The sequence below is a fragment of the Nicotiana sylvestris genome, chromosome 2 (assembly GCF_000393655.2).
Source record: "Nicotiana sylvestris chromosome 2, ASM39365v2, whole genome shotgun sequence".
NCBI classification, from domain to species: domain Eukaryota; kingdom Viridiplantae; phylum Streptophyta; class Magnoliopsida; order Solanales; family Solanaceae; genus Nicotiana; species Nicotiana sylvestris.
The window spans coordinates 73,471,271-73,543,359 of NC_091058.1; the positions used below are offsets into that span (position 1 = coordinate 73,471,271).

Here is a 72,089-nt window from a genome sequence, read left to right on the forward strand (position 1 = left end):
TCAGAGGTTAGTTACCAAAATGTTTCAGGAATATTTAGGAAAGACAATGGAGGTATATATAGATGATATGCTTGTTACAACTCAGTACTCAAAAAATCACATATCACACTTATCTGACACATTTTCAATTTTGCGCAAATTTAATATGAAGTTAAATCCCGAAAAATGTGCATTTGGCGTTGCATCAGGCAAGTTTTTGGGTTTTCTTGTTTCTAACAGTGGAATTGAAGTAAATCCTGCACAGATTAAAGCCATTAAGGAAATCCCTGACATACTTTCAAACAAGAAAGAAGGTCAAAGATTAACAGGGAGAATTGCGGCCTTGGGAAGATTCATCTCTAAATCATCAGAGAAGTATTTTAAATTCTTCTCAGCTCTTAAGAAGCAGAATCATTTTGAATGGAATGAGGAATGTTAACAAGCACTTAGGAATTTGAAAACGTACTTATCAAATCCACCTTTGTTTGCAAAATCAAAGGCTGGGGAAAAGCTACTCCTATACCTTGCTATTTCGGAGGTGGCGGTAAGTGTTGTTTTGGTCCAAGAAGAGCAAGGTAAACAATCACCTATCTATTACGTAAGTAAATCTTTGTTAGATGCAGGGACGAGGTATACTCAGTTAGAAAAACTTGCACTTGCGTTAATCATTGCATCTAGAAAGTTAAGACCTTACTTTCAGTGTCATCCTATCGTTGTGGTAACTACCTACCCTTTACGTAACATATTACATAAGCATGAGTTATCAGGTAGGTTAGCTAAGTAGGCAATAGAGTTAAGTGAATACGAAATTGCATACCAACCTAGAACTGCTATAAAATCACAAGTATTAGCTGATTTCGTGGTTGATTTTAGTTAGGGAATACAGTTAGAAGAAGAAAAAGAATTACAGGTGTTCAATGGAGCTAACCTAGGAACTTGGACTTTATTCACTGATGGCTCATCTAACGTGAGAGGAGCATGTTTGGGGTTAGTATTGGTACCACATACGGGTGAGACCATTCGGCAAGCTATTAAATGTCATTCCATAACTAACAATGAGGTAGAATATGAGGCTATGATTGTAGGTTTAGAATTGGCACGGGAACTTGGCATAAATCAGATTATAATCAAGAGTGATTCATAACTCGTAGTTAATCAAATGCTGGGGACTTATACAGCCAGAGAAGCAAGGATGCAGCAGTACTTGGAAAAGGTACGAGAATTGATAAAACAATTTCAAGATTGGAAGATTAGACAAATACCCAGGGATGAAAATCTTGAAGCAGACGCCCCAGCAAATATCGCATCTGCGGCCGACGTGGCAAACGATGCAAATGCCTCAGTGATACATTTATTTCATTCAGTTCTTGATCCTGATGCGAATGAGGTAAATTTTAATAACTTAACCTGGGATTAGAGGAACGAAATTGTTGTTTTTTTGCAGTATGGAACCGTCCTTGATGACAAGAAAAAGGCTTATATGCTTCGAAGGCAGGCCGCTCGGTACTGCTTAAGACAAGGCAATCTATATCGTAAAATGTTCGGTGGACCCTTAGCAAGATGCCTTGGACCTTCGCAAACAGAATATGTAATGAGAGAAATACACGAGGGTCATTGCGGGAATCACGCAGGTGGAAGATCACTAGTAAGAACCTTAATTAGGGCAGGTTATTACTGGCCTAAAATGGAAGAGGAGGCAGAAAGTTTCGTGGCCAAATATGATAAATGCCAGAGGTACGGTAACAATATGCATAGACCTGCGGAATTATTACATCCGATCATTGCGCCATGTCCATTTATGAAATGGGGAAGATATCGTAGGTCCATTACCGCAAGCAAAAGGACAGGTAAAATTTTTGCTTATTCTCACTGATTATTTTACTAAATGGGTAGAGGCAGGTGCATTCAAACAGGTGCGAGAAAAGGAAGTCAAAGACTTTATTTGGCCGAATATCATATGTCGATTCGGCGTACCAAATGAGATCATATGTGATAATGGTCCTCAGTTTATTGGAGCTCAGATCATGGAATTTTTTCAAAGCTGGCAAATTAAAAGGATTACGTAAACACCCTATCATCCGATGGGTAATGGACAGGCAAAATCAACGAACAAAGTCATTATCAACAATTTAAAGAAATGACTAGAGGAATCAAAAGGAAACTTGCCTGAAGTGTTACCTGGAGTTTTATGGGCATATCGCACAACTGCAAAAACAAGTACAGGTGAAACACCGTTCTCATTGGTTTATGGAGCAGAGGCTTTAATTCCAGTTGAGATAGGGGAACCAAGTACACGGTTCACACAGGCGACACAAGAATCTAATGACGAGGAGATGCGAGTCAACCTAAATTTACTCGAGCGGCGGAGAGAAGCTGCTTTAATAAGAATGGCAGCACAAAAGCAAGTCATAGAACGATACTACAATAGAAAAGCACGCCTCAGGTTCTTCAAAATTGGGGACTTCGTGCTTAAAAAGGATTTTCTGTCTACAAAGGTAGCTAACACAGGGAAATTAAGTCCAACATGGGAAGGACTCTACATAGTGCGTGATGTTGCAGGAAAAGGAGCATATGAACTGGTGACAATGGATGGCAAGATACTACCTTCGCATTGGAATGCTGTTCATTTAAAGAGATACTATTTCTAAGGAAAATCCACGGTCAGGTATAACCATTTTAGATCTCATTTTTGAATTGTTAAAATTTTACTAACGATTTTAGATGATAGGCAAAATGTTAACCCGTACTAAATGATGAGTCACGACCTGTAAGGCACATGAAGTAACCTAAAATTCCTGGCCTAGGGTTACAATTATTCTGATAGAAATGCAAATGGGTTATGCAGCCTTCATCTATAATCGTCCCTCCGAGCCCCGTATGTTTTTCCTTTTCAGGAAAAGCACCAAATGAGAGAAACTATCAAGTGCTCGAGGCTTCATACTTCAACACTCAAACACTTGTGGGACTACATAATATACACGGACATGTGTATAAATAAGGCAAAGAAGATTAAGGAAAAATCAAGCCTGAAAGAATCAAGTGCAGAGTAAAAGTCATAAACCCACGAGCCAAGGCCAAAGAAAAACCTCACTATAGTTAGGGTAAAGGCTATATACTAAAACGGGTTATAAGGAAAAACCCCGTGTCTAGTATTCTTCTTTTAAATCTGTTACAAGAAAAACAGTTACGAGAAAGTTATAGATGTAATTCAAATACATGTAAAGTTTTATTCGGAAATAGACAAGGTTCAAAAATAAAAACTTGTCAAAGTTATTTCAGAGAAACATGTGTATTCCTATTTCTTTTGTCGTATGATAATACAATTATGAAGTTGAGACGTCTTCTTCATTAAGTATTGGAATATAAAAGGGCCCTCTTTTATAAAACTCATGTTTAAATTAATCATGAGGTTAACAGAAGCATTTTTCGGAAAACAAAAATGCAAATTATTCTATAAGTCCTTAAAAATAAAGGCGAGAATAAAGCACGCACCTTATCAGCAGATATTCTGAGGTCTTCTTGTGCTTGAGTCAAATTTTGCACAAGCTCCCCAGCGTAAACTTCCTTTTGGTTTAAAAGAGCCTTTAATTCTCTGATCTCTTCACTAGTTTTAGATAGCTGCTCTGAGAAGGAGGACTCAAGACGCTCTTTGTCTTTCTCTGCTTGGTGTGAAGAAGCTTTTGTAACTGCCAATTCTGAAGTTAAAGTCCGTACTCGTTGCTCTAAGGTATTCTTGCTCTAAGGTATCCTAACTCGTGGCCTCGTTACCAAGGAACTCTCATTTTCCTCTTCTTTAGAATTTTCCTCTTCAGCAGCCTTCCTTGTCGCAGAAGAGGAACCCAAGACTATTTCCCGGGCTCTCTCTAAAGAGATATGGGTTACCAAAGGAGTACGAGTCCCCGAAGAGACACGAGAGGCTGCAACTGCTTCAGTAGTAACCCCTCGAATAGCAAATCCTGACAAAAAGAAGGATAAAAGTTAAAACAATAAAGGAGAATACAGGCACGAAAAGAACAAAATGTGAACTCTTACCATGAGTCTTTGCCTTCCAACCAAAGCGGTTAGAAAGTGTTTTCCAAGATCTACCGTCCATTGGCGCGATCTTCAGCAATTTATCTACCCAACCACGGAAATTGGGAACATCCCCCACAACTCTCATGTTGCTAAAAAAACAAGGGGGGGGGGATAAAATTAGAAAAGCTGACAAACTTGAAAGAAGAAGGTACGAGAGGGATAAAAGACCTACGTGCAAAATTCCACTTCTCAGGGAAGGGAACATTATCTTCAACCACTAAACCAACAGTGGGAGCAGCAACAAATCGGGCATATCAGCCACGATCCTTGTCATCTTCAGGGCTCACCAAAACCCTCTTACTCCTGGATACTAGTGTAAAAACACCATTACGAAAAAGCTTAGGTGAGTAAAGAAAAATCAAGTGAGGGAAAGTAAAAAGAGCTTCAGCTTTAGTGGCTAAATGCCTTAAACAAGCAACATCCCTCCATATGATTGGGCCAATTTGACCCAAGCAGACATTGAAGAAACGGCAAAATTCAAGAATGACTGGGTCGATTGCTGGTCTAAACCCTAAAGTAAAAGGGTAAGTGTAAACAAAAGAGAACCCAGTTAAATAGGAAGTAATTCTCTGATTCGGATTAGGGATAATAATGGGAAAATCATTACTCCAATGACAGTCCTTACGAACCACAAGAGTCAAAACCTCTGTAATTTGAGTAGGGTAAGCATCGACACGATCTAATGCGGAAACCTGGTTTCTAAGAGATTCCTTGTCATGGTAAAAAGACAATTATGAAGGGATTATCTCATCTACTAAAGGTTCGCGTAAAGGTTCAGAATGATCTTTACTCCTAGAAGAAGATTTGTGCGAAAGGGAACCTCTGGTTCTAGAAGAAGGACCAGAACCAGAAGAAGGCATAGACGAACCACCTCCTCGAGTAGATCTTAAACTACGAAGTCTACCTCCCCTTCTGTGCCTAACAAGGGCATTGGGGAAGGAGTCAGTAATGGAAACTCTCTCAGGGTTAGGGCTTGGAGAAGACATATCGAAGAGGAATGATCTAAGGAAGAAGTCAACAGAGATTTGGAGAAATAAGTGTTCAATAAGTTTTATGTGATAAAAGACAAGGGAAAAAAATTATATTTATACCGATAAGCAACCGCCAAAGGTAAAAGTGCGGAGGTGGAAAGACCGTAATTATGATAACTGGCACTTCGTTAATTGTGGAACATAAAAACCTTGAAAAAGGCTGCAAAAACTGCAGAGCCAATGGAAAATTGATACGTGTACGAAATATTAAATGGAAGTGACAATTGAGGCGTCAATTTTGTCATAGCATTAATGGTGACAAAAATTCTCGTTTTAATGAAATCCACTTCCCAAATATTCAATTGATGAATAAATGAAAACTGGGGGGACTATCTGTATTGGGAAAAATTGCATTTATATACGCACGTGACATGTTGAGACACGTGGACTGGTCAGATAGTCAAAAAAATTATAATTAGTCAAGAGGCACAGGCAGTAGTAGAAACGAGCAAAGGCAAAGGAAGAGGCACAGGAGGAAATTTGAAGGATTCAGCGCCCGTACCTATTTAAATCATTTATCAAAAGGAACGGATCTGACCATAATAAAGAGCGCAAATACGGAATTCGACAGACATTAAATACTGGATACGTTAGAGAATTTGTATTGATTACAATGATTGTATAACGTAGCATTCAGTGTCTTTAATTATTCATAATAGCCTCATTATGATTTGGAGGAAATGCATATCTTCAAGATATCTATAAAAGGGAGGTATCTGGTCACTTGTAAGGACAAGACACAATTGGAATATATTTTGATTCACTTGTTTTTCTCCTGAAATACACTCTGGCTACTCCAAATTACTCTCTTCTACATATTCTTTTGATTATCAATAACCCGCGTTCTTTTAAATTCTAGCTTTGGCTGAAATTCTATTTTTTGGTTAAACATTGTATGCATTCCACTGCCATTATGATAAATTTTTTTGCATATTCAAACTTCATGTACTCATGACCACTGGTTATCTCTATATGTGGATAGATTGATACACTTGCATTATTTAATTAACATGCCTTATGTCTGTATGTCCTAGCAAATGCATTCCAACTTCATGATTCATCAACTGCTTAATCTACTTTAAACATCCATACTTATATGATAATTGTTACTCTATATGTTAGGATAGACATCTACAACGTGTACTGAATAATATAGTGCTAACTTGCATATCATTGCAGACATCTACAACGTGTACTGAGTTACGGGAACACTAATGAGCCCAAAGTTACTCTACTCTTAAAGCTATACAAAAATTGTGCACTTCATGGAGCCACAAGCTAAGATTGAAACATGACTAACTGAGATTTTGTTTTGGCAATAGCTCAGTGCAAGCTATTTGTAGGCCATCATATTAACCGTTTAGTTTGAGGAGTTGAGTTTTCTACCTTTAAATTCACAATGAAATAGCAAAAACTAGAGTTAGGCCTTCTTTTCTGGCTTTGAACTTATGGAGCTTGGAGTTTTGGATGTCCACTACTCTAGAAGAGTTAACTATTTTGAGATATACTGACCAAAATAACCTCATAAAACTGAAAAAATTGTGTAACTGGAACTGGGATAAGTTGCTATGTCGTAATTATAAAGCAAAGATGCCAACTATTTACTACTTGAACAAAATGCTTACGTTTTTTTGTTCTCTGCATTAAATGGTTCCTGATAATTCTTAATTAGAGCATGATTGGCAAATTAAATTAAATTCTTAATAAGTCAAAAAGCTCATGCTATCGAAAGTTTATTAAGCCTTTTCACAGTGGTGGATTTTAACTTCATTGCCTGCCTATCATCCCAAGGAAAAGCAGCATGTTACCATAAATAATTTAACTTCATGCTTGCCTATCATCCCCAAGAAAGAGTAGCCTGTTACCATCTTAGATTCTTCGCTCATGTTGGCAACGCCCTACTAGTATACATAATAAGTAGTTTTTGTCAATATACACAATATAACTTTTTGGTTAAAGGTATTTGACTATCATCCTTGGTCCTAAGTAGCTCCGCCATTGATTACGTTGCTTAATTATCCAAGTATATAGACGTGCGTGACTATTCTAATTCAAGTCACTCACACCAAGCAGATTCTTCGATCTTGTCAATTAACTTTCAAATGCAACTTTCCATTTTATGTAGTTTTGATATAATGGAGCACTATGTTGAAAATCGCCTAAGTAGGGATATTAGGATGGAATGCAGATGACCCATTTCCAACGCAACTTGGAGGAATTCAATATTAAGTACTAGTACAATTATTTACTCAATACTCATGTCTTAATATATATTAATTTCCTGTTTTAAGTTTTAAGTTTTTTGTACATTTATTTTACACGTTAATATTTTCATCAAGTGCATCTCATATATTTACTTACAACGGTCATGGTACAAAAGCAGAAGGTTAAGTTTCTATTCTTCTTGGAGCTCAATCTGTCCACACTACTCTCCCACATCGCTGGCCAAACTGGAAATCAATGCCAGGGCTTGTAATAAAAGCCAGCTGCTCAAAATTGATTATGCATACCTTTCTCGGCCTTTTGGCTAAGATCAAGTGTAGTATCTGTTCTTATCAGTTTAATATCTGATATGTGGACTATCGATTCACATGATATTAACTTAATTTTTTAAGGGGAAGAGTCTGTTAAAGTAGCTTGCTACTTGGGCTCTTGCGCGTTGCCCATGCGTTGCACTACTGTACGGGCCTGGCGTGCCCCACCAAGTTCAGCCCAAAGTTCTGTTCGTGTTGTTCTATATTTGGTTACGAGTACACATGGTTCTTCTAGATGCGGTGTGCAAGTTGTGGTCCAGTTAGATAACTGGAGAGATACGTTGAATAACTTGCTAGTGTAAAATACCACAGCAAGTTGTGGAAAGTCAACACCAGGATATTGGGGTTGGCGACATTATTTTTCAAGCCCAAAACTTATAACCTTGGGCCAAGAATCTTCCAACTTTCATACATAATAAATACATGAGAAATTTTCAGAAACTTTTAGTGATTATTAGCTAGTTGTAGCTATCATTTATTATATTACTTCCTATAGTTATGTTTTCAGGTTTTTAAAGTGTATTCGATGTATTTAAGCTACTATATTTATGAATATAGTACCATTTCTCGGCGTGAAACAGGGGATTACAGCTAGATAGATTATTGTATTCGATTGTATTCACGATATATATTTGTGAATACAATAACGTAAATAGCGCAATTCATGGTCTATTCAGTTATTTTTAAACGGAAAGTGAATCAATTAACATAATAGACTCCTAATATAACTCAAACTCAATTATAACACACAAAATTTGTATTTTCAGTTATAAAAAAGATTCTCAATCTAAAAACACCCAAAAAACATAGCAATCTTCAGAGAAATTATATAATTACATTGAATACAGTTAAATACATAAAAATACATTGAATACATGAAGTGTAGCAGGTCATCTATAGCGCAAAAACATATGAATACATATTGCAGATACATTTGAATGCATATATATATATATATATATATATATATATATATAATTTATGTATTCAGATATATATATATAGCGAGACAGTGAATACAATGAAATACAAGAAATACATCGAGATATATTAAAATACAATGAAAAAAAGAGACAATGAAATACATAGAATACAACGAGATACATTGAAATACAATGAAAAAAAAAGGTAACAAACTCTTCAAGTTGCTCAGCCTCAAACTCTGTCGTCTTTGTTCAAGAACAACTCTAATGTCGCCTCGTCAAGAGGGCCGCGATTCTGACTCGAAACTCTCAAAAATTGGCACAAAAACGAAAGAAATTTCTTATTTTCAATAGTAGATTGTCTTCTTCTGTTAGTAATTGCGAATTTGGTAGATGAAAAATAGCAGCAATGGAGGTGGTAAGAGGCAAGAGTTGCAGTGGCCATGTCCAGATTTCATTGCAAAGCAACGACCATCAGAATGGAGTGGATCTTTCTCTCTAGGGCTTGATTTCTACATTGATTCAGAGCCCCAACCCACCGATAATGAAAATTTTGCGAGAAAATGGAGAAGAATCAGTGGAAAATAGTGGTTGTATTCATGGAGAAAGACTGGCGTTGAGAGAGAGGGGGTGGAGAAAAATCCGAAAGAATGAGAGAGAAATCTATATTACTATATATTAAAAGCACGAAGGCCTTTAGCGAAATGTCGTTTGCCTTTTTTAACCTTTTAAAATAGAGTTCACACTGGACAAAATAGTCATTTAATTATTTTCCTAATATTTAAGAGTTTAAAATCAACTAAAATTTTATTATTAAATCTAACATAAACTCCTACTTAGGTTAGAAAAACACATCTATAAAAAGAACCCTAGCAATATTTTCGACAAAAAAGCCTCCACCAACCACCCTTTATTATTTCTTTCTCCAGATTACTCCATGCCAGGTTCACATGTCAAAATCTCTGAAAGGATCACATTAAAAGACCAAGTCATTCAAGGATTATTCTATATTTTGAAGCAATCTCCATGCACTTCCAACTTGACTATAGGTAACTTTTATTTAAATCATTATTTATGATGGTTTGATTCTTGGATTGGCACTCAAGCCAGATTGTATTATTTGACGATTTAGTTTATAAACTTGATTTTGTTGTATTGGCATACCTTATAAGTTATAATATATATGATTTTGGCACATACCATTCTTAAATTTTCTTTTGTCTTTCTGTTCTTGATAGATAACGAAATTATTATTTTTATGGTGTACATGTGCTTATTCCTACTTGTAATCAGTGATTGTTGCGGTTTCTTTTAATTAAGAAAAGAATTTTAGTTGGTGTTGCTTTAATGTCAATGACATGCGGTGTTCTACTTAGTTATGAAAATTTCTATCTCTCAGTTATATGTCATTGCATCATACAGTACAAAGTTAACAATTAAGGCAGATTTGCAATTCTTTTAAGCTAAGGTTGAATTAGTTCTGCCATGTTAGTTCGATGACAACTAATTTAATATGTTGCATTCACCATTGTTAGATAAATTGTTAGGGGGGGAGGGGGGGAACCGAAGCTAAAAATGGGTCCAACCTTAATTTTCGACACATGAAAAAGGATTCCTCTATGAACCGTACTTGAACAGACGTTGTTCCCAAACCAATCACGTTTTAATTCGTTCTCTTCCTTTATTACTTCATACTAAGTTCATGTGCTTCTATTCTTCCTTATTACCCCAAGTTTTTTAACTAATCATTTACTTTTTGCAATAGGAAAAGTTGAAGAGGAACTTAAAATCTATATTATATTAAAAAGTTTTTGTTAACAACGGAAGTTAGAAGGAATAACAATTATTTGACTATGAAGGAGCTTAGAACGATATGGTGTAAGGTAGAACCGTAGAAGGAATAACAACTCTAATCCAATTATAAGTCAGTAAAAATATGAAATCTCTATATAAAATGTTGATCACTTTTTTACAACTTAAAAATAAAGTTTACCTTAAATATAACACTCATATTATATTTTTTAAATATTTAGAACTTTAAAATTAACTAAAATTTAGAGTGTTAAATTTTTTCTTAGTTAAACATTCCTAATGTTCAGGAAGTTAAAATTAGTGACTTATATTAATTCTTTCCATAATTAAATGCTGTAAAATAATTATAACTCCTTCTTTGAGATTGGAATATTTAATAGGGGTTTTGACACAATTACCCACAAAAACAAAACTATTTACCCTTGTCTACCCATTTGTTTTCTACCCATAAACTAATTACATTTCCTACCCATAGTAGGTTTTGTGGGGAATTTTTTCTTTATTCTCCAATTCTTTTTTATTTCTATGCTTCTTTTCTTTTATTTTTTATTTTTTTTCTTTTCTCTTTTTTATTTTTCTCGTTTTCTTCTTATTTTTTTTCTTTTTTTCCTTTTCTAATTTCATTTAACTTCTTTTTTTTATATTCTTTTTCTCTTCATAATCTAATTTCATTTATTGTTTTCACTATTTTTTATTATTCTTTTTTTATATTATTACTAAATAAAAATCAAATTGTGTACCAATTAAATGTAGCTAATACAGCCAAATAAATATTAACTAACATATGATACCAATATAGTATATAACTATACCAATAAGGTATACAATTGTACGCAAAGAGTTAATTTTTTTTTTAATTCAATTATTAAACTAAAATAATATCAGTTGTCAATAAAAAGTTTAAAAAATTCTAAAAGGATCTAATTGTAAGAGTATACCATTACGTTATATAGCATATTATATTTTTTTTTTTTGCATTTTCAATTTTCCCCTCACGCTGAGTAAAAGCTTAAAACAAATTAAAAGGAAAAAGGCAAGTGAATTTACGGGTAATAAGTATACTATTATAGTATATTGTATACTATTACAACATATTGTTATAGTATCTTGCATATTATTACAGTATACCATAACAATATATTGTATACTATAATAGTATACTGTTGCAGTATAACTATATACTCCTATAGTATATTAGTATACTGTAGCAGTATACTGTTTTGTAAACTATAATAGTGTACTGTTGCAGTATAACTATATACTCCTACATCATATTGTATACCGTAGCGGTATACTGTAGCCGTGTTCTTCTTCGATTTTCAACTGAAAATTTCGATCTCAATCACCTCAAATCAGCTCCAAATGCTATCCAATTTCAGTATGAACTTCCAGAAGGTACTATAAGCAATATTTAACAGCACCCACTTTGAATCAAACAAGAAATCTTCAAAAATAAAATTGAGCTTCAAGCCCAACAATGGTGGATAATGGAAAGATTCTCAAAGGATGATATTAGCATGGGACCAGAGACGTAAATGACCAGAAACTTCTGTAAATGCCATATCCACAAATATTATTACTGCCACACAAAACTAAGGATATTCTTTTGGAGTTTGAATCTCTAATTCACAACTTGAGGTTCTCTTCCAAGATTCCTTGTTTGCGGAAACTATTTCATTAAAGTTCGTACTCAACAACTAAAGCCCTTAAATATTTAATTGCATGCCAGAAAAAAAATTATGAGGTTGCTGGATAAGATAATAGAGAAAAGAAGAAAATCCAAAGAAAAGTTTGATGATTTTCTAGCTCAGCTTTTATTTGTAGGTTGCGGTTGAAAAATTAGCAGGTAATTAATTTGGGCCTATGGGTAGGAATAGTAAATAGTTTGGGCATGAGCATTAAAGGAAAAATAGTTTGGATTTAATGGGTATAAAATGAGATTTTATCTATTTAATATCTTTTCTCGACAAAAGAATCGTGAAACTCTTCTACTTTATTTTCTTTCCTTATAAAACTTGTACATACATATTCCACATGCAAAGTATGATGGGAACTTTAAATATCAATGAATTCAATAATTTTTCATAACTTATTAAATCAGAGAAGTGATTATGTTTGAATAATTTGTTTGTCTTATTAAATTTTCATGTTTTAGGAATGCTTTCTTTGCCCACGCACATTCCGCAAAGTTATATAAATGATAAATTCCTTTAACATTTTTTCTTAGTAACTAAACCTCATTACATGAATAAATATTGAAATAATTGAGGGGAAATAAATTGAAAAGACATAATATTTAATCTTTCAATTGTGTTATCCGATAAACTTTGAAAAATCCTAATAAAAGTATAATTAAACATGTTTCTGCCTTCTAGAATGAATTTGAGAATTTCTTTTCAAAGATATTTCCATAAAACTCTTAAATCTCTAAGATTGCGTTCTTGTTCAAACTAAAAGGAAGTATGATAACTTGTGAAATTGAACTAAAAAAAGAAGAAGAAAGTTTGGAATATGTTGGATTATGATTGAGGACTTCTATAAGACAGAAATTTCTCCTTTATTGAGTTAGAAATATAAAATAATACTCATATAATTTTTTTTAAAAAAAATTAATCATGGAAATAAGGTACACGCGCAACGCGCGTACACTAACACTAGTTATATTAAAAGCATGAAGGCCCTCGTTCGCCTTTTTTATTCTTTTAAAATAGAGTTCACACTTGACAAAATAGTCATTTTACTATTTTCTTAATATTTAAGAATACTCATTTAAATATTCCCTACTCTTTAGAAATAATCATTTAATTAATTTCCTGCTATATAGAAATTGTCATTTAATTACTCCTTTAATATTTATAATATGGATCTTCAATTCTTTTTGGTTCTAGAATTTCAAGCACATATTGTAGGAAAGATTATCGGTCACGACATAATAGGAAATTTTCCGTCCAACTCCATTAATATTTAGGCATATTATTAAAATTTTCCTTATAACGCTAGGAGGATCTTTTTTTAGTTAATAAAATTTTATTTCATTCGCACACAATAGGAAGGTTTCGGTTCTTTTTAGTTAATAAAATTTTCACTAATTCACATACACCACGAAATTTTCGATACTTTCAACTATATTCAAATTTAGAAGTATTAAAATTTTCACACTCGGAAAGTTTTTTTAATAAACAAAATTTTAACGAATTCACATTTCATATACACATACTAGGAAAGTTTGGTATAAACGTTTGACACTAATTCTTTATAAAATATATTAGGTGAAAACGAGCTATTTCTGAATTTCTTTTATTAGAGTCTGTTGAATAAATTTTTAAACAATTATATACACAGGTACTTCTATAAAAGAAGTTATAATTACACCTTTTCATTATTATGAAACTTTGCCTTGTTGAAGCAGCAACTACAAAATTAAGGCTTCCATATTCTCTTTTCTTGAGTAAGTTTTTTTTTATTTTTTATTTTTTTATTTAATATTAGTAGTTGAATATTGCACATATATTTGTATTAGTAGTTGAATTTTGCTTTAACACATTAGTACTTGAATTTTGCATGCATGTATTCAACCCATATATCTTTATTTTGATGTTCTTGATTGTGAATCTTGATTGCATAGTTGCCTTTTTGCATTAGAGTGTATGCTTCAATTTTTTGTCAAGTTATTTCTTCTACTATTTTTTATGCTTTTATTGGACCTTTTACTCCGTTTTTAACAGCTTTTAATAGATTTTATATTAGACAAAAAATTATTTTTCTTAAAATTATAAGAATTTATAATTAACCAAAATTTTAGTTATTGGGTTTTTAATTATTTGAACTAAGTAAGAACTAATAATATTTAATACGCTAAAATCAATTAAGATTTTGCTTTATATAAATTCTTTCTTTGTTTAAACTATATAAATTTATAATTTATTTTTAAAATCTTCATTATTCAATTAATAGGATAATGGAATGCGAATTCTCCACGTACTCTTCTCCACGTACTCTGACTTATAACAGAATGTGAATAAAATCTTTCGCTTATTTTCCGATAGCTATGTGACTAATGATTTTACTACTTCGAGTTCATACATGATTCAAGACTATTGCCGAAGAAATATCAAAAAGAGGATAAAATGTAGTTTTTTATTGGGATATTAAATCTTTTACGGAATCAAAGTTCTTTAAAAATAGCTTTACTTTAAAAACTTTAAATCTTCAAAAGTTATGTGATCTTGCTGAAACTTAAAAGAAATATGGCAACTTGTGAAACTTAAATTGAATTATAAAATTGGAATTCATTTTAAGTTACATATTGATTGAGATAATTTAGTACTTTTATGGGATAAAGTTTCAACCTTTATTGAATAACTAAATAAAACTAATAATTGATCATTTTAGAACGTAATTTTTTTTTGAATTTTATTTTATAACTTAAACATAAATTCTAATATCGAGACTAGGCACATGCGCAACACGCGTATTCTAAGACTAGTAATACAAAAAATATTTTATAGCTTAAGGGTAGGGGGTAACCATAAATAGATATTTGGGTATAAAAATCAAAAGGTAGCTATGGAATATAATTTTTTAAAAGGATATTTATTTAAAATAAATAAGGTATTAACCTTAGCTATAGGGGTAAAAATTCCTTAATACATACCCCACTTTTTGGAATAAATATTTCCCTAATATTTAACAAGACTGCACGGGCCTGGCGCACCCCACCAAGTCCAGACCAAAGTTTTATTAGCGTTATCCTATCTTTCGTTTTGAGTAGAAATGTTTCTTGTAGATGCTGTGGGCTAGTTGTGCTAAGTCCATTTAGTTAAAGGAAGAGAAGCGTTGATAAATATGACCAATTAATTGAATTTGAATTGTATGAAAACTGAGTTAACTATTAATGGAGTTGTAACCTACAATAAAATGGGGAGAAATTTAAAAATAGCCAGATTTACAACTGGTCATTCAAAAATAGCCCAGTTTCAAAAGTAATCGAAATTTAGCCACTTTTCATGTAAAGATAAATCTGAGCAAAAACATTGTTCAAAACCCGGAAAATACGCCCGTATATTATACTGGAGTTCCAGCATAAGTATGCTTGAACTCCAGCATATTATACGGGAGTTCCAGGATAATTATGCTGGAACTCCAGCATAATATGTTGGAGTTCCAGCATAAGTACACTAGAACTCGAGCATAATATACTGGAGTTCCCGCAAGTATAAATGTCCAGTATAATATACTAGAGTTTGGAGCACCGGTGCTCCAATCTCCCGTATATTATACATGAGTCAGCAAAGTATACCGGTCCAGCATAATATGTTGGAGTTCGTACACAGATGCACCGAACTCCTGTATATTATGCGGGACCGATCTCTGTTGCAGCAAAATAATGACTATTTTTCATTGACTTCGTAAACGGTGACTAGTTTTGAATGACCAGTCCGAAAACTGGCTATACCGTGCTATTTTGACAATAAAATGTGGGATTAAGCTAGTATTAGTATTTAATACCACAACAATTTGTGGAGAGTCAACACCAGGATATTGGGGGTGGTGGCATTACTTTGCATGGCCAAAACCTATAACCTTGGACCAAGAATCATCCAACCTACATACATAACAAATACATACCACTTTTTGGAATAATATTTCCCTAATAATTAAAGACTATATATTCATGAGATTGACTCAGGCACTGGATATTCATTTACCCGACCATCAGTTTTTTATTCTTCTTCGTAGAAAAGGAAAAAATAGTCAATTCTTTTACTTCTTTGAAGCTCTTTGATAAGTATCATCTAATAACTTACAACTGCAATAGAAATTAATTCGCTAGTAAGTTTTATCATCATGTTCGATTTATTTGTTATAAGCTTTTATCTTCGTATTTGTTTTCTTAATTACAATAGAGGCTTGAAACACGTAATGTAATAGCTTATATGTAACTCAATATTCATTACCATCAAAGAAGGTGATTAAATGCATGAAATTTTTCACTTTTAACTAGGGATCTCAAGTTTAAAATTTTAAAAATAAAATACTTATAATAATCTTTTTTTTCTAATTAGATTATACATGATACGAATGTAAATTAATTAAAGCCGTTGAACTTCAATTATTAATTATCGAAAAATAAAAATCTCCATAGTCATATAGGATCATAAAAACTTGTAATGGGTGAGAGGGCATTGAAAAGTGTGCGAGTGGATAATAGAAGGGTAAGGCGTTAGATGGGAAAAGGTAGGTCCATTTGGAACTTATCCAACCACAGGTAATCCAAGTCACTGTCTAATAATATGGGAGTTATCCCAAATTCTCAATCCAGTCCATGCTCTATTTCCTTTACGTGTCTATCTATTCAATGACTTACCACCCATGTGGCCATCAGAGACAGACCTAATGCATAGGCTACGCGTTTCCGGAAACTCAATAATTCTTGCATAAATTCTGTATTTATATTAAGAAATTCACTGAATATTGATAAGTATCTGATTGTGAACCCAATTATTATTGCATATTAATCTAAAATGATGAGAAAAACCCATAAGCCTCAAATTCTGGATCCTCCTCTCCTCTCGTGGCCATGTTGCTTACACTAGTCTACTCCATCCCTTGGCTTCTTCCTTAAATATCCCTCTCCATTTCAATTCTCATCATTAACTCAATTCAAGAAAGAGCTGATCATCTTTTCAGAATCTCACACATTCTATTCTATTGAATTTAAATCACAAATTAGAATTGCAATCATGAGAATTCTTTCCCTTCCCTCCACCTCATTTTCACTTGGTGACTGCCATGTTCCCAAGAATTTGACATATGGGAATATATCATCAGTGACATTGATTCCAATGGCGAGGTCTCAATTTCAGCCTCAAAAGAGACGTAACTTTGGCAATAGCAATAGAACTCCAGGCTTTAGGTTGGTTCGAATTGAGTAAATTAATTAATTAATTCTCTTTTTTATACTAAGATTAATTTTTGAGTTCAAAATGACTGATGGAGTAGTGGGTATTCGATAATTACTGTGCAGTTGGATGGCAACAGTGGGAGAGAAAGTGCAGGTCTCAACTGTTCCTACTTCAGTTCCAGTTCGTGTTGCACTTGAATTACTTCAAGCTGGCCATCGTTATTTAGATGTCAGGTACGTACACTACTGTGCCAATTTACTTCAATGAATTATATTTGCCTAACAAATTGAGCTATTTTAGTATGAAAGGTTCAATCTTTAACCTTATTTTGTGCAGAACTGCTGAAGAGTTTAGTGATGGTCATGCTACTGGGGCCATAAACATTCCCTACATGTTTAGAATTGGCTCAGGTTCGGTCATTTATAATCAATACTCCCCCTTTTTTGAGTACCACAAATTTAAACTTTTAATCGCACTCATCCCTTGGAAATATTTCATTATTTCAAGAATATATGTTCAATCAGTTTAATTACTTAACTCTGTATACTTGTGCAGGTATGACAAAGAACCCCAACTTCTTGGAACAAGTGTTAAAACATTTCGGGAAGGATGATGAAATTATAGTTGTAAGTCCACAAAGCTATATGATGTTAATGAGCTTTAATTTCATGAGTTAATGATTTATCAATTTGCTTTTGCATATTAATATCTTTGGTTTGACTTTGCATTGTATAGGGGTGCCAGTTGGGGAAGAGATCATTTATGGCTGCGACTGATCTTCTTGCTGCTGTAAGTCCCTTTTACATACTCCGATACTTGAAAAAGAGAAAATTAGAAATACTAGTAAATCAGTTTATCTATGCAGTGGCCTAGACATAGCCAAAAAAATTCACAAATATTTAGTGGGCATTTGGACATAATATAATAGTTATAAAATTTCAAAAAAAGGTGGAAAAAGATTTTCAAATGAAAATGGTATTTGAAAATTAGAGTTGTGTTTGGACATGAATAAAATTTTGGGTTGTTTTTGAAGTTTTGTGAGGGATCTGAATGAAAATTTTAAAAAATAGTTTTTTGGAGTTTTTAAAATTTTCGAAAAATTACAAAATGCATTTTCAAGTGAAAATTGAAAATTATATGTACAAATGCTGATTGCTCTTAATTGATCTTTTTAGCTCCCTTTTTTATGATTCACAATATTTGATTTTTTCAAATATCAAGAAGCAATTAATTTCTTTTTTTTCCAAGGTTGTCCTTGGAGTAAGGTTAATATGGTCAATTTCATTATTAATTAATGCTAAAAGATAGCAATTTTTTTTTTGTACATTTATACTTATAAAAATTAATACTTATGTGTACAATAAATGGCTCCTAGTTGAAAATAATTCAAAATAGATAACAACTCGGGACAAGAAGTACCTAAATCAACATACAAATTGAGATCCACACACAAAATTGAGTTGTGATAATATGTCGACATAAAATTCTATATATGTAGGCATACTGATTGTTGTGCGCCAATTATTTTGCAGGGATTTACTGGGGTGACTGACATTGCTGGAGGATATGCTGCTTGGACAGAGAATGGTCTTCCGACAGACTCTTGATGTACAACATTAATAAGCGCAATAACACCATCTTAATTACTATGAACACTAGTCAACGTAACGAAGTCAATTCCCTTAAGCACATCAAAATGCTGGAAGAAAATACTTGTACAGTAATTTTTAGGCGATATCCTATGTGGTGAATCTGATAAGATTACTGAATTACCCAAATAAATAAATAAATTGCAAGCAAGATGTGTAAATGTTCTCCTCATTCTGATGGAATAAATCTGAAAAGGCTCTCATCTGCTGACTTGCCCTGGTTGTCATGTTTGCTTTGAGAATATTAATATTACACTAGAATTTTAAATACAATTTTCCTTATTTTGATATGTAGTAAGAAATTGCAACTTGTACTGCTCTTTCTTATTGTTATTGAATATCTAATTCCAAAGATGGATTAGTCTGTCTTCGATTTATCATTGAGTTAGTCAAATTAAAACTAAAGAAGAAAAAAATGATTTTTTTTTTTGGAAAAGAGGGACTGATATAATTGTACTGGTCAAAATCCATCTTTAATCGAAAGGGTATTAGTAAAGCATTCCCAGGGCACTACGTATCGAAGTAATTTGATTATCAACAAAGGTAGTGGTTGAAGAGTCTTCAAGATCAAAGTTGAAGAGATGTCATCGAGGCCGAGCACCTTTTGATCGAGTTATAATGGCTAGTGTTAAGATAAGACTTAAAAGGAGAATATTCTAGTGGATATTCTTCGCATTTGTACTATTAGAGTTTTTAGGAACAAATTCCCTATAAATAGAAAGAGACATAGTGATATGGGACATGTGATATTTATTTTATAAAAATACTTTGACTTCAAAGAGAGAATCAGATTCCATTGCATGCATACAAACATCATATTTTTACTAAAGATTCTGGTCTACACTTTTCCACTAGATCCAAGAATAACTCATATATTCAAAGGATTGTCCATCACTATCTTTATCAGAAAGAACATTCATTGGTTGCATCCTTTTTGGGTGACTCATTCGTTCTATTTACTTAAATATCATTTATTATTATTCATTAATATTCTACATTATTGCCTTTAGTTTCTAGAACTAGAATATTGATTGTATGCTGCCAACGTTGTCAAAACATATTTATGTGGTACTTATTACACTTTTGAAAACTCCATCTTTGAGATATTATTGTTAGCTAAAATTAACCCTCATTTATATAAATTTAATTAGTTGAACCAAGATCTAATTTTTTGGGCCAAAGAATAATATATGCACTTGTAGTCCTTCCGATTATAAACAAAGGAAAACTGACAAGCAGCTTTATTTTACAACTTTGCTCTGCTTGAAAGCAAAGATATATAAGATGGTAGGTACAAATAGCTTGGGCTATCCAATAGAACACACAAAGGAAACTCAATAATCTCATTCTGACATTAACGAATCATAACGGAAAACAACTTGAGGGTAATATTATTAAAATACATTGGTAGAGCAATGCAGGGCGATCTAGAAAAACCACATAAAAATTGACCAGCCAACTTCTAGGGAATAGCGTTGGTTTGAATGTAAAGGATCTGGACCCCAACCAGTACTATACAAGTTGAATCTTTTTAAATTGATTAAAGTTAGAATGTATTAAGCTAGATTTAGTTGGAACTTTAAAAAGAAATTTTTAAAATTGTGTTAAAAAATTATTTTTAGAAGTTGAAGTTGTATTTGGACATACATTTTATTTGAAAAAAAGTTAAAGTTTTGGGTGGAAAATTTTTTTTCACCCCTAAATCAGATTTTGGGAACTTGAATTTTTTTTTCAAAAAACCTGATCATATTCCATGAACAAAACAATGTTTTCAATATTTTTTTTTAATTTTAAAAATAGCCAAAATTTATGGCCAACCGGGAGCTAAATAAAGAAGCCCCGGCCCCTCGGTGTCTTACACGTCTTCTTCGACCCTGATGTTCACACAATCAGCTTATTTAGGAAATGAAATAATTACAGGAAAAGCATATGGTAAATATTAATTAGTAACTTAACAAAAGTAACAATCAACTCGCTATTATATGCATGTTAAATTATACAAATAGGGAAAATAATCTTATAGTACCATTTAATTTTAAATTTTCCTCTGACTTTGATCTAATATTGTTTGGTATTCCAAGTACTCTACCTAGGGCGGCCATGTCCTAACATCAGTGGTCCCTAGTGCTGGAATGGTCTTTTGAAATACTTAAAAGTTACACAAAATCAATTTCATCTTGCCACGTTCTAAGTAGACCCATTGCCCCATTCTCTTATTTCCCAACAAACATGTTGGCCACGTTTCCTTATTTTACAAAATGAATAACACACATAATAAAAATCTATCCATTCATAACCTCTACCAAAACTAGAAGCTAACATTATCAAACATGAGGATGTCCAAGAAGAATTGGTTTGGCAGTGTCCGTAAGAAACTATTCAGGTCATCTCCTCCACATAAAACTATCATTGTTCTTCATAATAACACAATTACAACTAGGACAAGCAGTGCAAATGGGCAATCTACAAAGCACAATGGCCGCACTTATTTTCTGTCTAAAGAGGATATGGCTGCTATTACTATCCAATCTCACTTTAGGGGTCATCTTGTAAGTTGTACTTAACCATCCTCTTAATTGTCCTTTTGACATTATCATTTGCCATTAATACATATGTTCTTGATTCTGGCAATGAAAAATTTATAGGCGAGACGGGCGTTTAAGGCACTGAAAAGCCTTGTGAGGCTTCAAGCTGTGGTACGTGGGGCATGTGTGAGAAGACAGGCTAGAATAGCTCTTCATTGCATGCACGCCCTTGCACGCCTGCAAGTAACTGTCCGAGCTCGTCAACTCCTCAGCAAGTGCGACAATCGTCGATAATTCATATACTATCTTCTTCAGTATCTCCCTCATCTCGTGGCGTACACAAGATTTTGTACTTATTATAACAATTCGGCTAATATATGGATTTGATTCCGGAATCGTGGGGAGTTTAACCTTAGTACTCCCTCCATCTTAAGGACAATACGCTTTTTTGCTTCTCTATAAAGAAAAATATATGCATATTTTTTTCTTATGAATATACTTTTCAAGATTTCAGGATGTGAAAGTTTGGGATTTTGTGGTGTATATTATAAGTAACTAGTTTCAAAATGTTGTTTGAGGACGAATTAATTTTCGTTGATCAATTGCTTTTTTCAGGACAAAAATTACTTTTTTTAAAAAAATTTGGTCGCACTTAAAAGCTGGTCAAACGAACTAATTAATCTAACCATCGAAAAATAAGTAGGGCAATCCGATAGGATGGAGGGAGTACGGAATGCCTGAACATGAGTTCAATCTCTTATTCTTCAGAACTTGCTGTTCAACTAACAAAGATTTTGTAAAGTTGTATGTGCTGTTTTCGTGTATTTGCACGTCTTCAATGTTGAAGAGAGGACTTATGATTATTATTTAGTTGTGAATTCTGGTAAGCTTCCGGAGAATGTTACTATTCAGATCTGACCACGTACATGAATTATTTTGTAAAGCATATACTATATACATATAGGTGTGTAAGAAAATATAAATTTCTTCTACTTGTGTATCACTGCTGAAAGTCTCCACAAAATGAAATTGTTGGTTAAGGATTCTAGGTCCAAATTAGGGTAAGAGGAACTGCATATTTCTTCTACTAGATTTGTTTTTCTAACTTATGCTTTTTATCCCCTCTTTTCCTACCAAAGCTTTACTGGAGTATTTATTTGGTCCCTTTTCATATCAATAACCTAGACTCCATGAACCACAACTTTTTACTTTTGAGGCACAATTCAATGGGGAGGTGTCTATACATTGTGAGCTAATCATGGCATAGCTTCAAATAGCCAAGTCCAAGGGCAAGGGGATGATACATTAGTATTACGAATGGTATAAACGTGCACCGAATAAACGATTCCAAGTTCTAGGTATTCTGCTCTTATAATGTCACTTCCCCCCTCTTTATAGGGATCAAAAAAATGATAAGAGGCGTTCAACTTTTCTCAAATTGTTGCTGATCATAAAAGAAGTTCAATGCCATCCCAAACAACGTTGAGACAGTACTGAACTGGACATTCTAACAGCTTCCTATTTTTCATCATTCTCTGGTTATCCCTATCCAACTGAACTGGACGTTCTAAAATTTATTGCAATCAGCTCCTCTTGATATAATTTCTCATAGTACTCAATGATCACTCCTTTAACACCATAGATAAAATATCTTCTCAGTGAAGTTCTTTCTACTGTTCATTTTAGCAGTTCAGTAAAATGATTTCGCGTAATTATCCTCATTCTTTCAGCTTCAGCCATGCCAGTCTGGACTTTTGCATCCAAAATATGGCAGGACAGTAGATGCAATCATTTTCATACAAAAATATTGGGTAGCATTTTCATACTTTAAAAAAATGTCTTCTATTCCATAATAGCGTCATTTTTTGACTATTTACAGAAGCTCCGATGACGATTTACTCCTGTTGGAACCTCTATTTTATATCAGGAGATCTTTTCCAAGTCAATCGAATACAAAACTCACTAAGAAAATCTGTGCGATAGAACGTGTAAACACGTCTTGGATGAAAAGCTATATATTTTACCATTTCTTTACAATTCCTGTAATCTGAGGCGGCATTGGTAGACATCTTGGTTAGCTTCAAAAGCATCAATTCAGAAACAATGATGGTGCCTAGAACAAGTTGAAAAGAGAGAAATTCTCAATAAGAAACGTACAAAAAGGATTAGCAATCAGAATTTGCGAATTCACAGGAATTCTGTACAGAGTTGCTAAAGCTTTCCTCACCAGCTTGCGCCCCTCACTAAATTAGGAATAGTAAATGAATGCCAAGCAACATTGGATAAAAACCATGATTTTCAAAAACTAATCGGATCTGAGAATCGGTACACCAAAACAAAAGCAGAAGGCCAAGCACCTTCCTCTCTTCAACAAAATCTCAGTGATGGCCCTTTCTAAGAGCTGAGAAAAAGCTACCAATTGATTTGTCCTTCTGTTTGTCCTCTCCATCACCTCCGACCTGTTTTTCAAGCATAGAAAAACCAGGTTCAAAGGAATGAAAAAGCCTTAACAAAATGAAGCTTATATTATGCAAATGCCCAACCTCCCTAGTTAGATGCTGCAGCATATCCAAAATCTCCGAGAAATCAGGTCTTTGAGTTGGGTCTTGCTGCCAGCATTTCTCAAGAAGTTCAGCAAGCTTTGGATGAGTGTCCTTAGGAATTGTTGGCCGTAGACCCTGATAACAATGAGAAACCAAATGTGAGTGTTAGTTAATGGGAAATATATCACTAGTACTAGAGACGTCAATGAACTGTATGCTACCTGTTGCACCACACCTATTGCTGCTTGTAATGGTGTTAAGTACGCATATGGAATCTGCTCCGTCGCAAGACATGAAAGTTAGTTTGGTGTTAAAGAACTAACATGTGAACATAAATAGATGCAAAGCAAAACTTGCTCAAAAAAAAAAGAATGCGAAACTTACTTCTCCAGTCAGAAGTTCCCACAGCACTATACCAAAGCTGAAAACATCGGCCTTGTGGTCGTATGGTTTGTGTTCAATTACCTTCAACGAATAAAAACCATTTTAAGCATGAAACTTGGATGCTGCAGGATGGTTAAGCACAAAATTGGGCCAAACTCTTTGCTGAATAGAATGTTGGACTGGGATGACACAAGAGAATACTGTAGTATTAAAGGGAAGAGAAGCAAAAACCATTAAACCAAGAGTTCACATTTAAATGCTTAATATTGCAGAAACCCGATCTATCTGCATGGTAAACCGTACACGGAATCCTGCGATGCATATTACCGATGGCAACCTAAGTAAAATAACCTATTACAAGGTTATCAAAAGCACCTTGTGCTTAAAGCGTCCAAGATGCAGCAGGGTGCAGCAAATGAACACAAGTCCAAAGGCACCATGAGGTCTTGAGTTCAAATCCCGGTGGAGACGAAAACATTAGGTTATTTCTTCCGATCCGTCTAAGCCTTGGTAGATAGCGTTACCCGGTACCTGTACTAGTGGGAGATAATAGGTATATGCTGGAACTAATCAAGGTGCGGACAAGCTGGCCCCGACACCACCATCATAGAAAAGAAGAACACAAGTCCCAAGCACTGCATATAGATGACAACCAGACTTCACAGAGTGTGGAAACGAAATCTAAGGATAAAATGCAAAATTCAGAGAGCAACATATTAAAAGCTCTTCATGCTTGAAGCAAAGAAGCCTGAGGCGTTTCAAAGTAAAAGTCCTATCAGCTTGAAGGGGACCATTACACTTATTTTATAGTGGCAACAAATCTAAGCACGAGGATAAAAGCATAATTGGTGGAGCAATCATGCATCTTGTCAGCAAGAAAACCAAAGAATTGGAATCATTAGTTTCAACTGAATCGAGGATGTTGTAATTAAGTACTGCATAAAATTAAATTAAGATCTCTGCACCTCAGGAGCCATCCATCTATATGTTCCAGTTTCTGCAGTCATCACCCCAGTTTGAACCTGCACTCTCGCAACCCCAAAATCACCAACCTTAACAACCTGTTCAGTAGAGGATGGATCTTAAAGTCAGAGCGAACATTCTGTGAACAAAGCAATTACGCAAAAGGCAACTCTTATCAGCAACAATTTATAGGTGTTGCTGTTTTTTTTTTTTTTTTTTTTTTTATCAAAGTTCATCAATAGATTTCCTTGGAATGCAAAAAATGGTGATGTAGACATTAATAAGAAGGTTAAGTCAATGTGCTATTCGCAGATTCACATCTTTCACAATATGAATCAACTTAAATTGCCACCAATCAAGCTTTAATGCTGCTACTATTACTCACTGAATATTTTTTTAGGACTCTATGAATAAGTGGACCTTGCGATTTAACTTTCCCGTCATCTTTATTTGGTATTTCTTCTAAAGATTCAAATACACAAATTTTGATTCTTTAATTTAACATCAAATAGTTTTTAGAGGTTTTCATCCACATCAATCTGGCATTTCAGAATAGAAATAGCCTACTAAAAGGGTCCTAATGTGATGACCCACCATGTCATCATGCCACATAGGCACCATTTGACATATATTAATGTCATGTGGAAGCTTACATAAGAAGAAGGCTAGCATTTGTGAGAAGATTCTAGAGAGGTATGGACATTTCCTTAGGAAGAACCTAGATCCTTATGGATTTGCTAGGAAAGTCCTTGGAATCTTCTAGGCTTGTAGAGAATTCTAGAAAAAGCCCTTATCTTGTAAATATCAGGGACTTGTGTAATAATTAATATTTACACACTAGCCCCTAGGAAACTAGTATATAAAGGGGGTCATTCATTTGTAATTCATCAGTCAAGCAAACAATTCAAGTTATCTCTAATACAAAGCCTCCTTTAACAATTCTCTTGTGTTCTTTCTTCCATTCTCTTAGCGATCTTGAGTGTAGTAAGGCTGACTTGACATAGCAAGAACGTGAGCAAGTTGTGCAAGATCGTGAGTGAGTTGTCAAGTGCCGCACGTGTACTTAGTTAACAACTAAGGACGTGACAACGTGGTATCAGAGCGAAGGTTTCAACTAAGGGAATGGCGAACGACGAAGAAATTAACGCTGCCGACACCCAAGCCAACATCATCCAGGATGCTGCTGGCAAGATTGGTCGTAGCAAAAGGAGGAACGCCACCAACAAGAGCCAGGAGGTGCCAGCTGAGGTTGTGTCAAATGAAGGGCTTACATCCCAAGAACCATCTACCACTGAGGCGAGCGAGGATGAAGTGGAGGTCCTTCCAGAGGACGTCTCGCTCGGTAAAGAGTGGGTGATAAAGATGAACGCGGGGATGGACGCCGTGGAGATCTTTGGCCAACGTTTGGGGAAGGTGGAAGGCACCCTTAATGTTCTTGAGGGGCACACTCTTGAAGAGATTGAGAGAATCCGAAATGACTTGGAGGGACGTACACAGACTGAGATGGAACTAAGGCAAATCATCACTGCCTTAGAGTGCAGACTCATGGAGGCTTTGAGTACTATCGATGCTATGAAGGCAAAGATAGAGTCACTCGAGGAGCATGTCAATGCTGGCGTGACCGAGATAGCCAGCAATGTTATGGTGACGAGGGAGGCCAAGATCGAGGCTCCCAAACCCCCGGTGTTCAAAGGTGTTCGTGATGCACAAGAAGTGGAAAACTTCCTTTGGCACTTGGAGAACTACTTCAGACATGGCAAAGTGAGGGACGACGAGGCCAAGATAAACACTGTGGTATTGTACCTCTCAGAGACTGCCATGCTTTGGTGGAGAAGGAAGATGGCTGACGTGGATAAGGGTCTATGTACTATTAGCACATGGGATCAGTTCAAAATGGAGTTCAAGCGACAGTTTTTTCCAAACAATGTCTTGTACGAGGCAAGGCGCAAGCTTAGGGAATTGAAGCAAACAGGGAGCATACGTAACTATGTGAAGGAGTTCACTACCCTTATGCTTCAAATCCCCAACCTGACCAATGATGACTTGTTGTTCCACTTCATGGACGGGTTGCAAAATTGGGCTAAGCAGGAGTTGCAACGCCGACAAGTCACTGATATAGACCAAGCCATAGTGGAGGCCGAATCATTGATGGACTTCAGGCATGACAAGCACGACAAAGGCAATGGCAAGGAGTCAAAGGTTAACAATGTCAAAGGTGGGGGAGACCGTGGCAAAGGCAAGGAGATACAACAACAATACTCCAAGACTCAAGATTTCAAAAAGTCGAGTGGCCGTCAGGGCTACGCCGAGAAGAAGGCACAGGTCGAGAAGAAGGGATGCTATATATGCGGAGGGCCACATGGCTTCAGGAATTGTCCTGACCTCAAGAGCCTCAGTGCCATGGTACGTGAGCGGAAGGAGCAGCCACAAGGAGAGAGTCCGGGAACCGCACAGTTGGGTATGATCGGATTATGTGGTGCTGTCACGAAGCAAGCTATCCAACCTACCGAGAATGGCAATCAGTACGTGGATCTCACCAACAACAAGCCCGCTCGTGCAATGGTGGACACTGGAGCAACTCATAATTTCGTGACTGAGGCTGCCGCAAAGAGACTGAAATTGAAGCTTGCTCCAACCAACTCTCGCGTCAAGACCGTGAATGCCGAGATACAGAATGCTCGTGGGGTAGCTAATGGAGTTGGTGTCAAATTGGGAACTTGGAAAGGTATGACAAACTTTAACCGTAACCGCTATGGATATCTTTGACATCATACTGGGGCAAGAGTTCTTTAGACATTGTCATACTTTAATCGACCCCTACCTCCAACGTCTCTTGGTTATGGAGCGAGAACGAGCTTGCATGGTACCTACAATGACTACGCCACACGGACAGAGCCAAGCACAACTCTCAGCTATGCAGGTTGTCAAGGGGATCAAGAAGGGGGAGCCGACATTCGTGGCAACCATCACAAGTCTGGAGGAAAACAAGAGTTTTCAAGAAACATTGCCGTCTTGCATAGAGAAGTTGCTTGAGGAGAACAAAGATGTCATGCCCTAGGAGTTGCCTAAGCACTTGCCGCCTAGGCGAGAGGTGGATCACAAGATTGAGTTGGAGCCAGGGGCTAAGCCACCCGCATTTACCCCATATCGTATGGCACCTCCCGAGCTAGAGGAGCTTAGGAAACAATTGAAGGAGCTGCTAGATGCTGGTCACATTCGCCCATCAAAGGCACCTTTTGGCGCACCAGTATTGTTCCAGAAGAAGAAGGATGGATCGTTGCGTTTGTGCATAGACTATCGAGCACTTAAAAAGGTCACCGTGAAGAATAAATACCCGATCCCGCTCATTGCTGACTTGTTTGATAGACTTGGGCAAGCCAAGTACTTTACCAAGGTGGATCTTCGAAAGGGCTACTACCAGGTTCGCATTGCGGAAGGGGATGAGCCAAAGACAGCATGTGTGACGAGATATGGAACTTTTGAGTGGTTGGTGATGCCCTTCGGCTTAACCAATGCACCGGCCACATTTTGCACCCTTATGAACAAGATCTTCCATCCCTACCTTGACCAGTTCGTGGTAGTCTACCTAGACGACATAGTCATCTACAACAACACCTTGGAGGAGCACATGGAGCACTTAAGGAAGGTTTTCCAAGTCTTGCGAGAGAACGAGCTATACATCAAGAGGGAGAAATGTGAGTTCGCGCAATCAAAGGTGCACTTCTTGGGCCATGTCATTAGCAATGGCGAGCTATGCATGGACGATGCTAAGGTACGTGTTATCCAGGAGTGGGAGGCACCCATAAAGGTAACTGAGTTGAGATCCTTCCTTGGCCTTGTTAACTACTATCGTCGGTTCATCAATGGATACTCAACAAAGGCCGCACCATTAACTGAGTTACTAAAGAAGAACAAGCCATGGGTTTGGACGGAGCATTGTCAAAAGGCGTTTGAAGGCCTTAAGACAGCTGTAATAGAGGAGCCAGTCTTGGCGTTACCTGACTTTGCCAAGACATTTGAGGTGCACACAGATGCCTCAGACTTCGCAATTGGGGGTGTCCTGATGCAGGATAAGCATCCCATAGCATTTGAGAGTCGCAAGTTAAATGAGACGGAGCGAAGTTACACGGTGCAAGAGAAGGAAATGACTGCCATTGTGCATTGCCTTCGTACATGGAGACATTACCTGCTCGGGTCGAGGTTCGTGGTCAAGACTGATAATGTGGCTACTAGCTACTTTCAGACACAGAAGAAGCTCACACCAAAGCAGGCTAGGTGGCACGATTTCTTGGCCGAGTTTGATTATGCGCTGGAGTATAAGCCGGGAAAAGGTAATATTGTAGCCGATGCCTTGAGCCGGAAAGCCGAGCTTGCTGCAATCACTTCAGCGAGATGGGATATTCGGGAGGCTATAAAAGAAGGCATGCAGCATGATCTAGCAGCCAAACAGCTTATCGAGTTAGCCAACAAAGGCAAGACGAGACGGTTTTGGATAGAAGACGGTCTACTACTTACCACAGGTCGGCGGGTCTACGTGCCTAAGTTTGGAGACATTAGACGGCGGATCATAAGGGAGAGTCATGATACAATGTGGGCTGGTCATCCAGGCCAACATCGCACCAGGGCCTTAGTTGAGTCGGTCTACTATTGGCCACGCATGCGGGATGATATAGAATGTTATGTGCAGACTTGTCTAGTATGTCAGCAGGACAAGGTGGAGCAACAACAGCCCGGAGGACTTTTGGAGCCACTACCAGTTGCAGAGCGTCCATGGGAGAGCGTGACTATGGACTTTATTACTTGCCTACCGAAGTCCGATGGTTATGGTACTATTATGGTGGTCGTGGATAGATTTTCCAAATATGCCACCTTTATGCCCGCCTCACCGGGTTGCACAGCTAAGGAAGCCGCCAAGCTATTCTTTAAGAACGTGGTAAAGTATTGGGGCTTACCAAGGCATATCATCAGTGATCGAGACCCCCGCTTCACTGGGAACTTTTGGAGAGAGTTGTTCGACATACTTGGCACGGAACTACACTTTTCTACTAGTTTTCACCCACAGACGGATGGACAAACGGAACGGGTCAATGCTTTACTGGAATGCTACTTGAGGCATTATGTAAGCACGCATCAGAAAGATTGGGCAAGACTCCTAGACATTGCCCAATTCTCTTATAACTTGCAGCGGAGTGAGTCCACGGGGCGGACACCATTTGAGCTAGCCACAGGCCAACAACCACAAACTCCACATTCATTACCAGCCGCGTTCGAGGGAAAGAGTTTAGGGGCTTATCATATGGCCAAAGGATGGGAGGAGCAGCTCGACACTGCTAAGTCTTACTTGGATAAGGCAGCTAAGAAGATGAAGAAGTTTGCGGACCGTAAGCGACGTCCCACGGACTATAGAGTTGGGGACATGGTCATGGTGAAGTTTAACCCAAGACAATTCAAAGCACTACGGGGCATGCATCAGAATTTGATTCGCAAGTATGAGGGGCCATTTAAGATCGTCGCCAAGGTAGGCGAGATCTCATACAAGCTTGACATGCCATCGTATCTTAAGATCTACATTGTCTTCCATGCTAGCATGCTTAAGCCATATCATGAAGATAAGGATGATCCGAGTAGGGGCCAATCAAGTCGAGCGCCAATGACTATCACCGCCTCGCATGATCGGGAGATTGAGGCTATCATAGATTACCAGGCCAGGCGAAAACAAGGGCAAAAAGCCACCGCTATGTTCCTCATCCATTGGAAAGGGCAATCACCGGAGGAGGCCACGTGGGAACGATATGAAGACTTGTGGCAATTCAAAGATAAGATCCAAGAGTTTATGCAACAGCATTGCGCCGCGGTCGTCGCAATATTAGGTGGGGGAGAGTGTGATGACCCACCATGTCATCATGCCACATAGGCACCATTTGACATATATTAATGTCATGTGGAAGCTTACATAGGAAGAAGGCTAGCATTTGTGAGAAGATTCTAGAGAGGTATGGACATTTCTTTAGGAAGAACCTAGATCCTTATGGATTTGCTAGGAAAGTACTTGGAATCTTCTAGGCTTGTAAAGAATTCTAGAAAAAGCCCTTATCTTGTAAATATCAGGGACTTGTGTAATAATTAATATTTACACACTAGCCCCTAGAAAACTAGTATATAAAGGGGGTCATTCATTTGTAATTCATCAATCAAGCAAACAATTCAAGTTATCTCTAATACAAAGCCTCCTTTAACAATTCTCTTGTGTTCTTTCTTCCATTCTCTTAGCGATCTTGAGTGTAGTAAGGCTGACTTGACATAGCAAGAACGTGAGCAAGTTGTGCAAGATCGTGAGTGAGTTGTCAAGTGCCGCACGTGCACTTAGTTAACAACTAAGGACGTGACACTAAGCACTGGAAAACATTGATGGACTTTTAAGTCGTACAAATCTCCATATTTGTTATATACTCTTATACTCCCATAGCCTAATCATATGACACACAGTTTTCCCCTGTATTTTGCCGGGCTAAATGCATATTGACCTTGATTTCCCTACAGGTTTTAATTGCACATAAATTTTGCATGAGAATGGATATACTGGCCCAAAGATAGCTTAGTAACAAATGAAATAATACCCTAGACTCCAAAGAAAAAAACTTTACGACAACTGGACAAGCTTTTAAAAAGAGTTGAGATCCAGCTCGGACTTACTCCATGTTCATCCATCAGAAGATTGGCAGTCTTCAGATCCCGATGAATTATGTTATTCTGGTGCAGATAACTCATTCCCTTAGAAACATCAACTGCAACCTTTAGGAGAGTAGGAAGCTTAAATGCACCTCTTTGCTTGTGCAAAAAAGTATAGATGCTTCCTCTGGACATGAACTCTGATCAATAAAATTGTAAAAAGCACATAGTCAATTACGTGAAGCAGGGTAGACACCTAAAAGTAATGGAAATAAGCTGCCATTCAAGTAGCAGAAGATTAAAAATTTAGCAAAAAAATAAAGCATGCCTTATAAAGCAGTCAAATAATGTATCTTCTGGTGAACACTATGTAACATTAATCAACAGAGAACAAAAAGTTCTCCAGACTATTAACAAACATAGTAATTCAGTTCAAATACATAAAATCTTGAAATATACCAGTCACGATGCACAGGTTTGGAGGTCGTGTGCATGCCCCTATAAATTGGACAACATGTTTGTGCCGAATTTTCCTAAAAGAGGTAAACAAACCAGATAAAATCTCAAGCAGTGGGAGTACAAAAACTGATGAAAGAAACAGGAAATAGGAAGCTGGAAAGATAACATAATTATCACTAATGAAATAACATAATTATCAATAATGATAATTCAAATCCACATGCACAAATCCATATTTTTTAAAGTTTGTTACTACTTCCAAGACTTTGACTGCTTTTGGGAAAGCTTAGTCCCTTGAATTATTTATGACACGTTTTTTTCTAATCTAAATAGCTTAATGCTACCAAGGAACAAATAAATAGCTTAATGCCACTTATAGGAGAAATACCTAGTAACTCAACACAGTATAAAGGAAACAAGATCGACTTAGGCAGAGGGAGTAAAATATTGCAAGAAAATTCTCTAGTGGTAGAGAGCAAATTTTTCAACAGAGTACAGCTATCTCTAGTAGCAGCAGAAAAAGCAATCCTTCAAACAGAGTCTTTAAAAGGATGGATAGGATTCTATCTGATACATGCAAACAACAGTGAGGTTATCCTGAAAGGGATTCTCAACCATGATAGTACGAACGACGCACCTCATTATAAAGACCTCCTGCGAGAACTCTTTTACCATATCCATATTCAAATGTTCTGGCTTGAGAACTTTTATAGCCACTTCCTGGCTACAGTATGTGCCTTTGTACCTGCAAAAGACACAGTATAAATCTACAGACTAAACAAACTCAACTAGAAAGCAAGATGTGCATTGTCGAATCATACAGATCTCCAAATGACCCAGATGCAACTTTGTTTTCAAATTTCAGCAGGCGGATATCAATTTCCCAGTCATCAGATCCATCATTAGGTATTTTTACGCTATCAGAACCTGATTCAGATGTTTGACCTTGCTCGTGGATTGCAAGCTGGATATATGGTGTTTGCTCCTGAAAAACATACCCAGAAGATCAAAGCACTGAGAACATCTTTGATGTCCAGTATGATAATCAAAATCTTGAAAAATAAATGACAGAGAAAACTTGCTTCTGAATTAGAACCTACAAAAGATAAGCCAGATCATGGATTCTAAACAGGTTCATGCAGATAAAAGATAAGGAAAAAATAAATATAACTTTAGCCCATCTTTTAATGCCCTCTTCTTTCATTCACTTATTCCAAGAAAACAGTTTCTTCAAAACTCCAACTAATGTTTCAAGCCATTTTAGAGCACTTCAGCTATTAGCACACGCCAACATGTAGATCAGTACAAATTAAGGAAGGTTCATTATCTTTTCATTAACGGAACACAAGTATATCGAGGACACTACATTAAAGACTTAAAAACTGAAAAGTAAGAAAATGAGCTACCTAACAAATTTTCACATGTTACAGATCATTCTTTTTCTTCCTTATATCATATGGTATAAGGGAGCTACGAGAGAAGCTAATACGGCTATTAGCAATGCTCAAGGGGAAACCCTAGATTGCTTACACCAAAAACTAGGGCATGAGAAAGGAAATGGAAAGGCTAAATACGTAGATAGCCCCTTCAACTTGGCACATTTTGTAAGTTAGACACTCAAACTTAGCCAGTGACCAGATAGACACCTCTACTTGGAGGAGGTGCCTCTTGAACACTTGTGTCCATAAGACCATCAGCATGAAACTTACTCGATGTTGACATGTCAAATGAACCAATCAGTGATCGACACCTGTCATTTTCAAAATTGCAAATTTTGATTTTTGGAAAATTACAATTGAGGAAAAAACAGAAGAGAAAATCCCAAAACCCCACTTGTTCTTTTTTATCATCTAGACCTTCCCCATCCCCGCTTCTTCGTCCAAAACTAGAACCCCCTTACCCCATCCTAGGTTCTTCCTCATCGTCTTCTCCACCGTCCCCCTTTCTAAATCAATAGCGTTCTACCGGGCCATAGTTTCACCTCTTCAACTCCGTTCGTAAAATTTCCAATTTCCACACCATTCCCCCACCTCAACGGTTAATCTCTATTTCCTAATCAGAAATTCAACTTTTTTTAGTTTAAGACTATTGGGTAAAAGGGGCAGCCCGTTGCACTAAGCTCCCGCTATGCGTGGGGTGCGGGAAAGAGCCGGACCACCTTAAGCCTATTGAGTAGTAATCAAATTAATCCATTCTTTTTTTGACCTGGGAATTTTGGCTTACTCGAGGTTCATTTAGAAAAGACCCAAGTTCGATTCAACGCGTTCCAAGAAAAATCCTAAACTACCTTAAGCCTTGATATAGATTATGTGAGAAGAAGAAACAAGAAGACTGCTACAACAATAGAAAAGGAAACACCATGAATTTAGATTGAAATGAAAAGAGAAACCTTATTTATGGGTTGTAAGCAAAGTGTTTCGTCTGTCTCTATTTTGAATGGCAAACGGTTTGAATACACCCAAAAGCTGAACAGAGTGATGGTGGTTTTCCATGGCTGCAGAGTGTTCTGCCAATTCATCGTGGTGGTTTACGATTGAGTTTCGGTAAAAGAAATTAAGGATAGAAGTGTGCGGCCCACATCGAGAATATTGACGGAGGAGGAAAGTGAAACTGAGGACAATAAAAAGAAAAGGCCTAAATTAAGTTATTCACGCACTCAAGCGTAAGTGCAAAACATGGTTTGCCATGTCAGTGAGCTGTTCAAGAGACACGCTTCCATGAAGTAGTAGTGTCTATCTGCTCACTGGCTAGTTTGAATCTAACTTCAGTGGTGGCCAGATTTATGGCGGTGGCATTTGGTGGTTAGATCAGTGATGGTTGTCTCATCGGATTTCAGAAGAACGAGGAGAAGACTGGTGGTGGCTGGCCTTTAAAAGAAAGAGAGGGAATAGGTGGTGGTGATCGGATTTGAGAACAAGAAGGGGAGAAGGTGGCGGTGATCGTAGCTGGATCTGAGGAAGCAGAGATGGTGTTTGTGATGGTGGCTGGATCTATGAAGAAGAATAGGAGGAGGTGCTGGTTGAAGCTGGATCTACGAGTGAGGAGGTGCTGGTTGAAGCTGGATCTACGAGTGAGGAGGTGATCGCATTGGCGGAGAAAAGAGGAAAAAATTTGTCACCAAAAGATGGCCGGAAAATCTTTTTCAGCAAACTTCATGTTTTCTGGCAACATGGGCACACTTTTAACTGAGATACACGCGATCTGCCACATTAGCAAGGCTGTTTAATAGCAAAATTTGAGCAACGTGAGGTGTTCAATAGTTATGACCAAAAGATGAGGTGTCTTAACGAAAAATCGTGCCAAGTTATGGGGGCCGACTATGTGTTCCGCCTTCCTTTTTCAAATGTAAGTTTAGAATCTATATTATGCAATGTGATGAAGAGTGTTGGAGGATATCTGCATATGACTTTTAGAAATTTGCTTCTGCAACACATAGGCAAACCATAATTTCAGTTGACATAAATTCTTACTTAGGCTATTGCTGTGGCTGGAAAATCTGAATTCAAGGAGAGCTAGTGACAGTATTTTTTTTATATTAGAGAAATCCCCGAGGACCAAAGACTCATGGTTCGAAACTGGGTGGATAACGACCCTCCTCTATCCTTCTCCAAGTAAATACCAGGGCTTTTGTCTGCTGCAGGGTTCGAACTCGTGCCGTGTGCCTAACCCACACATCACGCGTTGCACTCTTACCACTACACCAAAGCCCTATGATCTTGCAACAGAGTATTTTTATAGCATTACTCTAGTAGAACAAACAAATTTCTTCTATAAATTTGACTGGGATAAAAGGCAAGATTGCTAAGTTTTCTAACTCGCACAGAACATCAGACAAGCAAAGGCAAGACTTCATGTTCGACAAAGTCATTTTCTGATCCCATTAATTAAGCGGACATAAACCAATTTTAGGTGAGTGCAACAAATTCAACTTAACGTGATGACACACAACAGAAACCAAATATTTTAGTTGTTTCTCCATAAGTTGCATAGCTCCTTATGAAGAAAAACAGCAAAATCAGTATCTTACTTTTCCCAAAAGAAAACAACCATAATGCAAATCAAGTATTAACAGAAGAAAATTTTGAACCCCACTCTGTCCACATTTAGCGGTCAGAAGAATATCTACCTTGCTCCTCGTAATTTCCTTTTGCACCTCACTCTTAAGCAACTCTGTCTCCTAGAAATTCAAACCAAATAAGTAAGTATAAAAGTAAATTACCACAAAAGGAAAAAGAACAGATATACTTCACGAATCTAGTAGAAAGATGCTTAATTTGCTAACTTTCATATTTAAAATACACTACATCCTAAATTTACCAAATACCATCTCATAAATGTCCTATTAAGTGAAACCATATTTAGTTGAATAATATGAGACTTGAATGGAGAACTTATCAGATATAGGGTGTGTTTGGCATGAAGGAAAATGTTTTCCTAAAAAATGTTTTCTTGGAAAATGAGTGTTTTATCACTTATTTTCCCTTATTTGGTTGGTGAATGAAAAACTTTTTACGGAAAATATTTTCTAGTGTTTGTTTAGAGAGTAGAAAATATTTTTTAGGAAAATAATTTTTTATGCTACTTTCTTTATCCCCCCTCCCCTCCCCCCAAATCCCCATGTTTCATGTGCTCCCCCTCACCTACCCCTTCCCCCCTCCCAACCACAAATACCCAACGATTTCGGGACTCTATTTTCTTCAAGAATTTAATTATTCTCTAAAAATTCACACAAACCCAAAGCCCAAAGGGACAAATGTACTGCTTTACTTTTTCACGCAAAAATAACTTTGAAATTTGTACTACATAACTAAAAAGAAAATACTCTTTTTCGGTTGAAAAAGAAAGTACTCTTTTCTATAACATGAGAAAAGTACTCATTTTGTTAAAATGAAAAAAAATACTTTTTCCACATCATGAAAAGAAAATACTGATTTTGTTGAAATAAAAGAAAATATTTTTTACTACATCAGCGAAAGTACTTTTTTTGGTGAAATAAAAGAAAATATTTTTTACTACTTGTTGAAACAAAAAAAAATTACTTTTTCTACATCATGAAGAGAAAGTACTTTTTTTGTTGAAATGAAAGCAAATACTTTTTACTTCATCATTTTGTTGAAATGAAAGAAAATACTTTTTCTACATCATGAAAAGAAATTACTTTTTCGTTGAAATGAAAGAAAATACTTTTTACATTATGAAAAAAAAATACTCATATTGTTGAAATGAAAAAGAAAGTACTCTATCTATGGCATGAAAAATATGTACTCTTAATAATATTTCTATTTAGGGTGGGGGTAGGGCAGGGTTGGGTGGGTGGGGGGGGGAGGGGTTGGTGGGAATGGAGAATAGGGTCGGGAAGGTTGAAGAAGAGCTTTGGAAAATGTTTTCCCTTCTCTTAATAGGGAAAACATTTTCCTCCAATTGGAGGAAAATTAGTTCAAGAGTAAAATGTTTTCCAAAACATTTTAAGCCAACCAAATATGGGAAAATTGGAAAACATTTTCCGGAAAATATTTTTCTTCGTACCAAACACACCCATAAAGTCGTGCATTCTTTCTGTCTCATTTTATATGACGACATTGTTCTGGGGACAGAGCATAAGATATTAATTTAACATACAAGAAAATACTAAAGTGATGGTTGAAAAGTTGGTTTAAATGATTGATAGAAAAACAATCACATCACTAGTTTAAATGAGTCTGAATTCTTGAAAGTCGTACATGAATGAAATGGTGCCAAAAATATCAGGATGTCCAAAATTGAAATAGAGCCAAATAAATTGGGAAAAGGGCAGAACAAGCACAAAACTGACAAACAATCTACTAGATGAATAAGGAGCATAGTTTCAAAACTTATACATGTTAACAAGAAAAGAGGAATTAACTGAGACTTGCAAAGGCAAAACTTTTCATCTTTTAACTTATGTCGGTGCGAATAAAAAGTATGTTGATCATATAACTAGACTATAATTGTAGAACTAAGAGAAGACTTTTAACTGTCAGCAAGCATTTTGTTATATCTTGAAAGAAACATTAATACTATACCTCATATGGCCATCCATCAACCACAAAGACGTCCAAGGAGAAACCATCAGTAGTTGAAAAAACATGGGCCTCTTCAATGTTCAGACCAATCTCAGAAATTATATTAGTCAACTGGAAATCCAGGATTGATGTCAATAAAATTGAACAAGATAAGAACAAAGTTAACATGATAAGATAGATATGTTTAATAGAACTCTGAAATCTGCAGCTTCTGCAGATTAATGAAGTTATATAACTTTCAGGACTGCATAGATATGAACAATTCAATCGACAACATAACCTTAAAATCCATGAGACAGAGAGTGAATAAAAAATACAGATTTCAATCCAGGTAGACTGTCACAATATTTTAACAGAGACTATTTGAATTTGTAGGAATAACTGGCGTCGCATTTTCACAGACACAGAAATCTGTCTTTGGGCTGAAGTCTTCAATGTGCATGCCATGTAATAAACAGTTTGCCTCCAGCGCCAGGTAAAGAAAGATCTCTTTTTTGAGAATCTATATGATTTAAAGCAAAATGTAAATTACTTTCAGGTGTTTGGGTCAATCTGATATTTTCATATTCCGAAAACAGAAACCATTGAGAAAGGTTAGGCATTGTACAATTCATCATAGAAACCTCTTTTTTCATAACTGAGAAATCCTCGAGGGCCAGTGGCGCACGGTTTGAAACTCAATGGACAACGATTCCACTCCTCTATCCTTCTCCACTTAAATACTAGGCTTGTGTTTGCAGCAAGGTTCAAACCCCTTGACGTGGGTCAAATCCATACGTCTTGCGCTGTGCTCTTACCACTAAACCAAATCCCTGGGGGCTATTCATCGTACAAACCTTGTATTCCTGTTATTGTCCCATCTCTAGAAAATATCACAAGTTAATTGTGTTTGACACCACAAAATAAATGTGTTTGTTATTTATCAAAGTATCAAGTTATGGATACATCTATTGTCTTCTATTATTTTCTCATATTGTATCAGAGCCTCTAGGTAAAAGCTTAAGTAGTTTCTCCTTACTAATGGACAGTCTTATATCGCCCAAGTTAAAATTTTCTTCATAATTTTATTATTATTTTCTCTTTTAGGTAAATATTTCTGTGCCGTCGCATTTATTTCCGATGTTTGTTCCAGTGAGACAAGACAACTCAAATTTTGGGAGACACTACCTGTTTCCTGCTAAACCGTCCCTTTCAGATGACTATTCCAACAGCATCTTGTTACCTATAGTGGCACTGCCACTTTTTGTCACAAAACCAACAGTATTCAGATCACTCTTCTGGTCAATATTTCGACGACTTCTAACAACTTTTCCAACAAATTCAAGTGACTAAACTTTTCCAATGACCTTCCCGCAGGTTTTCAGAAACTGTTCAAGCGACAGTGTTCAAGCCGCATTTCGGAGACCGTTTACTTTTCTATACTTTCAAAATCTCAACCTTGAGTCTGAAAGGGTGATGTTAGAATGTTAGAATTAAAATATTAGAAGAGCTAAGTTTTTCAATTAGATATCATCATACAAATAATATATGTGTTTTGTGTTTAAACCTATAAATAACATTCATAAGAATGTATCTTGCATCCATAAGATCAACAAGTCATCAATACATTTCTTCTCTTTCTCTTATTTTCTCACAGATTGATATGCAATGTAATCACAACCCAAATCTTTAGATTCCATGGACTGATCCTGGGACTTTCCACTACCCTAATTTCCTTCTCATTTGAAGCTCTGTTATCGTAGCCCATTAACACCTTTCATCTTTTCCTTTGGAATCTTTTTGTGAACTTCTGCAGAGCTACTTATTTATAAAATATATATACAAAAAAAAGAGCATTCAGCGAGATCTTTGACACACTGAAGTGGCATATTCCTGCACTCCCACTACTGACTCCTGATTCCCAGAACAAATCTAACAATAAAGACTCCCTATATCAGTAACGGCAATACAATGCTGACTACAGAAAGTACAAATACCAACTGCATTTCACAAATAGGCGTGCCCATTTCCCTAAGAGATTTCTTATAGTATTAATTTGGAACAAGATTGTATCAGAAAAGTTGATGGTCATGACTGCAAATATTTTTGATAGTTAGGTTAACTGAATAAACCCCTCCCTACTTTATTAGGCTCAGAAGTTAATCATACAATCAATCCATGGGCCCATACAATAACTTTTCCGTATTATCCTCTGTTTCCCCTTCACCATAGTCTTCTATTAGCTTTTATCTTCATTAAGACGCTTATTCTATATTATACGCTGGAGAAGTAGTTTATGAAAATATCAGTTGTATTATTTGGATAAAGGTCATTATTTCCTTGCTTATTAAGCAAGAATGAGGCTATTTTTAGTTATTAGAAGCGAGTCCAATGTCAGATACTTTAAGGAATTTAAGGGTCTTAACATTATTTCCTGTTAAATTCGCACTAGATTTGCATACGGTAAATTCATGAAACTACAGTTTGTATTTTATTATGAGAATATAAGAGATGAGAAGAAAGCATGTATGAAAAAAAGGGGAGGACGATTCTGAAAAGAATGAGGCACCTGAGTGAGCGTTTTTGGTTTGTCAATTGTTGAAAAAGTAATCTCGTGCATTGGCCTGCACAAAATCAATTGGCACATAAGAATATTGCTAGGAAAGAAAAGTCAATTAGAAATCCTCTCCAAAGACAAAAGAAACTCAGTATGAAAAGCTACAATGCCAACTACTAGCATCATAAATCTTATTCATTTACCAACTCAAGCATTATGGAGAATTTTACCTGGTTGACCGCGAAGTAGAATTGATATCACTTTCTCCATGATTTATATGAGCTTTATTATCATGAATTTCAAGGCCTTGAAGATTTGGTGATGAACCAAATGTTGGAGGAGGATGAATGCTGGAGAGGGAAAACAAGATGGCAACACAAAAACAATTAAACTACTTAAGGGAGCACACTAGAGAAAAATCACAGGTGCAAAAATAATACACAAAAAGAAATGATATTGAACAATAGGTAACTTTAGTGCTTAAACTAAAGAGAATACCTTGGAATTTCATCTTTAACGGAAGAATTTACATCAACTGTATTGGTTGAAACTGCGTTGTACATGGGGTGAACCTACATTATGAACTTAAAGTCAGAACTTGCATGTGAATATTTCAAATTACAAAAAAAAACTTGAGTTAGGCCACGCATTCTAAAGTTGCAGTTATGATCAAATCTTTGCTAATGACCTTCAAGTTGGCAATCACCCCCTTTTTTCTTCTGCTGGTTTATATATCTGGACATCTCCTCTTTCCTCCATCTCGTCTCACATATCTAGGCAGAAGCGCACTTCCGAATTTGGTAGTAAGCCTGATTTTGTAAAGTCCTACTGTAATTTGTCTCACAGTCTTTAATGTTAAAAAGAGCTTAGAAATGACATGATTTCCATAGTCATTCAAGTCTCTTGATCTAAATCTAAACTCTTCATCTAATGCATACCCACTCAAAGGAGATGGATATAGAGACACAACCCATTGGATGCCTCAAAGATTCAAGGCTCAATCTTCTAGCTTTAACTTGTCTTCCTAAGAAATTTAGAAAATTCTCAGACCAGAAGCATACAAGCCACTCCATAAGAGCTACCTAAAACTAATTTTGCATTACATGATATATTACTGAATTAACTCAATGAACGCCATAGATTGACTAGCTTAGCCAAGAGATGAAGATAATTCTCAACACCTTATATATTAAAGGTTAACCAAATAAGAACTCGGCCTAGATAGTGTAATCAAGATATGTACAGTTCAACACTTATATCTTAACTGTGAGAAGCAAAACAAGGAAAAGAGTCTGAGAGGATGTGCGAAGACAAAAGTCTTTATGCCTAAATCTTTTTAAATTCACACTTTTAAATGTACATGTTACATTTTTGTGAATGACACACTCATTAAGCCACACATATGTCCCTATTATTCAAGAAGGATGAAGTGAACTAAAGGATTATTATGTATCGTCAAGCCCACTATATAAACTACACAAACAAGAGCCACGGCATATTCAAATTAATTCAAAGGACATTCTTTCAATAATTTATTAGGAAATATTAATAAGCTGCTATCCTTACTACATTATTTCCCAAGAGAGTTCTCCGTTTCCTCCTAGGACAGAATGCAAGAGAAGTTTGGGATGGATGAAAAGAAAAAAATATGGCTTTGAAGAGATTATTGGCTAATTTACTAGTTTCCAAATAATAGACCCTGTGCTTCTTGGAAACACCTTATGTGTTGCATCAAATCCCCAACTTATTCAAGTAAGATCAAGTAGAGATTCCTCTTTGTCATACATAGGGAGAATTTGTTCAAATGTCATTTCTACGTGCTCAGTTTTCAGAGATACCAAAGAAAAAAGAGCATTGATAATGATAGGACATACACGCATAAAAATGTAGGAAAAGCAGATGGCTGTATAACCTGCACAAGGCGGACATCAAAGGCAGGTCTATTCGCAGGATCCTCTGCTTGGTCCAGTAATCTCTTATGCATGAGCACATCTTCTGCTCTTTCCACATTAACATCCGATGCATATCTGCAGGCATCCAAATTCAGTACCAAAAAACTTAACTTTTATAGGCGGAAAATTCGATCAATTACTGAGTAAACCAGAAAAAAATTGACAAATGGCCAAAAAACACAAGGTAACCGAAAAATGAGGAAAGGTAGGGTTTATGAAGTTAACCGAACAGGGAGGCGATTGAAGTGAAGCCAAAGGTGGTCTTCAAAGCCAGGAAGTTTAACCTCTTCGAGATTCAAATCCTGTAGTCGAGTAAGCACTTGGTTAAACACTTCAAGCTTCTGCCTATGTAACCGATTTTGTTTCGGCGACGACGGCTCCATCGCTCTGCTTCCGCAACTCTCGTTATCGTCCATCGCCATTCAACAACAACAACAAAAACGCATACACACAATTGCAAAAACTCCTCTCCTCTGGAACGGATTAAAAAAGTTCAAGCAACTGTAGAGTAGCTATAGAAAGTACTTTCCATAAGTTGAGTGATGAAACAAATGGAATGGATTTTGAGTTGATTTGATGGCTAAATACGAGAAAGGGGAGAGCGACAAATAGTTTTAGGGAAAAGATGGAGGAGAGAGAAGGGAGAAGATTCCGTTTTTCTAGTTATACTCTGGGTGCGGGGCTGGGCTTTATTAGTGCTTACGAAGGTGGCATTGGAAAAGAAAGGTATCGCTCCTCCATTGTTTAACCAGTGGGGTCCCCGTTTCGTGGTGAGCTTATCCTTTTATGAGATCAGACCAACCCATTTTTATTATTTTATATCTATGGATAAAAGAAATTTGTGATTATTACTTATAAAAGAAAACTTTCTTTTACATAGAGAACAAAATAGAGGAATCCAATAAATGGAATTTAAAATTATGACCTTTTTTTCAATGAACTTTCTGTTGTTACTTCTAAATTTTATATTGCCTTTAACTTTTTTTTTTTTTTCGGTTAGCCAAAAAAAAACGCCTGAGATATAAGATATTTTGTGTTCACACAGAATCCGGAAAGATATGTTAAAAAGCTTAGTTAGTATATTAAAATTTGAAATATAGGATATCATAGTTTTTTCCAATTTATTTTACTAATATATTCCACACATTAATATGTTACTTGTCTTACAGAAGCGGTCAAAAATGGATATTGATGTTAATTCACTTTATAAGGTAACTAAATTACAAAGGATATCGATGTAACCAATGAATTGCTATTATTCTATTTCTACTACGTATACTTACCTAAAAGAGGAAAGTTTATAAATTATGGTTACTATAACATTGTATCTAACAGTTGTTGTCAAGTGAATGTTCATTTTAGTTCACTTTACAGCTAAATTACAAAGATTTCTTTTTTAAAATTTAGAGGGGATTTCTTTTTTGAAGGGGAGGGGGGAGAGGAGAAATTATAAAGTAGAGAATCGAATCCTCACCAATAAAGTAAAAGTTTAGGTAGTTAACTGAGCTATTAAGATTCTCTAAATCACAAAAATTATATATTATTATAATATATTAATGACCATAACTACTTGCGTAAGAGAGGTGAATTTATAAATGGTGAAGCTACAATTGGATGTTCTTCATTGTTGTACCTTAATGGTGTGTACCATAGGAATATTCAGGCATATCCAAGTGATCAAGATATTCTTGAGCAACAAGGGTGTAAAAATTAAAAAACATTTCTTGAGCGCAACTCCAAAAATGATGAGGTGGAATCCACATTATATCATGACCAGTATGACTTTGTACAATGAGAAGACTAATAAAATAAGTATAAGAAATGAAAAGAATAGTATTATCACGTTCCTTTGGTTCAGAGATAAGCGCGAGGACCATATGGTACTGTTGTGGCAAAACGAAGCCGCTAGACTGTATATATACAATACTATGTAGTAATATATTATCTGTGTTCTACTGACAACATATTCGACTGTTTCTAGATTTGTATAAACTAACCCAATAATGTTTAAAGTTCGATTAAAAAAATAAGTGTCTTTTCATCATGAGTGACGCTTATTTTATTTAAACTTTCTTTAATGGCTTAAAATCACTTTAGTGTGCTGTTTTAAGAGTTACCATGTAATTATTAAGTTGATGTAGACATTGTTCATCTTCAAAGTCAATGACTTTCGCTAATGGTTTAAAATCACTTTAGTGTGCTGTTTAAGAGGTATCATGTACCGACAACAATTATGGTGGGATGATAAGTATTCCTTCATTCTCAATTAGAAATTTTGGGTTTGAGCTTTGGACGTAGAGTTGCCTTTTTTAGAAAGCGATTTACCTCCAATGTGGGACTTTCTCGACGCGAATTCAAATTTAGTCGAACCCAATACAAATAACGAACATGAAATAGGAAGAAAAATGTCAATTTAATTTCGTTCAACTCCCGATGGACGTAGACTATTATTAGGATATACTAATTTTTACTACTCTGGTCAGGTTGGCGAGAAGTTAAACATAATAAATATCTTTAAAAGTAAATTACTTTTAGGTGAAAATCACTCTCTTCATCTTAATTGTGTGTGATAAAGAGGGAGAGAGAAAAGAATTAGTATATTATTTCCTTCAACAAGTGAAGCACTACTATTAGGTTAGAAAGAGTTACCATAGTTTTTTTACGAAGTAATACACTATGTTTAAGTTATCACAAATTTAGTTAAAAGTACATATAAAAACAATGGTTTAATAATAAAATTCATATAAAAATTAATATTATAAATCCATTAGTTTAATTCATCTTTTTTTTTTTTTTTGGGATGAAGAGGAGAAGGAAGCAGATTCAAGCGGATGACCAGGTGAAGAGATAAAGGAGATCAAAGTCATCAAATACAAAAGGCAGATGGATAGTCAAAAGCCATCAATATTGTGCTGTTGCGCCTTAGTTAAGACCTGAAATTCATTTCCATGTTTAATGGGAATTGTGTCATCAAAATGTCGCCATTTAGTTTCTATTTTTAGGTTTTCAAGTTCCAACTAATTAGAGTATTTTAATGCCACTCTTAACATCTTTACCAACATCCATTGCACCTAGAAATAGAATAGGTGAGATGAAAAAGAAAATGGATTAAGAAATGCATATATCGTATCGTTGCCTATCTACTTTCGTTGTCTACACCCACATGGTCAGCCTCATTAATATTAGCCGTCATTCACACGATATTTTGTCCCATTTTTCACGATGTAATTGAATTGATGCAGCTTCTTTCTATTTATTTTTAGAACGCTAAGATCCAACATAGATCTTTTAATTATTTAAATAAATCATTTTAATCTTGAATTTCAAGGAATCAATTATAACTTCCAAATACTAGGAGATTATAATTTCAAATTTAGCCGAATTCTAATTCATTTAAATTACTATGCTACTTTACTGATGATACATAATTATTTGAGAAAATAATTAAAGAAAAACGTTAAACTTCTAACTAAAGAGAATAGCTTAATGACCAATAGGTGACAATTCAACGAGCATCGGTGCAGACATTAGCATGAATTCAACAATTCATGATTAAGTATATTTGTAACAATCCAATCTAGTAGTAGATGTGAGATTTTGCTATAATTCAGTATTTTGTTAGATGTGAGATTTTGCTTACAATGTTACCAACATCCAAAATTATAAACTTAAAGAGTATATCAAAGAAAAGAGACAAACATGACTGTGTCCTTCAAACTCCAAAGTTTTTACAAATGAGAGCAGTTAATAACATTTATGCAACTCAACTAGTATAAAGCAGGTACGTTTGAAAATTATTGGAATGGGTTTGTTGGGAAAAGAGGTCATCAAAGCGCCATCTCCTGAAAGTGTATCCTCTTAATTTGACACCAATCTTGGCAGAAGTTAGTCCACCTGTATATACATGGTCTCTCGTGTGTTTGGAAGAACTTTGGCACATGAAATGGGGGATTTGGCTAGGTAACATAATAAAAATGTATCGCACTTTCAGCTTGAAATTTTAAAGCAGTGAAGGATTATTTGTTGGGGAAGGGTGGGAACTAATATCCACGTTGTGTGTGTGAATGAAAAGCAATAAGATTCAATATAATATGATCTTTTAGAGAAAAAAGGACTGAAAGAAATGTTAACAGCACACGCTTTATAACTCTCTCTCTATATATAGTTATATACTAATTTATGAACCAGAACGGTAGTTGATTTTCCGATTAAATTGTTGGGAATAAACCCCTTACCAAAATAATATTCACGGTAATAAAGCGGAATAATAATGTAGCACCGAGATACGGTAATTAACAATAATAAAAGAGTAATAATGACACCAAGATTTTTACGTGGAAAACCCTTCTGAATAAAGGGAAAAACCACGACCCCGAGAGGAGCAACTGATATCACTATAGTAAGGAATTTTACACTTTGTAGGTCGGAGATAAATACTCCAAAGACCACTACAACACTCAAAAGAAATAACCCTCTTTTGATATTCCCACCTCACTACAATATCGCTCACTCTCTATTTTCCTCACAGACTATTTTCTTATACCTTGTCTGTGAAACCTCACTCTTTCTTTCTCTCTTTGTTGGTGTGTAGAAATGAGAGTTGAAGCTCTCCTTTTATAGCCAAAGCTTCACTCTCTAAAGCCTACCATATTTGACAATTTACACACACTTTTCACAATTCAACAAAGTTGGCTACCAAACCAAACTAATTCAACAAGGTTGGCTACCAACCAAACCAAGTCAACAAGGTTGGCTACCAAACCAAAGAAAACTTTTATTAGGCACATGGTCTAATACTTCTTCAATGAGATGGACCTCATCAATCTCCCCCTCCAGTCTCATTCATCTAGAGGAGGTAGCACTGTCTTCTAGTTTGAGTGCATGCCGACAAGTTCTTTGCATAGCTCGAACTTGTTCCTTGGTACCACCTTGGTCAGCATATCTGCGGGATTCTCACTTGTAGAAATCTTCAAGACTTTTAGAGATTCATCATCTACCATTTCTCGAATCCAATGATATCTCACATCAATGTGTTTGGTCCTTGCATGGTACATAGAGTTCTTGCTAAGGTCTATTGCACTTTGACTGTCACAATAGACGACATACTCCTTCTGATGCAATCCAAGCTCTTGAAGGAATCGCTTGAGCCATATCATCTCCTTGCCAGTTTCTGTAGCGGCAATGTACTCTGCTTCAGTTGTTGAAAGTGCAACGCACTTCTGCAACTTAGACTGCCATGATATAGCTCCCCCTGAAAATGTAAATAAATATCCAGTAGTAGATTTTCTGTTGTCAATGTCACCTGCCATATCAGCATCTGTATAGCCCTTCAAGATTGGATCAGATCCTCCAAAGCACAAACAATCTCCCGTGGTACCTCTCAGGTACCTGAGTATCCACTTGACTGCTTCCCAATGTTCCTTTCCAGGATTTTCAAGAAACCTGCTGACAACACCAACTGCGTGAGCAATATCAGGTCTAGTACATACCATTGCATACATCAAGCTTCCGACTGCTGAAGAATAAGGAACTTTAGCCATGTTTCCTTTCTCCTCCACTGTTGTAGGACACATCTTCTTACTCAACTTTAGATGACCAGCAAGAGGTGTGCTGACTGGCTTAGCATTCTTCATGTTGAAGCGTTCTAGTACACGTTCAATGTACTTCTCCTGAGATAGCCACAACTTTCTACTTGTTCTCTCTCGAACTATCTTCATCCCTAGAATTTGTTGTGCTGGGCCCAAGTCCTTCATATCAAATGACTTGGACAGATCTCCTTTCAACTTTGCTATCAACCCCTTGTCTTTTCCTACAATTAACATGTCATCCACATACAACAACAATATAATAAAGTTATTCTCAGAAAATCTTTTGAAGTATACACATGGATCAGAATAGGTCTTTAGGTATGTTTGACTTTTCATGAATGAATCAAACTTCATGTACCACTGCCTTGGTGCCTGCTTCAATCCATAAAGACTCTTATTCAATTTGCACACCATGTGTTTCTTTCCAGCTACTTCAAATCCTTCTGGTTGCTCCATATAAATCTCCTCTTCCAAATCTCCATGAAGAAATGCAGTTTTCACATCCAACTGCTCCACTTCAAGATCTAGGCTAGCTGCTAAGCTCAAAATTGTTCGAATAGAAGTCATTTTAACAACGGGGGAGAAAATTTCGTCAAAATCAATACCTTTCTTCTGTTCGAAGCCTTTAACCACCAATCGAGCTTTGTATCTGACCAGCTTGCCATCTCCATCTTTCTTGAGTTTAAAGACCCATTTGCATTTGAGTGGTCTTTTACCCTTTGGAAGTTCAACCAGCTTGTATGTGCCATTTTTCTGTAGAGATTCCATCTCTTCTTGCATAGCTTTCATCCACTGGTTCTTTTCTGGATGGGACAACACCTCCTTAAGACTTTCTGGCTCCCCCTCATCACTGATGAGGACATACTCTGTGGAAGGGTACCTGCGTGACTCTACCCTTGGCCTCTCTGATCTCCTCAGAGGTTGAGGTTGTTCTTCTCCCTGAGTGGGGTGCTCCACTTCCTCGACACCTTCATCAAGTTGCTCCCCCTGCTCAATAACCTCACCAGGTTGCTCCACCTGCTCGGCAACCTCGTCGGTTGTACTTTCTGCACTTGTGGGATTGTTAGAAGTAGAAGGAATAGTAACAAAGTTAGGAATTATACCATTTTTCGCCTTTTCTAACATATCAGCAGCAGTTCCAACTTCACTTTCTCGGAAGACTACATCTCTGCTTCTGATGACCTTCTTCTTTACAGGATCCCACAGTCTGTACCCGAACTCTTCATCTCCATATCCGATAAATATGCAGGGAACAGATTTATCATCCAGCTTTGTTCTCTGCTCTTTTGGTACATGTGCAAAAGCTCTGCAACCGAACACCTTCAGATGCGAGTAGGACACCTCCTTGTTGGTCCAAACTCTCTCTGGGATTTCAAACGCCAACGGAACTGATGGACTCCTATTGATCAGGTAACAGGCTGTCTGAACTGCTTCACCCCAGAATGACTTAGGCAGTTTAGCCATTCTGAGCATGCTTCTCACCTTCTCCACAATGGTGCGGTTCATCCTCTCGGCTACGCCATTGTGCTGTGGGGTTCCAGGAACTGTCTTTTCATGTCTGATCCCATGACTTGAACAATACTCTTCAAATTCCCTTGAAGTGTACTCACCTCCATTGTCACTTCGGAGACGCTTTAGCTTTCGACCCGTCTCCCTTTCTACTAGAGCATGAAACTTCTGGAAAACTTGAAACACCTGATCTTTGGTTTTCAAAATATAAACCCATAATTTTCGTGAAGCATCATCAATAAAAGTAACAAAATATTTGTTACCGCCCATTGATTCAATTTCCATTGGGCCGCAAACATCAGAATATACTAAATCAAGTATATTCAATTTTCTTTCAGACGATGTCTGAAATGAGACTCTATGCTGCTTACCAAATAAACAGTAGTCACAAGGTTTTACCGTTGTACCTTTGGCATAAGAAATGAGTGATTTCTTGGCAAGAATCTGCAATCCCTTCTCGCTCATATGACCCATTCTTTTGTGCCACAAATCTACAGAAATCTCATCTTGTGCCGCGTTCAATTCACCTTGGCATATTTCTGCATTTGTCCTGTACAACGTGCCACGAGCAACTCCCTTTGCAATCACCAATGATCCCTTAGTGAGTCTCCACTTTTGATTTGCAAAATAGCTCTCGTATCCATCTCGGTCTAAAGCAATTCCCGAGATCAAGTTCATCCGTAAATCAGGTACATGCCGCACATCCTTTAGAACCAATGTGCATCCGACATTTGTCTTGATACAAATGTCACCAATCCCCGCAATCTTTGAGTAACTTGTGTTACCCATTTTCACTGTGCCGAAATCACCTGCTACATATCTGCAAAAAAGATCTCTTACCGGTGTGGCATGGTGAGATGCCGCTGTGTCAACCACCCATTCCGACTCTGGACCTGACAGGTGCATGCATTCCTCTTCCTCATTTATAAAGAGGACAACATTATCATTATTTTGCACCATGGCGGCTGTGTTGTCGTCATTCTTCTGGCCACTGGTTTCACCTTTGCCCTTCCTTGGATTTGGGCAATCTCTTTTGAAGTGACCTGGTTGATTACAGTTGTAGCAATTTCTGACTCTTGATTTGGATCGGTTCTTTGACTTCCCACGAGCTCCGGATCTACCATAGTTGTTCGAACTCCTTTGATAACTCCTGCCTCTACCTTCTGTGATGAGAGCCTGTCCTTGATTTTCAGGCTTCTTTCTCATCTTCTCATTGAGTAGAAGAGCCGATGTGACATCTTTCAACTCAATAGTAGTCTTACCGTGCAGGATGGTTGTTGCCAAATTATCGTACGAAGATGGCAACGAGTTCAATAGCAAGATGGCTTTATCTTCTTCCTCGATTTTCACTCCGAGGTTGGCAAGCTGTGTGATTAGTCCGTTAAACACATTTAAATGTGACAAAAAATTCGTACCTTCACTCATGTGTAGGGCGTATAACTGCTTCTTCAGGTACAATTTATTTGTCAGCGTTTTGGACATGTATAGGCTTTCCAACCTTGTCCAAATTCCTCGTGCAGTGTCTTCATCAATGATGTTATTTACCACATCATCTGATAAGTGCAACCTAATTGCACTAGCAGCTCTTTCATCCAAGTCAGCCCAATCCTCAGCTTTCATGGTATCAGGCTTTTTGGAATCAACATCTAGAACCTTGTGTAATCCTTGTTGGATGAGCAGATCTCTCATCCTTCTTTGCCATGTTGAGAAACCGTTATCTCCGTTGAATTTTGCTACCTCGTACTTTACTCCGGACATTTTTATTTTTCACCAAGTATAGTACTACCGACAGTGAATAGTATTTCAGTGAACGAGCAGAACCTGTGCTCTGATACCAGTTGTTGGGAATAAACCCCTTACCAAAATAATATTCACGGTAATAAAGCGGAATAATAATGTAGCACCGAGATACGGTAATTAACAATAATAAAAGAGTAATAATGACACCAAGATTTTTACGTGGAAAACCCTTCTGAATAAGGGAAAAAACCACGACCCCGAGAGGAGCAACTGATATCACTATAGTAAGGAATTTTACACTTTGTAGGTCGGAGATAAATACTCCAAAGACCACTACAACACTCAAAAGAAATAACCCTCTTTTGATATTCCCACCTCACTACAATATCGCTCACTCTCTATTTTCCTCACAGACTATTTTCTTATACCTTGTCTGTGAAACCTCACTCTTTCTTTCTCTCTTTGTTGGTGTGTAGAAATGAGAGTTGAAGCTCTCCTTTTATAGCCAAAGCTTCACTCTCTAAAGCCTACCATATTTGACAATTTACACACACTTTTCACAATTCAACAAAGTTGGCTACCAAACCAAACTAATTCAACAAGGTTGGCTACCAACCAAACCAAGTCAACAAGGTTGGCTACCAAACCAAAGAAAACTTTTATTAGGCACATGGTCTAATACTTCTTCAATGAGATGGACCTCATCATAAATTAAGTCATATGTATCTGAAAATGTTATCATCTAACAGATAATTAGCGATATATCATTTCAAATGTTAAAACTCTAATTTACTTTGTTATTTAAATATTTAATCTCCTGAAAAAAGCTACGTTTGAATTTAGAAATACAAATGATCAAGCACCATGCAGGACGAACCTGATACAATGCCACTCAATTACTTGCCTTTGAGATAAAATACTTGAAAATTTGATTAAAATTAAACGATGTTAGTAATTTGTATTTGTAAGTATTTCTGGAAACAGAAAATAATGTAGCACAGAAATGTAGAAGAAGCGGACATTAATCCTAACTTACAAAATTCATAGTGTTTTTTTAAGGAACTTAATTCCCTCCTAGTACCTGAGGTTATGGATAATTTCCTCACAGAATAGAACGGATTACACACTAGTGTAGCAGTACTTCAAACCCCAGTGTTTCAGCGAACACAAATGTCAAACAATCACACTTACTTTGTATGTTTTGTAAGAAAACAACGTAGAAAGTAAGAAGAGATTTCAGAAATTTCGTAAGGAGAATCTGAGGGAATGACCTGTATTTATAGGCAACAGTTTGGGTTCAAACGAAAAGGTGCAACTCTTCAAGATGACCTTTCGCGTAAAACAATTATTACGTTAATGGCTATTTACGCAAAATAAAACGAGAAATTCAAACCGGAGGAAATTTAAATTACAGTTACGTAAACGATTGATTTGGATTAAAAATATTAATTTAATTTTATTATCAAATAACTTTGGTCCAAAAAATTAATCAATCAATAAGATCATTTGACCTTCTTGTCAACTCTTTAAAAGGTAGAAGAAGTGTAATTACATATACTCAACAAAAAAGCTTTCCTCCTCCGATATGGGACAATGTTCCTTTGTAAGGAAGAGAAAATCAAAATTTTATTTTTTCCTCCATTTCACATTCACTCCAGTTTTAACTGAAACCCAACAAACGATTCTGCTAACTTATTTGACATGGTTTAGTTATGTCTTACAAGCAATTAGGGGTATTCAAACCGAACCAAAAAATCGCGCCAAACCGAAATATCAAACCAAATCGAATAAAACTCCCGATTAGGTTTGGTTTGATTTAGTTTGATATTGAGTAAAAAACCCCCGAACTAAACCGATATATAAATATATAATTTTTATATTTATTTTTAAGACTTTATATAGAATTTTCTTTAAAATATATCTAGAAATATTTGAGATCCTCTCATGGGATGTAATATTCAATAGAACTATGAAATTCATTCATTTTTGTTTACCTTAAATAATGGGTTATTGTCACGACCCCAGTTCGCCCTCCGTGAACTATCGTGACGGCACCTAGTCTCTACGACTAGGTAAGTCTAACAATTGCGGAAAAAGGGGAAAAACAATAGATAAAACAAATAAAAACTGCGGAATAACATAATGAAGGTTTAAGATGCTGCTCAGCATATACAAATATAACTCTCAAACTGAACAACTTTTCAAAACCCGAAATCCCATGAATCACAAGCTACAAATATAATAAAAATGCTCTAACTCCGGAATGTCTACATCAATAGAAAAGATAGAAGGGCTATCACAATAAGGTAGAAAGGAAAGAGACTCTTCGGTCTGCGGACGCGACAGATATACCTCGAAGTCTCTGGAGAATCGCCTCCCCTCAAGGGTAGTAAGGCTGAGTCGAAGTACCTAGATCTACACACGAAAATCATGTGCAGGAAAGGACACGAGTACACCACAGCGGTACCAGTAAGTGCCAAGCCTAACCTCGGTCGAGTAGTAACGAGGAAGGTCAGGGCCCTACCGGTCATGTACAATAATATATAAGGATAGAAACAATATTAAAGTAATACAGGGTAGGAGAGTAATAACAACTGCAACAGAGACAAAATAATCACAGAAGGAAAATACAGCTCAACACAGAGATAACAACTAGGGATCTCCCAGGATATCGTCCTGTAGTCCCAAATATAAATATCTAGTGGATCTCTCGAGTGTCGTCCCGTAGTCTAACTCATAGTGCGCGGGGATCTCCCGGAATACCGATCTGTAGTCCCAAAAGTAAATACCCAGTACTGAGGGAATCTACCGGGTGCAGTCCCGTAGTTCCAATATAAAAGTGCAAGGGGATCTCCCGGAATACAAATCCGTAGTCCCAAAGTAAACATGCAGGGGGATCTCCCGGGATACCGACCCGTAGTCCCAAAGTAAACACACAACAGCAACACAAAGAATATTCAATTAAATCCAGATTTCATACCAAGGTAAAACAAGTATTCCTAACCTAGCATGCTACACATAATTCAATTAATGCAGTTTGAGCAAGTAAGGCAATTAAGTCAATTAGACATGCTTCCCTAAGCTAACAGTAGGCTTAAATTGCAAGTAGTATAAACAGGAAAGGAATCACAGTTATAGTTACTTAATGAAAATAGGATTTTTAACAATTAGCACAAGTACGCACTCGTCACCTCAAGTGCAAGGCATTTCATGTATCAACAATACCAAGTCCTAAGGGGAGTCCCCCCCTCCCCCACAAGGTTAGGCAAGCCACTTACCTCGAACCAGCTCAATCAACTCAATACCACGCTCTTGCCACGAGTATCCGACTCCAAATGACCCAAATCTAGTCAAAGTAATTGCATAATGTAGATATAACTTCAAGCAACTAATTCAACTAATTAATTCTAAGCTAATACGCGAAATTAAGGAAAATGACCAAAATGCCCCCGGGCCCACATCTCGGAATCGGGTAAAATTTACAAATTCGGAATCCTCACACTCTCACGAGTTCAATCATCCCAAAAGTATCAAAATCGGACCTCAAATAGTTCCTCAAATCACCACTCAAAGCTCTCCAATTAACCAAGCCCTAACCCCCAATTTACCACTGATTTTCCTTCAAATTTCATGCTTACCATGATAAAAATCACCATAATAATGAGTTTATGGACTAAAGACCTTACCTCAATGAATTCCTCCGAAAATCTCCCTTGAAAATGCCCTCCAAAGCCTCACCCCGAATGAAAAATTGAGAGAAATGGTCACAAATCGTGAAGGGTGGAATTTATAGTTTCTGCCCTAGAAAAGCCGCACCTGCGGTCTGAGGTGCGCATATGTGAACTTCACTTAAAACACAAGGGTCTCACCTGCGCAAGAAATCCCACATCTGTGCAATCGCAGGTGCGACCAGGACCTCGCTTCTGCGATCCCCACCTGCCCATCTCTTGGCCGCATCTACGGCTTCCTATCCGCTCCTGCGTGCTCGCACCTGCGGGCCCCTAGCCACATGTGTGGTTATGACAGCAACAGAACTCCTTCAGCTGCCAAACTCAACTCAAAATCACCCGTTAACCACCCGAAATCACCCTGAGGCCCCCAGGACCTCAACCAAAGGCACGAGTAAGTCATATACCATATTCCAAACTTGTACCAATCCTCAAAACACCTAAAACAACATCGAAACATCGAATTAACCATGGATTCAAGCCTAAAAAATTTAAAGACTTTCGAATTCCGCTTTCGATCAAAAAGTCTATCAAACCTCGTCCAAATGACCTGAAACTTTGCATACACTATCCCAAATAACACAACGGACCTATTACGACTTCCGGAACTCCATTCCGACCCCCGATATCAAAATCTCACTACCGAACCGGAAACTTTGAAATTTTACTTTCAGCATTTCAAGCCTAATTAAACTACGAACCTCCAACACACAATCAGAATACGCACCTAAGACCAAAATCACCCAACGGAGCTAACAGAACCAACAAAACTCCATTCCGAGGCCGTCTTCACCGTGTTTTGACTATGGTCCAAATTCTAAAGCTTAAACTCTCATTTAGGAACTCAGTGTCCCAAAACACTTCGAAATTCAAAACGAACCTTCCCGACAATTTATAATAGCAGAAACAAACACGGGGAGTGCAGTTTATAGGGGATCGTGGCGTAAATTCTTAAAATGACCGGCAGGGTCATTATATCCTCCCATACTTAAACATTCGTTCATCCTCGAACAAGCATAAAGACATACCTGAAGTAGTGAAAAGATGAGGGTAATGGTTGCGCATATCCTGCTCGGTCTCCCAGGTCGCCTCCTCGACCGGCTGACCCCGCCACTGAACCTTCACTAAGGCAATGTTCTTTGACCTCAGCTTTCGAACTTTCCTATCTAATATTGCCACCGGCTCCTCAACATAAGATAGATACTTGTCCCACTGGACTGAACTGAAATCCAACATGTGCAACAGATCACCGTGATACCTCCGGAGCATCGAAACATGAAATACCGGATGAACTCCTGCCAAGCTGGGAGGTAAGGCAAGCTCATAAGCAACCTCCCCAACCCATCTCAATATCTCAAAGGGACCAATAAACCTCGAACTCAACTTCCCCTTCTTTCCAAATCTCATAATGCCCTTCATAGGTGAAACTCGAAGCAATACCCGCTCTCCAACCATGTAGGAAACATCACAAACTTTTCGGTCCGCATAACTCTTCTGTCTGGACTGGGCTGTTCAGAGTCTATCTTGAATTACCTTAGCCTTCTCCAAAGCATCCTGAACCAAGTCTGTGACCAATAATCTAGCCTCATCTGGTTCAAACCAACCCACCGGGGATCTACATTACCTACCATATAAGGCCTCATACGGTGCCATCTGAATGCTGGACTGATAGTTGTTGTTGTAGGCAAACACCGCCAGTGGCAAGAATTGATCCCAAAAACCTCCAAACTCCATCACACATGTACGGAGCATATCCTCAAGAATCTTAATAGTGCGTTCAGACTATCTGTCCGTTTGGGGGTGAATTGTTGTACTCAACTCCACCCGAGTACCCAACTCATGTTGTACGACCCTCCAGAACCGTGATGTGAACTGAGTGCCTCTATCTGAAATGATAGAAACTGGAATACCATGCAGACGAATAATTTCCCGGATATAAATCTCCGCTAATCGCTCTGAAGAATAGGTAGTACACACAGGAATGAAGTGCGTGGACTTGGTTAGCCGATCCACAATCACCCAAATGACATTGAACTTCCTCAAAGTCCGTAGGAGTCCAACTACAAAGTACATGGTGATCCTCTCCCACTTCCACTCCGGAATCTCTATCTGCTGAAGCAACCCACTCGATCTCTGGTGCTCATACTTCACCTGCTGACAATTGAGGCACCGAGCGACAAACCCAACTATATCTTTCTTTATCCGCCTCCACTAATAGTGTTGTCTCAAATCCTGGTACATCTTCGCGGCACCCGGATGAATAGAATACCGCAAACTATGGGCCTCCTCTAGAATCAACTCTCGAAGCCCATCAACATTGGGTACACATACCCGACCCTGCATCCTCAATACCGCTTCATCACCAATAGTCACATTTATGGCATCGCCATGCAGGACCTTGTCCTTGAGGACAAGAAAATGAGGGTTATCAAACTAACGCTCTCTGATACAATCAAATAAAGAAGACTGTGAAACCATACAATCTAGAATCCGACTAGGCTCCGAAAGATCCAATCTCACAAACTGACTGGCTAAGGCCTGAACATCCATCGCCATGGGCCTCTCCGCTGTTGGTAAATAAGCCAAACTCCCCAAACTCTCTGCCCAATGACTCAAAGCATCGGACACCACATTGGCCCTGCCCAGGTGATACAAAATAGTGATATCATAGTCCTTCAACATCTTTAACCACAATCCTCTGGCGCAAATTAAGGTCCTTCTACTTGAACAAATGCTGCAAAATCCGATGATCAGTATAAATCTCACAAGGCACACTGTACAAATAATGACACTAGATCTTCAAGGCATGAACAATAGCAGCTAACTCGAGATCATGGATAGGATAATTCTTCTCATGTACCTTCACTTGTTTGGACACGTAGGCAATCACTCTACCGTCCTGCATCAATACTGCTCCAAGGCCAATCCTCGAGGCATCACAATAGACAGTATAAGACCTCGAACTTGTAGGCAATATCAAAATTGGGGCTGTAGTCAAAACTGTCTTGAGCTTCTGAAATCTCGCCTCACACTCTTCCGTCCACTGGAATGGAGCACCCTTCTGGGTCAGCCTGGTCATAGGTGCTGCAATAGATGAAAATCCCTCTATAAATCAACGATAATAACCCGCCAAGCCAAGAAAACTACGGATCTATATAGCTGAGGATGGTCTGGGCCAACTATGAACTGCTTCCACTTTCTTTGGATCCACCTTTATCCCCTCACTAGATACCACGTGACCCAAGAACGCCACATAATCCAACCAAAACTCACATTTCGAGAACTTTGCATATAACTTTTTTTTTCTCAAAGTCTGAAGCAATGTCCTCAGGTGCTGCTCATGATCCTCCCGATTCTGGGAGTATACCAGAATATCATCAATAAAGACAATGACGAATGAGTCAAGATGTGGCCGGAACACACTGTGCATCAAATGTATGAAGGCTGCTGGGTCATTGGTCAGCCCAAATGACATAACAAGGAACTCGTAATGACCATACCGAGTCCTGAAAGCAGTCTTCGAGATATCTGGCTCCCGAATCTTAACCTATGACAAGTCAATCTTAGAAAACACTCATGCACCCTGTAGTTGGTCAAACAAATCATCAATGCGGGGCAAAGGATAATGGTTCTTCATTGTAACCTTGTTCAACTGGAGATAATCAATGCATATGCACATAGAACCATCCTTATTATTCACAAACAAGATAGGAGCACCCCAAGGTGATACACTGGGCCGAATAAAACCCTTATCAAGTAATTCCTATAACTGATCCTTCAACTTAGGAGGAGCCATTCAATACGGAGGAATATAAATGGGCTGAGTGCCCGACAACATATCAATGCCAAAATCAATATCTCTATCGGGCGACATGCCCGAAAGATCAGCTGGAAACACATCAGAGAAATCTCGTACTACCAGGACTGAATCAACTGTAGGGGTATCAATACTGACATCTCTCATATAAGCTAGATACGCGTCACACCCCTTCTCAACCATTCGCTGAGCCTTAAGGAAAGAAATAACTCTACTGGGAGTGTGATCTAAAGTACCCATCCACTCAACTCGCGGTACACTTGGCATAGCCAGCGCCACGGTTTGGGCGTGACAATCAAGAATAGCATAATGGGGCGACAACCAGTCCATGCCCAGGATAACATCAAAATCTACCATGTTGAGCAACAATAAATCAACTCTGGTCTCAAAACCACTAAGAGCAACCAAACACGACCGATAAATGCGGTCACAACAAGAGAATCTCCCACATGAGTAGAAATATAAACAAGGAAACTCAAAGAATCCTGGGATACACCCAAATGCGGGGAAAAATAAGAAGACACACAAGAATAGGTGGAGCCTGGATCAAATAAAATTGATGCATCTCTATGACAATCTAGGACAATACCTGTGATGACAGAATCAGAGGCGACAGCCTCGGTACGGGCAAGAATGTTACACCCCGCAATATTACGATGATGTTACGTCCTGCAATATTAAGTTACGACAATGTTACGCCTTGCAGTATAATATTACGATGATGTTATGCTTCACAGTATTAAGTTTCATCAATGTTTCACCCTGCAGTATTACATTACGGTGATGTTACGCTTTGCAGTATTAAGTTACGACAATGTTGCACCGTGTAGTATTGTACGTTGAATTTATCATAAGGTAATTGACATCAGTCCAAGTAAAAGATTATTTAGAGATTATAAGGATTATGCTATTTTACAAGTGATGTGTAAATCTGTGAAGGTTAAAGGGGAAGCAAGTCAAAGAAAATGAATTTTCGTCAAAATTTGGCATTTTGGGGTAAAATACGGCCCGAGCTAAAATACTCGATATTTATGGACTAGTGCCATACAAGGTACTACATGATCATGCTAGTAAGGTGTACAAGGTATGTTAAAAGAGAGTAGTATCTTAAGTAAATTGAGAAAATTCTTAATTATACGGGTAATTGGTTAATTTTGGTTAATTGCCGGGTAACGGAATATTACCTAATTAATTGAGGGTATATTGGACAGGGATTAAAAAGGATTATGTGGCAGCCCCAACTTCACATTAAGTGACTCATGCATTTGGTTGAAAGGTGGCAAATTATGAGGTTAAGTACAATACACTACATATCTTCCAACAAAGACAAAAGAAACGCATTGTGGACTTTAAATACTAAAGTGAATAATCTTATCAAGCTTTCCTATGGCAAGTATTACAAAGCATGCGGTTAATATATATAAATGGAATCCATAACATCCCAACCAATTCCTAAAAGGATGATTATGCATAAGAAAAGAGAAAATTTCATAAGCTTAGGAAAAAGCTTATGGATGAGAGTTTCAGCAAAAGTCACAATCACACACAATATTATTATCAAATTCAAAGGAAAGATTCAACAACTTATTCAAAATATTAGTAACAGGATTCTAAAGGAATACAGTGCAACCTTTTCCAAGAATATCATACGGATTTTTCTCTACTCCAGGTATGTTAAGGTTATCCCTTAACAAACAAAAAAATGCACAAATTCCATAAATGACTCTATTAATAGAAGTATTAGAGATATATATGTTCTTGAATTTCCATGTGTCATAATATTCTATCATCTATTCATGGGTTTCAGAAAAATATGAAAGTTAAAAAGAGTTTACTTTATAATATTGCTCAAAGGCAAAATGGTCTTATGACATTCCAAAAGATTTTATTAATGTACTTTTCATGCATTGCATTCATGTACATTGGCCTATGACTAGATGGTGTTATATACGCGTATATATGTATGTATATATATATATATATATATATATATATATATATATATATATATATGGAATATGGGAAAGGTTATGACATTATATACGCACCACCAACTGATCAGCTGGTATACATTGATGATTTTACCCATAGTGGCCGAGATGATATGATTGGACGCCCTTAGAGGTTTATGATATTATGAAACATGTACCTATGCACGACATGACATTCATACGCATATGCTTGACACTATAATTATTTCATGATTTACAAAGTTATTCAAACTTACAGGTGGAGTGATTTACTCTATATTTCCTACATGTCTGTTATATACTTATTTATGTGCTTTTCATACTCAGTACATTATTCGTACTGACGTCCTTTTTTGCCTGGGGATGTTGCGTTTCATGCCCGCAGGTCCCGATAGACAGGTCGAGAGCCCTCCAAGTAGGCTATCAGCTCAGCGGAAGATGTTGGTGTGCTCCATTTGCTTCGGAGTTGCTTGTTTGGTTAGTATGATTTAGACGTGTATTGTTTGGCATGGCGGAACTATGTCTCGACCTTTATAAAAATTATGTATTCTTAGAGGCTTGTAGACAAATGTCATGTACGTAAAAGATTGTATGGCCTTGTCGGCCTATGTTCAGTGTTCAAGTGGTTATTTTGGTCTTAGAGGCCCATATATCTTATGTATAAGTTGACATTACCTGTTGTATTCTACCTATTTCACGGCAGCCTCTCTAGCTCAGTTATTTATGATAGTATGACATGAAAAAATACGTTATGTTGGTACTCGGTTGAGCGAGGTACAAGGTGCCCGTTGCGGCCCATCAGTTTGGGTCGTGACAAAAGTGGTATTAGAGCAGTTCTGTCCTATGGAGTCTACAATTCATGTCTAGTAGAGTCTTGTTTATGGGTGTGTCGTGCACCATACTTATAAGCAAGAGGCTACATGGCATTTAGGATTGTCACTTTTTCTTCTTACTCTAGATCGTGTGGTAGAGCTCAATTGTAAGAATTGAAATTCTGAAATTCTTTTTTATTCGTAATAAGACGATACCTACATCCGAAAAGAAGGTTGGAAAGAGAGATAGTTGTGGAAGAGCTGAGTTAGAGGAATTGGATTGCCTACGATAAGTAAATGTGAGGTCTTTAGCAGATCATGGGTGTACTGAAAGGTGTAAGCTTCCTGATAAGAATCCTTAAGGCAAGAATATCTATCCATCTTTATGGTGAAAGACAATGAGAGATTAAGAAGAAAAATACAAGTTTCAACAAGCAAAAGAAACAAGATGAAGAAGGGTACGAGGCGCCAAGTTAATGAAGGTTAACAGTGTTTATAATTCAGGCAGAGGAACATAAGCTTTTTGAGTTATATTCAATAGTAACAGAGGTATATACAATTGGTCGCACCTATTCCATATGAGGGTTAACTGAAGTAGTATAAGAAGATATGATGGATGAATTGTTTGCTTCAGTTGACATTTCCGAAGGATATTGCAAATATGCTAATAGATCTCTTTATGATACACCCAGATGGTGCACTCTAAAATAGTACAGCTAGATATGAGTACTACAAAAAATAGGCATTAGAAGCCTTGACGGGATAAATATTACCTTAGTATGGCTCCCGTCCCTAGTAGAACGAGAATGCTTGGCAACCCAAAGAGCCAATGGATGAAGCAAAGAGAGCTAAAAGCAAAAGAGTGTCATGTTGAAGTTTTCAAAAGAAAGTGATAGGCAGAAATATTAGCATGGAAATAAGAAGAGAGATAAGGAAGCATTATGAATAAGGTGTGATACATGGATGGCAACGATAGGAAAAAAAATGACAGTATTATAGAGTCTATAATCAGGTGAAGGAAGGGACGAGGGGTGATAGGCCTTGAGAGAACAAAGGATTATAGGCCCTAAAGTCATATCCTCAATTCGAGAAATAAGTTCGCAATGCTAACAAGATTACCAGAAGAAAAAGTTAGACCCTTGAGTAATAGAAATCAGTATGGACTGGTGAAAAAGATAAACTAAACATGAATAAGGAACTGAGTGATTTGATAATAGTCAGCATCATGAGAATTTCAGATTGCATTTTGGCAGTAATAGAATGGACAACAAAAGAAGATCTATGATTAATTCAGAGAATGGTCATTCAGGAAGACGCTTCCCTAAAGCAAGCAATATGAGCAAAGTTAAGCTTAAGGGACTGTATGTGCCAGTTACACTAAGTGTCACCATCGCCAGCAAGGAATTTTGTTATCCTTGGTATAGAAGGATTACCGCAAGGTGAGTAAGGGTCATTGATGATGTGAAAGAATACCAAAGATGAAGAGGAAAAACATCTATAGGTAGGTCGTCATATCTCCAAGTCTAAAGGGGGGAATATAGAATGATAAGGAAGAATGCGATAAAAATGAGAAAGGGATGAGATTGCACCTACCCAGATGTTACAAATATGCTATGATTCCAGAACGTTATGTAAACACGACGTCAAAAAAAAGGAAGTAAGGGTTCCTATCCGGAAGGTTATTGATAAATAAGGAGCCAGTGCAAGAGGTAAGTTAGACAAAGGAAATAACCTAAGAGAGATTACGCGGAATATGAATATGAGAATGGGTCGACGAGTAGTTAGTAGTTGATTCAGGAAGAGCCTAGTCATGACTAGACAAGAAGTTATAAACAAATCAGCAGATCATGCAAGATAAATATAGTAAACCCCAACATGGAGAATTTAGCCTCGCAGTTATGTCATTATAATACTTGAGATACATTCAAATAGGAGTAGAGGTAGTTAAAGGTACCGTATAAGTGTTACGGGGATAAAAGAAAGTGCCACTGGGAAGGCAGTCAAAATATCCGTTCAGAAGCAACCCTACAAGCACAAGGGCACGGAGGTAAGCAACTACGGATAATTATAGGCAAGGAAGGACATCAAAAGGTCCGTAATAAGCTCACAACTTTACGAAGGTCAAGGGTTCTCCCTAAGTACTACAACAAAAGACTAGCTGAGGAAATAAGGAAGAAGGCTTCAACTTAAGCACAATAACCTAAAGAGGAAATTCTCGTGTAACAACAGTCTCACAACAATATTGTAAGCACTCCAAAGGAAAGTGGCACCTACCGTGGCTAATGAACCGTAAGTAAATGTAAAAGTAATATTCAAGATCATATGAGTTGTACAGAAACTCTGGCATCTGTGGGCACTAAGATAAGCTAAGTATGGACACAACAGGGGGGCAAAAAACCCAGAAAAAGTAATAGCTTATATTGAAAGAAAGCTAAGATGGAATGAAAGAAATTATTCGATCAATGATCCAGAGTTGGTTACGTTATGAATTATGAACACACTTAAGGGTTCAGAGTTTTATACATGCAACATATACATCCGTAGAAAATTCTAGTATACGTTAAAAGAAAGAATTGAGCCCAGGTAATAAACGAAGGATTAAATTATTAAAGGACTGTATCATGCATATTCCTCAACGCCTATGAAAGGCTAAATAGAATAACTAATACCAGGAACCACAGATCGGAAGATAGCTTAAACCGGCGTAAATGCCGATCAGAAGGAAGAGGAAACTAAATAGTTACATCACCCAAGTAAATCATGAGTTTGATTATTGGACCCAGAAAATTTTAAACATCGTGATCGAGAACATTGCCGGATCTCCCTTAAAATCAGAGGTATGAGAGAGATATTACAACAACAATAGTCTATAACATCTCTACGATAAAGCTAGTTAAAAAAAGTAACAACCTCATAAGAAGTCAGTATGAAGCTCTCACCGAATTATAGTATTATAATAGAGCTTCAAGTTGTGGTGTGAATCATACCTATATGGAATGGAGGTTATGAAAGAGATAGAAGATATGATACTGGATTTTAAGTAAGTAAGGTAAAGGTGAACAATGTATGAGATACTCAAATGCAAAAAGTAGTGAATAGTCCATACTTCGGATAGAAGACTATAAGCACGGGGATCCAATAAATAGGAATGATAGCGGTATCATCAGTGGCATGTCTTCCAGCCCATGGTTTCTAAGTACCGAGAGATCTAGTTAAGAGAGTAGAGAAGAGCTGAAAACGATGTGATGTCTCGCTTGACGTTCAAAAATAACATAAGGAAATCTATGGTGCAACCAAGTTGAAGGAAAGCTGCGAGTAATATAAATGGATATGTATAGGTCGCAAGCTAAAGTATGGTAGAGCGACAAAGTTATAAGAAAACATGAGTAAGGATGAGGAATGGCAAGTGAAAAAGTGACGAGAATGGATAAGTCCTCAGGATTAAGTCCATAAAAACAAGAGCGATAATGGTTTCTCTATGTTATTGAAAGTTCTGTATAGCCTGAATGAACTAAAAGGAATCTAAGATTAATAGCATTTAGAAAGAATGAAATGCTGACCTGGTAATAAAATGAGGGTATAACTATGACAGATAAAGGGTGACGTTTAGGCCTTCGTTTGAATAATGATTTGAAAAAAAGAAGAAGAAGAGAAGGAGAAAAGATTTTGCTGGCAACACGAAATTAGGATACCCCCATAAAGTGAATCACATTGAGACACTATGAAATACGATTATGGAAATCACTTCAAATATTCCTCAATGCAACATAAGCCCTAGCGGCAATATATTACGTAAGAAGTTTCAAGTCTTCAAGTGGAGGTTTGTAGATCAACATTGAGGTGAATTAACAATGGACAGATATAAGTTACAAAGTATGACATGGGATTAGGCCATCCTTCTTAAGACGAACAATAATGAAGGAGCATTAAAAGGACTGAGATTTATACCTAAACGATAGACAACAAAAGTAACGGGGGAGTTTGGTAAGCATACCTCAGTAACGATAAATTGAAGCAAGAATTATGGTATAGTATGACCCATGTAGATGAAGTAAAGTCATACGAATGGATAACGATATCTATGAAATAAGATATGGCCATATTCGCAAGTTCTACAAAGTACCGAGCGAAGAACTTCAGTACACCTATAGATACTCAAAGAGGCATCCTATTAAGCCTTGTATATGTTTACAAAGTAAGGCCTAGAGATTGACTAAAAGCTAAAAGGAAAAAGAAAAGATGAATCGCATAAGCGCACTTACAAATCCAGGGTCATACAGGCTGCATGACAGGAGGTAGCAGCCGTTGCGAGATTAGAAAGATTTTGACCACAAGTCATGATATGAGCAAAAAAACTAAAGGGGGGAATACCCTAGACTTTGGATTTATTCACAGAGCAACTAATTAAATGGCAAGGATAATATTAAGGTATTCACAAGAGTTATAATTTATGAAAATGATAAGAGCATCAGTCAATATTCGAGGATGAATGTTCCAAAGGGGGGAATGATGTTACACTCCACAATATTACGATAATGTTACATCCTGCAGTATTAAGTTACGACAATGTTACACCTTGCAGTATTACATTACGATGATGTTACGCTTTGTAGTATTAAGTTACGACAATGTTGCATCCTGCAGTATTACATTACTGTGATGTTACGCTTTGCAGTAGTAAGTTACGACGATGTTGCACCATGTAATATTGTACGTTAAATTTGTCATAAGGTAATTGACATCAGTCTAAGTAAAAGATTATTTGGAGATTATAAGGATTATTCTAGTTTACAAGTGATGAGTAAATTCGTGAAGGTGAAAGGGGAAGCAGGTCAAAGAAAATGAATTTTCGTCAATGTTTGGCATTTTAGGGTAAAATACGGCCCGAGCTAAAATACCCGATATTTATGGACTAGTGCCATACAAGGTACTACATGATCATGCTAGTAAGGTGTACAAGGTATGTTAAAAGAGAGTAGTATCTTAAGTAAGTTGAGAAAATTCTTAATTATACGGGTAATTGGTTAATTACCGGGTAACGGGATATTACCTAATTAACTGAGGATATATTGGACAGGGATTAAAAAGGATTATGTGGCAGCCCCAACTTTACATTAAGTGACTCATGCATTTGGTTGAAAGGTGTCAAATTATGAGGTTAAGTACAAGACACTACATATCTTCCTACAAAGATAAAAGAAAGGCATTGTGGACTTTAAGTATTAAAGGGAATGATCGTATCGAGCTTTCCTATGACAAGGATTACAAAGCCTACGGTTAATACATATAAATGAAATCCATAACATCCCAACCAATTCCTATAAGGATGAATATGCATAAGAAAAGAGAAAATTTCATAAGCTTAGGAAAAAGCTTACGGATGAGAGTTTCAACAAAAGTCACAATCACACACAATATTATGATCAAATTCAAAGGAAAGATTCAACAACTTATTCAAAATATTTGCAATGAGATTCTAAAGGAATACGGTGCAACCTTTTCCAAGAATATCATACGAATATTTCCCTACTCCAGGTATGTTAAGGCTATCCCTTCTTTCTTATGACATGATCTATACGACACAAACGAAATAAACAAATGCACAAATTCCATAAATGACTCTATTCATAGAAGTATTAGAGATATCTACGTTCTTGAATTTCCATGTGTCATAATATTCTATCATCTATTCACGGGTCTTAGAAAAATACGAAAGTTGAAAAGAATTTACTTTATGATATTGCTCAAAGGCAAAATGGTCTTATGACATTCCGAATAAATTTATTAACGTACTTTTCATGCGTTGCGTTCATGCACATTGGCCTATGACCAGATGACATTATATATATATATATGATAAAGGTTATGGCGTTATATACGCACCACCACCTGATCAGCTGGTATACGTTGATGATTTTGCCCACAGTGGCCAAGATGATATAATGGGACGCCCTCAGAGCCTGATGATGTTATGAAGCATATACCTATTCAGGACATGACATTCATACGCATATGCAGGACACTATAATTATTTCATGATTTACAAAGTTATCCAGACTTACAGGTGCAGTCATTTACTCTATATTTCCTCCATGTCTGTTATGTACTTATTTATGTGCCTTACATACTTAGTACATTATTCGTATTGACGTCCCATTTTGCCTGGGGATGCTGCATTTTATGCCCGCAGGTCCCGATAGACAGGTCGAGAGCCCTCCAAGTAGGCTATCAACTCAACGGAAGATGTTGGTGCGCTCCATTTGCTTTAGAGTTACTTGTTTGGTTAGTATGAGTTAGATGTATATTGTTTGGTATGGCGGGACTCTATCCCTGCCTTTATGAAAATTATGTATTCTTAGAGGCTTGTAGACAGATGTCACATACATAAAAGATTATATGGCCTTGTCGGCCTATATTCAGTGTTCAAGTGGTTATTTTGGTCTTAGAGGCCCATATGTCTTATGTATAAGTTGGCATTACCTGTTGTATTCTACCTATTTCACGGCAGCCTCTCCGGCTTTATTTATGATAGTATGATATGAAAAGATATGTTATGTTGGTACTCGGGTTGAGTAAGGTACTGGGTGCCTATCGTGGCCCATCGGTTTGGGCCGTGACAAGGAAGGGCATAATATCTGGCCTGACCTCTCCCTCTGGGGCGACCTCTACCTCCTTGACCTTTGCCTCTAGGTGGCTGACAAGATGGGGTAGCAACTAGTGTTGTAATCATAGCCTGAGAACTCTGCGGGGCACACTATGGCTGAGAATTCTGTGGTGGTGCACCCCTCTTAAGTCTGGGGCAATCCCTTACCATATGGCATGTGTCACCACACTCAAAATAAGCTCTGGGAAGGCGTGGCAGCTGTGACTAGCTCGAGCCAGGTCTGCTGGACTGGCCACTGAAAGTACCCCGCACGGGAGGCACACTAGATACTGGAGGTGCATAATAAGGCTTCTGAGTTCTAGGAGGAGCTGGAATACCACTGGCTGCTGGAAGAGCTGAATGAACTGGGATACTCATATAACCCCTACCATGACGACCTGCAGCTGGGGAACGAGCACCAGAATAATGGCTCGACTCTCGAGACTTCTTGGCCTCCGTCTCCTCTCTGTCCCGAGCATACATACCCTCTATCCTCCTAGCAATGCTCACCACCTACTGATAAGAAATATCCATCTCCAACTCACGAGACATGCTAGACCTGATGCTGGGAATAAGCCCCTCAATAAACCGGCGAACCCTCTTTCGAACAGTAGAAACCAAGGCTGGTACATGTCTAGCCAAGCTAGTGTAACAGACAGCGTACTCTGAAACAGTCATAGTACCCTAGTTCAAATGCTCAAACTCTGTGCGTCATGCGTCCTTGAGGCTTTGAGGAACATACTTTCTCAAGAACATATCTGAAAACTGAGTCCAAGTCAGGGAAGCTACCTCATCCAGACTGTCTAATACGCCACCACTTATTGGCGGCTCTTCGAAGCTGGAAAGTAGTGAAGGAAATGCCGCTTGATCCTGATATACCCATGGTACGGAGAATACGGTAGCACTCATCTAGAAATCCCAGAGCATAATCTGATGCTAGACCTTTGAATACAGGAGGCTTGTACTTCTTGAACCTCTCAAGCCTCCATAGCTCATCCTCGAAAGTCGCTGCCCTGTCCTTGGGCTGATCTGGAGCTACGGGCTGTACAGGAATAATCTCTGGGACCTGATCAACATGCACTCACTGCTCAGTAGTGCAGGCAGCGGGAGTCTATACTCCTCCCTCGGCCTGGGATGTTGCTGAAGCAAGGGGAAGCAACCCTGCCTGAGCTAGAGTAGTGTACATGCTCATGAACTGTGCAAGAATCTCCTGAAGTGCTGGAGTAGTAGTAGCAGTAGGCGTATCAGGTGCATAGGTTCCAGTGGGAGCTGCTGGTGGCACCTTAGTGGCAGCTCGCACGGGTGCTCTAGCTGCATCGCGTGCATGTCCTCGGCCTCTACCCTGACCTCTGATGGCTCCAGTAGGGGGCGCGGGTGCCTGATCATCTCGGGTTGCTCGTGTCCTCACCATCTATGAGAGAATAAAAGACAGAAGTTTAGAATTGTGATATCAAAAATCTCGAACGACAAGGAAATCAAATGAAATGGAATTTTCCTAACAGTTACATAGCCTCTAGCAGATAATTACAGACGTGTCCGTACCGATCCGCAAGACTCTAATAAATCGGCCTGTGATTCATGACTCCTATGAACCTAGAGCTCTGATACCAACTTGTAACGACCCCAGTTCGCCCTCCGTGAACTATCGTGACGACACCTAGTCTCTACGACTAGGTAAGCCTAACAATTGCAGAAAAAGGGGAAAAATAACAGATAAAATAAATAAAAATTGCGGAATAACATAATGAAGGTTTATGATGCCGCTCGGCATATACAAATATAACTCTCAAACTGAACAACTTCCCAAAACCCGGAATCCCATGAATCACAAGCTACGAATATAATAAAAATGCTCTAATTCCGGAATGTCTACATCGATAGAAAAGATAGAAGGGCTATCACTACAAGGTAGAAAGGAATGAGACTCTTCGGTCTGCGGACACAGCAGATATACCTCGAAGTCTCTAGAGAATCGCCTCCCCTAAAGGGTAGTAGGGATGAGTCGAAGTACCTGGATCTACACACGAAAAACATGTGTAGGAAAGGGCATGAGTAAACTACAACGGTACCTAGTAAGTGCCAAGCCTAATCTCGGTCGAGTAGTGACGAGGAAGGTCAGGGCCTTACCGGTCATGTACAATAATATATAAGTGTAGAAACAATATTAAAGTAATACAAGGTAAGAGAGTAACAACACCTACAACAGAGACAGAATAATCATAGAAAGAAAATATAGCTCAACATAGAGATAATAACTGGGGATCTCCCAGGATACCGTCCTGTAGTCCCAAATATAAATATCCAGTAGATCTCCCGGGTTCCATCCTGTAGTCCAACTAATAGTGCGTGGGAATCTCCCGGAATACCAATCCATAGTCCCAAATGTAAATACTAGTACATGGGGAATCTACCGAGTGCAGTCACGTAGTTCCAATATAAAAGTGCAGGGGGATCTCCCGGAATACAAATCCGTAGTCCCAAAGCAAACATGCAGGGGGATCTCCCGGAATACCGTCCCGTAGTCCCAAAGTAAACACACAACAATAACACGAAAAATATTCAATTAAATCCAGATTTCATACCAAGGTAAAACAGGTATTCCTAAACTAGCATGCTGCATAGAATTCAATTAAAGCAGTTTGAGCATGTAAGACAATTAAGTCAATTAGACTTGCTTCCCTAAGTTTACAATAGGCTTAAATTGCAAGTAGTATAAACAGGAAATGAAACACAGTTATAGTTACTTAATGAAAACAAGATTTTCAACAATTAGCACAAGTGCGCACTCGTCACCTCACATACAAGGCATTTCATATATCAACAATACCAAGTCCTAAGGGGAGTCCCCCTCCCAAGGTAAGGCAAGCCACTTACCTCGAACCAGCTCAATCAACTCAATACCACGCTCTTGCCACGAGTATCCGACTCCAAATGGCCCAAATCTATGCAAAGTAATTGCATAATGTAAATATAACTTCAAACAACTAATTCAACTAATTAATTCTAAGCTAATACGTGAAATTAGGAAAAATGACCAAAATGCCCACCCGAGCCCACGTCTCAGATTTCGGGTAAAATTTACAAATTTGGAATCCTCACACTCTCACGAGTTTAGGCATACCAAAAGTACTAAAATCGGACCTCAAATGGTCCCTCAAATCACCACTCAAAGCTCTCCAATTAACAAAGCCCTAACCCCCAATTTACCACCGGTTTTCCTTCAAATTTCATGCTTACCATGATAAAAATCATCATAATAACGAGCTTAAGGACCAATGACCTTACCTCAATGAATTTCTA

At 37.3% G+C, this 72,089-nt stretch overlaps 2 protein-coding genes and 1 non-coding gene across 5 annotated transcripts; 2 read left to right on the forward strand and 1 right to left on the reverse strand.

Annotated features, from left to right (window-relative positions):
• Positions 1–7,590: 7,590 nt before the first annotated feature.
• Positions 7,591–7,786, forward strand: LOC138886662 (U2 spliceosomal RNA). The gene has a single exon (XR_011405710.1). It is a non-coding gene; the product is annotated as a U2 spliceosomal RNA (small nuclear RNA).
• A 9,213-nt stretch (positions 7,787–16,999) lies between these two features.
• LOC104220077 (thiosulfate sulfurtransferase 16, chloroplastic-like) lies at positions 17,000–19,118 on the forward strand. Its single transcript, XM_009770888.2, has 6 exons — positions 17,000–17,269; positions 17,381–17,491; positions 17,595–17,668; positions 17,814–17,884; positions 17,994–18,047; positions 18,791–19,118. Exons 1-6 carry the CDS (start codon positions 17,097–17,099, stop codon positions 18,863–18,865), a joined length of 558 nt encoding a protein of 185 aa, XP_009769190.1. The 5' UTR covers positions 17,000–17,096; the 3' UTR covers positions 18,866–19,118.
• Positions 19,119–23,121: 4,003 nt separating this feature from the next.
• LOC104246125 (serine/threonine-protein kinase STY8-like) lies at positions 23,122–43,708 on the reverse strand. 3 transcript variants are annotated; one of them, XM_070167990.1, is made up of 17 exons: positions 43,208–43,704; positions 42,943–43,057; positions 41,529–41,602; positions 41,261–41,380; positions 41,043–41,097; positions 38,495–38,605; positions 36,577–36,627; positions 33,272–33,435; positions 33,088–33,195; positions 32,451–32,524; positions 32,016–32,191; positions 25,325–25,420; positions 24,360–24,440; positions 24,197–24,250; positions 23,976–24,110; positions 23,790–23,891; positions 23,122–23,545 (listed from the first exon to the last, which is right to left on the reverse strand). In XM_070167990.1, the coding sequence occupies exons 1-16, from the start codon at positions 43,402–43,404 to the stop codon at positions 23,811–23,813; spliced, it is 1,692 nt and encodes a 563-aa protein (XP_070024091.1). In that variant the 5' UTR covers positions 43,405–43,704; the 3' UTR covers positions 23,122–23,545; positions 23,790–23,810. The 3 variants fall into 3 exon arrangements, 2 of the variants coding, with proteins under 2 accessions (XP_070024091.1, XP_070024090.1); XM_070167989.1 differs by lacking the exon at positions 23,122–23,545 and having other exon boundaries at positions 23,556–23,891; positions 43,208–43,703; XR_011405355.1 differs by lacking the exons at positions 23,122–23,545; positions 23,790–23,891; positions 23,976–24,110 and adding an exon at positions 24,735–24,994 and having other exon boundaries at positions 24,196–24,250; positions 43,208–43,708.
• Between the last annotated feature and the right edge of the window lie 28,381 nt (positions 43,709–72,089).

Bases quoted from the DNA above. Each gene is read 5' to 3' on its own strand.
- LOC104220077 (XM_009770888.2), top strand. From the start codon at position 17,097: ATGAGAATTCTTTCCCTTCCCTCCACCTCATTTTCACTTGGTGACTGC. The intron at 17,270-17,380 runs GTTGGTTCGAAT...ATTACTGTGCAG, and splicing joins AATAGAACTCCAGGCTTTAG to TTGGATGGCAACAGTGGGAG. The intron at 17,492-17,594 runs GTACGTACACTA...TATTTTGTGCAG, and splicing joins CATCGTTATTTAGATGTCAG to AACTGCTGAAGAGTTTAGTG.
- LOC104246125 (XM_070167990.1), bottom strand. From the start codon at position 43,404: ATGGCGATGGACGATAACGAGAGTTGCGGAAGCAGAGCGATGGAGCCG. The intron at 41,603-42,942 runs GTTATACAGCCA...TTCATAATGTAG, and splicing joins TTGATGTCCGCCTTGTGCAG to GTTCACCCCATGTACAACGC. The intron at 24,111-24,196 runs GTAGCATACAGT...CATTGTTATCAG, and splicing joins CAATAGGTGTGGTGCAACAG to GGTCTACGGCCAACAATTCC.